At 41.5% G+C, this 60,948-nt stretch overlaps 2 protein-coding genes across 5 annotated transcripts; both read left to right on the plus strand.

Moving 5' to 3' along the window:
• The first annotated feature begins 14,218 nt into the window (after positions 1–14,218).
• ATP5MC3 (ATP synthase membrane subunit c locus 3) lies at positions 14,219–18,434 on the plus strand. Its single transcript, XM_033167724.1, has 4 exons — positions 14,219–14,338; positions 15,826–15,903; positions 16,926–17,122; positions 18,187–18,434. The coding sequence occupies exons 1-4, from the start codon at positions 14,297–14,299 to the stop codon at positions 18,299–18,301; spliced, it is 432 nt and encodes a 143-aa protein (XP_033023615.1). The 5' UTR covers positions 14,219–14,296; the 3' UTR covers positions 18,302–18,434.
• Positions 18,435–20,848: 2,414 nt separating this feature from the next.
• On the plus strand, positions 20,849–60,402 carry ATF2 (activating transcription factor 2). Of its 4 annotated transcripts, XM_033167736.1 has the most exons (13): positions 20,850–20,998; positions 28,316–28,390; positions 28,937–29,006; positions 32,791–32,887; positions 34,899–35,017; positions 35,868–35,996; positions 36,369–36,547; positions 37,337–37,451; positions 39,131–39,217; positions 49,056–49,205; positions 51,350–51,556; positions 53,992–54,097; positions 57,503–60,402. In XM_033167736.1, the coding sequence occupies exons 3-13, from the start codon at positions 28,959–28,961 to the stop codon at positions 57,727–57,729; spliced, it is 1,464 nt and encodes a 487-aa protein (XP_033023627.1). In that variant the 5' UTR covers positions 20,850–20,998; positions 28,316–28,390; positions 28,937–28,958; the 3' UTR covers positions 57,730–60,402. The 4 variants fall into 4 exon arrangements, with proteins under 4 accessions (XP_033023647.1, XP_033023627.1, XP_033023656.1 ...); XM_033167756.1 differs by lacking the exon at positions 32,791–32,887 and having other exon boundaries at positions 20,849–20,998; XM_033167746.1 differs by lacking the exon at positions 28,316–28,390 and having other exon boundaries at positions 20,857–20,998.
• The last annotated feature ends 546 nt before the right edge of the window (positions 60,403–60,948 follow it).

Below are 60,948 nucleotides of genomic sequence, written 5' to 3' on the forward strand. Positions count from 1 at the left end.
TGCAGCACCTTGATCTATGGGGAGGAAAGGTAGGATATAAACAGAAGGAAGGAAGGAAGGAAGGAAGGAAGGAAGGAAGGAAGGAAGGAAGGAAGGAAGGAAGGAAGGAAGGAACAACTGAAAATGTGGAACAAAGGGAGCTTGTTCCATGTGTCGATTCAAAATAGCCAGCTCAAGCTTTGACTTCAGTAGAGTGTAATATTCCATAAAAAGGTCCACACTCACATGAAAGTCACACCCTCCAACATTTCCCCAATGAAAATAGGGACATCCCATTCCATAATGATAATTTTACTATTTATACCCCACACATCTGACTGGGTTGCCCCAGCCACTATGGGCAGCTTCCAACATATAGTAGTACCTCAGTTTACAAAATTAATCCGTTCTGGAAGTCCGTTCTTAAACCGAAACCGTTCTTAAACCGAGGTGCGCTTTCCCTAATGAGGCCTCCCGCCGCTGGTGCCCTTCCACTGTTCGGCTTCCGTTCATAGACCAAGGTAAAGTTCTCAAACCAAGACACTATTTTCGATTTTGCGGAGTTTGTCAACCAAATCGATCTTAAACCAGATTGTTCTTAAACCGAGGTACCACTGTATATAAAAACATAATAAAGCATTAAACATTTTTTAAAATAAACTTCCCTATACAAGATTGCCTTCAGATAGCTTGTGGGTTGGATAACTCCATGCCCTCCAACATTTCTCCAGTGGAAATAGGGACATCCTAAGGAAAGGTGGGACATTCAGGGATCAAATCAGAAACTGGACAGGTTCTATAAATCAGGGATGTCCGTGGAAAATAGGGACACTTGGAGGGTCTAGAAAGTATGCCCACAGTTGTGTTCAGTGTACACAGGTGTGTACAGTGGTACCTCAGGTTAAGAACTTAATTCATTCTGGAGGTCCGTTCTTAACCTGAAACTGTTCTTAACCTGAGGTACCACTTTAGCAGCACCGCCGTAACACGATTTCTGTTCTCATCCTGAAGCAAACTTCTTAACCTGATGTACTATTTCTGGGTTAGCGGAATCTGTAACCTGAAGCATCTGTAACCTGAAGCGTCTGTAACCCGAGATACCACTGTATCAGGCACACACACAAACATATTGCTATCTCCAAAGCAAAAGAGAGAGGATGGCAAAGGAAGTATGCATGTGTAATCCACATACAGGGCCATCTTAAAGGGATCGACCGCCGTGGCGCAACGATCCCTTGGCGCCCCCGGCGTGCTGCCTCTCCGCCTGCCTCCCTCCCGCGCCCATCCCAGCACTCCAGCTGGGGCTCCGGAGGGCGGCCGGCTTGCAGCCCGCCCGCCGGCGCACGAGCGCCCACCCGTGGGGGTGGGGGCGGGTTGGGGAGGGGGCACCCGGTGTGCCGGGGGGCTCGCGGGGGCGCCCCTGGGGGGCCCGGCGCCCTGGCGCACCGCGCCACCCAGGCCCTATGACAAGACGGCCCTGTCCACATATTCCTTGCATTCATGCTGTCCATTTTGTCATACCGTTCAAATATAATTTGCTAAGTGGTCCTCTAGAGCCACTGTCCTTCAGTGTCCTACGTCAAGGGCTCAACCACATGGGGATGTGAAGAAGAAGAGGAGGAGGAGGAGGAGGAGGAGGAGGAGGAGGAGGAGGAGGAGGAGGAGGAGTTTGGATTTGATATCCTGCTTTATCACTACCCGAAGGAGTCTCAAAGCGGCTAACATTCTCCTTTCCCTTCCTCCCCCACAACAAACACTCTGTGAGGTGAGTGGGGCTGAGAGACTTCAAAGAAGTGTGACTAGCCCAAAGTCACCCAGCAGCTGCATGTGGAGGAGCGGAGACTACACCACACTTGCTCCCTTGGTTTATGAACTTAATCCATTCTGGAAGTCTGTTCTTAAACCGAAACCGTTCTTAAACCGAGGTGCGCTTTCCCTAATGAGGCCTTCCACCGCCGGTATCCTTCCACTGTTCAGATTCCGTTCTTAGACTGGGGTAAAGTTCGCAAACCAGGACACTACTTCCGGTTTTGTGGAGTTCGTAAACAGAATCGTTCATATACAGGGCTGTTCTTAAACCGAGGTGCCACTGTAAAGCCAAAGAAAGCCTCACAACAAATGTAAGGGTAAAATAAAAAGGTAGAGAACCAACAGCAAAGGAAGAAGATATCTGACTCATATCAGTGTGTTTGTCGTGAAAGCACTCTGGCTAAATTAATAGCTTCAATTCAGAACGAGCTTTCAGCACAGGATAATATGCAGATCTACAAGACTCAATTATTTTTTGCCTTGCAAGAGATATTAATGGGTATGATCTGTCAAGGTCATTGAGCAGAGTGGCATGACAGTTGTAGAAGTGATTGCCACATAAGTCATAAAAGAGGAGAACAAAGAAACCCTGAAAAGTGTTCGGGGCCTCTCCTAGCCTCAAGGGGAAAACAGAAAGCCTGTGGAATTTGAACTGATGAACTCGGCAGTGTTTTCCCCATCGATGCACCTGTATCAGGATGACACTCAAGGTGGCATGGCCCATGACACACTTCCTAGAATCATAGAATTGTAGAGTAGGAAGGGACACCAAGGGTCATCTAGTCCAACCCTCTGCAATGCAGGAATCCTGCCCACAGCCATCCCTGGGTGGGCTCGAACCATATTACAAACTTTATATGGAAATGTGGGGAACTGAATTTAGTGGGGAAATGAGAAATTGCAAGAAAGCGAAATAGTCAGATGCGCCCATCACTGGAAAAATAAAAATGCGGCTTCCCATAATTATTGATTTGAAAATGTGCACAAATTTGATGCACATGAACAAGTTGTGTACAAACGTAGACTTATCATGGACAGATTTAACGACATTTGGAATTCATTTTTATAGATACCGTACAGTGGTACCTCGGGTTAAGAACTTAATTCGTTCTGGAGGTCCATTCTTAACCTGAAACTGTTCTTAACCTGAAGCACCACTTTAGCTAATGGGACTTCCTACTGCCGCTGCGCCACCAGAGCACAATTTCTGTTCTTATCCTGAAGCGTTATTTCTGGGTTAGCGGAGTCTGTAACCTGAAGTGTCTGTAACCTGAAGCGTATGTAACCTGAGGTACCACTGTATTAGATTAAGGACTGATTAACTACCAAAACATTTTTTTCTACCTTTTTTGTAATGTACACAGTATCTTTTTTCTGTTTCGTTTCCTACAAGGGTACTTTTTCTTCTTTTTGTGTGCCTTAACTTACTCTGTGCACTTATAGTTTTGTACTTTTTGTTTTTCAGTAGAGAATGTAAAATAAAAGATTTTTCCATTGCTAGTTCCATGATGGAAGAGAGGAGGAGTATAAATATAAGACAGAACGCTACTGCTGGATCAAAATAGGAAAAAAAAAATCCTTCCAGTAGCACCTTAGAGACCAACTAAGTTTGTTATTGGTATGAGCTTTCGTGTGCATGCACACTTCTTCAAATACTGCTGGATGGTTCGAAATGTTTGTAAAGAGAGAGAGAGAGAGAGAGAGAGAGAGAGAGAGAGAGAGAGAGAGAGAGAGCTGTAAGTGGAGAAAGAAAAAAGTAACCCTGAAGACTTTTTTTTAAAAAAAAGTGGTGCTGGCAATTGCCTTCTGCCTATGCAAACGCCTCGGCCAAATATTATGATTCCTCCTGAAGTGCCAAAATTAACCTCAGCACATCTTAGACTGACAAGGGTTCTGTAAAGTGACAAGCCAGTTTAGAACATGCACTGACCTTCGTTCGTAACAGCTTGCATAAATACGTTTGGGGAAGAAACATTTGAAAACCAGATTGTTTTTGTTTTACATCCAAGGTGCAGAAGGTGAAATAGGTGGAGGGGGTGAAAGAGAGAGAAACATGTCATTAATATTCTTATTTGTTGTGTGCGCCTCTTTCAGCCAGACAAAGACCAAATCGTGTGGAATGCTGATATGTGCAACAGCAAGAAAATGGCATTGCTGAGAGGCATGAGACCTGATGAAACCACATACTGATACTACATTGGATCAGTGAGTTTTAAAAACACTGCAGATATTTTAAAATTAATATACCCCCCCCAACACACACACACGCATGCATGTCCAGGCTAAAAGTAAAATACATGATGCACTTAAAATAGATGTATAGAAGTGTTGCTTAGATAGGACAACTAGCCATTATTTGACTCTAACCACCTCAATAGGTTTACTTCTGAGTAAATCCTATTCTTTTCAAGATGCTGTTACTTCCCTAACCTGCCCTTTCTTTCCTAAAGGGAGCCCAGGATGGCTTAGAGTAATAAAAACAAAGTAACATTTCATCAAAAAAATGCTCATCTGGACTATGACAGCTTAATTTATATTTTTATAATGCGAATAGCTGGTGGTGTGTGTGTGTGTACGATAGATTTCTCCCAGAAAAATTTTGGTTTTCATTTGATGGCAGGCTAGCATGAATATTAGTTTTGCAACTGAAAACCAAAAGCTCTCAGGTCTGAATTCTCCCCTTTCCTCAAAATCTATTAAAATGCTCATGAGCGGCGCATGTAGCTTCAAAGGGATTTTTAATTTTTTAAAAGTTCTTCCGAGATTATCTCTTGGAATCTGGAAAGAATCATACTGATAGCACCTGAAGGATCAGTAGAGGATAGAATTTCAGGGATGGTCAAGAACCTCCAGGAAGCAGGATTTTCAGAGTGCTTAAGACTTGCTTTCTTAACAGTCGGCCCTCGCGTATGTTCACGTCATCAAATCTTGCCCTCTTTGAAAAAGGTTTGGGCACCCCTGGCATACAGTAAGACTAAAGGAACTATACCATTTTCATTTTTATCAAATAGAGAGATGTGCTTATTGTCTCATCAGTTACAATTTGACCTATATGCTCACACTAAATTAACTTTGGCTAGATCCAGACACATCAAAGAAGCAATTCAGCTAAACACATTGCAGACTTCATACAGGGAAATCCCGTTGGCGAAAAATGGGATTCCACAGCGCCATCTGCTGTCACAGTGTTATAATGTATATAAAGTGCTTTATCTTTACAAGTGTAGCTGAGTCCTCTATAGGATTTTAATAGAGAGAGGCAACCTTTTTGTGGAAGAAATTGTTTAAATGAGGTGTATGTGGGTGGGTGGGTGGATAGATAGATAGATAGACAGACAGACAGACAGACAGACAGACAGACAGACAGACAGACAGACAGATGATAGATAGATAGATAGATAGATAGATAGATAGATAGATTAAATCAGCTGATTGGCTAAGATAGAAGGAGAGCTTTTGGTCATTGTCTGTTTTACAGTTTAAATATCATCTACTGGCAAGTTTTGAATGGCAACATCTACACAACATTTTTGTTGTGAGTTCTGCTTTGAGTGCTTTGGCATCTCCTAAACTGAGGGAGGGAAATACTGGATACTTACAGAAAGTTAAACCTTTAACTGTTGTTTACAAATGCTTAATGGATTTTGGTATGGAAGAAGTTTGGGAACTTAGAAATGTGTGGAACAGGGAATTAGAATGTGTTATACAGGTTCAACAATGGGAAATTCCTTTAGAATCTATACAGAAAATTCCTTTAGAAACTGAGGTTGATGCAGGAAAAATAATAATATTCTGGATACACCGGACACCACAATGTTTTTCTAGGAAGGCACTGCCCATTACAGAAAATTTAGGGGGTGTAATGTTGAAAATGCCTCATGCGGTTATCTGGATATATATTCATTCTAGTCTTAAATGGCTGCATGCATCAATTTTGTACTGGCAAAATCCTTGATATCTGAAGGCACTCCTGTACTTTTAAATTATATCCTCATAGTATGAGGATTAATGGCAAGGCAACAAAAGAGTCATACAGGTGTGTGTTTTTAGTCCCTGCATGCACTTTCATTAGGGTCTAACTGACTCCAATGCCTTAAAAACCACACAGAGTAGCTGGGGCAACCCAGTCAGAGGGTCGGGGTACAAATAAAATCATCATCATGAAAAACTTTTGCATCTTAAATAAAATCAAACGCAGATCAACATACTAAAATTAATCAAAATATAGATAAAACCAAGTTCTTAAAACAAATATAAATAATAAAATACATGTCTGGGCAGACTTTTCTAAGCAAAGTAAGTTTTTAGCTGGCATTGAAAACAGTGCAAGATGGCCTTCCTACATCTGCAGTGAGTTTGCAGTAGCAAAATTTGAAAACGGAACAACATCCTGCCCAGTCTCTTTGCCCTGATGCTACACTAGCTCTAACAGCTATTGCTTACATCTGAGTATATGAGCAACATTTCAGGTTGTTGTTTTTTTATCATTAAAAAGCAGCCAGTTTCCCTGTCTCTAATTAAGACTCTGCCAATGAGCCAAAAAATAGGGAAATTGCCTTTGGAGGCCGAAAGGTGGAGAGGAGTCCAAATGAGCAGCAGGTGGTCAGAGGGACAGAAGACATCCAATTCATATTTCGCCAAACGTTTATCATTTCACCTACTGATTTAAAAGAACAATAAAAAGAGAGGAGGACAAGATGTTTATCTTCATGATGTTTCATTCTGGTAAATGTGATGTGAGCAGGTTACATGATAGAAACCATTACATCTCTCTTTGCCACATGCTGAATTCTGCATTTGTCCACATTCTCCACATGCCACTTTAACTGATTTACGGAGCAATCCTGTACTCATCTTCCTATGGCTGAGGATCCATAAGATATCGTGGAAGCACCACTTATACTGTCAGAATGCGAGATGTACCGATAACGACAGATACGATGGCGGAACACCTGCAGAACACTCCCACCAGAGCTGCAGCATCATGGACGAAGAAGTAAAACTTGCAAACTGGAATGGCGTTGGTTATTTTGCTGTTAACATTGTGTCACGAAAGCCTGAATGTGGACGTGGTAGGCAGGCTAGTAAATCTGCAGGCATATTTGTAATGCTGCGCACGTATGGTAGCAAACTTGCCTATCAGGAATGATGTTCTTCTGTATGGCAATGAAGTGCTTTGCTGAGCTGGGGATAAACACCTGAATTGTTCGTTATCTTCATGGCAACTGGTGTGTATTAGGAGGGCAATCATAGCACATCCATAAGGGCACATCCGGACAGAGACTACAGTCGTACCTTGGATCCCGAACACCTTGTTACTCGGATGTTTTGGCTCCCAAACGCCACAAACTCGGAAGTGAGTGTTCCAGTTTGCAAACGTTCTTTGGAACCCGAACGTCCGACAGGGCTACCACTGCTTCTGATTGGCTGCAGGAGCTTCCTGCAGCCAATCAGAAGCCGCGCTTTGGTTTCCGGATGTTTTGGAAGTCGAATGGACTTCCGGAACGGATTCCGTTCAACTTCCAAGGTACGACTGGGCTGTATTTGGTGAGTTGAGCTTGCAAGCTGCTCTTATCAAGTACAGACTGAAATCTAAGGTCGCAGAGCTCATGATAATATATCGCCTACTCACCTTCCACTGAAATCAAGATTTGGAAGTGAGCTCTCTGGAATAATTGTGTTGGTGGTCCTTTCATGTTTTGTGAACAGTTAACAGTTTACTAAGCAAACACACGTGATGGTTTAAAAGAAGAAAGGGGACTGCCTTTACAGGGGCCATTAAACTTTAAGTGCCATCTGGCAGGGAATGATTAGAGGAGATGAAAATTAAGGCAGTCAACACAAATACTTGGTGGGTACCTCAGGGAATTGAAGGGGATGGAAGAAGCTGGACTTGCAGTTCTGTTAAGGGACAGGCGTAGAAGGAAGTGGGGAAAGACATCCTTTATGGCTCCGGCCCTAATGGTCACATTCATGGCTGGAAGAGCAGGGGGAAAGGGAGGGAGAGGAGAAACACCTGGGAATAATCAGACATTTGCCACTGTCATTAAAATAATAAAGAGGGAGAGAATGAGGAATGTTGTGGCATTATACAAGAGCTACACTGTGCTTCTTGTCCAACAAGTCAGGAAGGTAAGGTTTATTGTGGAGGTGTGTTGAACTTGGCAGGTGGTTAATATTCAAATTAGCCTACAATCTTTAAAGGAATAGGTTTTAAATTGGGGAGGGGAGTCTGTCACACATCTTTAAGCAGAATGACCTCAGGGAATGCAGACCTACAATTAACTGAAGGGTCACACAACAGTAATTTTAAAACATGACAATAATAGGCCACAACTTGATTCTCATGGAAGCTGAACAAATGCTATTTTGGGGCCAAACTAGAGGTTTAGAGAATGTGTGATCATTGTCAAAAACAGCAGCCATCCTCCCCTCACCCCTTCTCTTTCATTAACCCTAATAACACTTGCAAACTTAGTTGGTCTCTAAGGTGCTACTGGAATTTGTTTGTTTGTTTGTTTGTTTCGATCATTTATAAAATAATGTTTGGCATTCACTGCCCTGTCCCAAACATATCATTGGCTGCAAACTTGGTGGGAGAAAAAAAGTTGTCACTTCTAGGGGGAGAGGAGAAATTTGATTCGGCTCACATTTAAAGGCAAACCTCCTTAATTTGCACTTTTTGAAACAATACGCAAATATTTGCACTTTTCTGAATTTTGCAAGGTAGGTTTTGAGCCTGCTTGGACTTGGGGACCAGGTGAGAAGGGGAGATCAGAGAGAAAAAACACCACAGTGCACCTATAGCAGCAAAAATGGACGCCTTTATCTGCCCCACCTGCAATAAAACATGTCTCTCCTGAATCAGTCTCTACAGCCACAGAAGGCACTGTAACTCCCCAACTCTTTGACTGAAAACACACTCCTGAAAACACACTCTTTTGTTGACAGATGCCAATCACAACAAAATGTATCTCAGAGTGACATTCAGATGTTACATTTTTCCTCTTTCATAATGTGTGGAGCTGTTGTTAGAATACTTTGATCCTCTTTATTCATTTTTATTATATAATTTTTATTTAGTTTTCATTTTTCTACATATCAAATTAAACATTTTACAAACTTTGAAATATCCAATGACTTCCCTTCTTCTCCTTCCATGTATGGTTCATATTACATATCATAGTTTCCTGCATATTTTGCTATAACCATTCGAATCAATTTTCCACTTTTACATCAATCAAATATTGTTTACTCTGTTGAATTTATTTTAATGTTGCCAGCATTTTCAGCTGTGTACAATTATTTCCCATATATTCAATAAATATTTTCCACTCTTCTTTAAATATGCGTTCTTCTTGCTCTCTTATTCTGTGGGCTAAAGTGGCAAGTTCTGAATATTCTAACATCTTAAGTGTCCAATCCTCTTTACAAGGGACCTCGCTCCGTTTTCATTTTGGGGCCAACGAAACACGGGCCGCTGTTTTTGCATACATAAATAAACCTTTCCAGCACCTAGGAATTTCTGTCTGGATTTTTCCCCAGCTCATTATAAACCATTTCCCAATATTCTTTCACATTTCTGCACATCCACCACATATGAAAAAGGTACCTCCCATTTCTTTACGTTTACAACACATATCTGATTCTGCTTTATACATCTATGAATCATTTTCAAATTGTTCTCTTTCAGAGAATAACACGTAGTAAATTTCAGATCACTTTTCCAAAGTTTCTCCCAGAGCTTTAGGTCTATATTGTGTCCTATATTGTGTGTCATTGATGGTTTAACCATCTCGTCTTTTGTTTCCCATTCTAATAAGAACTTATACACTTTAGACATATGTTTATCCTTATTTTGTAACAGTTCTTTGACTGATCCTCTTTAAACTGGGCTAAGTTTCCATGGTGAGGCAGCTGGGTCACATGCCAGCCACCAGAGGGAGAAGTAATCATTCATCACCAAGGCAAATGTTTCTCTTTTAGGAATACACAGCATGTCCATCTTATTTTTTGAAATCTGTTTTTAAAATGTGTATACTGCTTCATTGTCAAATCCTCTAAGCCAGGCATGGCCAAACTTGGCCCTCCAGATGTTTTGGGACTACAACTCCCATCATCCCTAGCTAACAGGACCAGTGGTCAGGGATGATGGGAATTGTAGTCCCAAAACATCTGGAGGGCCAAGTTGGCCATGCCTGCTCTAAGCAATTCGAATGGGAATAACGGTGACCTACCTCATGGGGTTGTAATGAGGGAAGGTACAGTGACGACTGGACAAGATTTGCAAGCCAAAAGTGCTAACATTCACTTGAACAACTAATGTAAAAGTCAGCAGATATAGACATATGCTTCATTTCTCCACCTTGAGTCATGAGGTTCTTAGCAATGCACTCTTGCTTTCACAAGCAATGCAAAGCTTTCACCCCCAGTTTTGGATGCAGAAAGTGCTATCGGGGATAAATAAAAAACCTGAAATAAACAAATGGCCCAAATCAAAGGACCTTTCCAAACTTCACATACCCTTTTGGCCATATCCAAGTCCCAAGAATTCATAGCCAAGTTTATATATTTAAGGCTATTATAGCTTCATCTCTTGCTATTTCAACCACATACACCTTCTAGTGGACTGCATTTGCTGATGAGCACAGGCTATGGAGTGAAAGAAATGCCGAAACTTGTACCTGCATTAATATTACTTAATGCACATGGCACCAGATTTGCTAGGAAATTATGTCCATTATACATCTTTGGCTACCCTAGACTACCTATTGTCCTTTCTCCTGAGAAGCCTATAAAGCTGCTGTACCAATTAAAACCCACCAAGCCATGCAAACCCCAAAATGTTAAATCAAAGTAGGGATCTGCCGAAAGTTTTGAGCGTATAAAACGTCTTGCACCCGAGCTCAGTGACACTTTCCCATGCAATATTCCAAACACTGAGCTTGACGGAAAGAGAACTCCAGTAGCAATTTGTTGCTTTTATGGCGCCCACAAGCACCTACAGATGTGATCTCATGTAATGAAGCATGTGGCCCTAAGCTGGAATTATTTGCAAACAGCGGGATCTCCTGGCAGTGGAAGTGGCGCTTGCTGTGTTATGAAGGGCCCCCCTCCCTTCCAAAACCATGCTTGGTTAACACCTATGCCCTGTTGAAGTTGGCACCGCACATTTTCAACGGGAACAATGCCAAGCAAACAGATGGAAATGAATCTAGCCATGCCAGAGAGCGAGTGTGTTCATCAAATCCGAACATTAGGGACAAGTTCCCTTCCAGGAACGCAAACGCGGCAGGCTGTGCGGAGGGCTTTGAAATAAATCTTGGGTTAAAAGAGCGTGTTATCCTTTTAAACCTAAGGAAACCCGTGCTGAATTATCAGTTTGTTGTGGTGTTTAAAAAAAATAGCTTAATTATGGGTCTTAAATATTTGGGATAGGGGACTTTGTGGAGACATGCTTCCTCGATATCAAAGGAGCAGTGATAGTCAGTTTTCTCGGTATCTCTGCCTGGGCCCAATTCTCAGAAAACGCTGTGCCAGGGGTCTGAATACTTCCTTGCTGAAGGGAGTGCTGGTTCAAGGCCAGTGTCTTCCATCTGTCAATCTATCCCGATGAACTGAAAGCCTCCAGTATATATACAAATGTGCATCTCTTAAACAATGAGTTCTGTTTGCAATAAATGACAGGCAGAGGCACATGAATTCCCCACCCCTCAAAATTGTTCACTTGTTACATTTTTATCCCACCCTTCCTTTTTATTCTTACAACAGTCCTGTGAGGTAGGTTTAGGCTGAGAGGTTAGGACTAATGATTTAAGGCCAAGTCTCCCTGTTTTAGTCAAGGATTCTACTCACTCTGCTATATTATGCTCCCCCCCCCCCACCTATCCTTTAGGGAGGCCATGCATTCAGAAACAAACAAAAATCCGCTTGTTGAATTTGGGTGATTTTTTACGGTTGTTAAGTTGTGCGATCTGAAGCTTGTGGGGGGCAACAAGAGATTCACCTGGTTTTACTGCTCACCCAGAGCCATAGTGGTGGGGTAGAGGTGAAATCTGTTCCTGGGATCAAATCAGAAACTGGAACGACTTCTGTAAATCTGGGACTGTCCCTGGTAAATAGGGACACTTGGAGGGTGTGACATTGAAACAGTGAAAGATTCGGGTTTGTTCCCAAACACAAGTTTGAATCAGTTACAGGTAGGTAGCCGTGTTGGTCTGCCATAGTCAAAACAAAATAAAAAAATTCCTTCCAGTAGCACCTTAAGAGACCAACTAAGTTTGTTCTTGGTATGAGCTTTCATGTGCATGTGTATCCACGGGGGCGGGGGGCGGTCCGCCCCATGTTCCAGGGGAGGGGGTGACACTTGGGCCAGCCCCCGCCCCGCTGGTGGACCCCGAGCTAGCCGCGGAGCGAAGCCGCTCCGCCCCGCTGCCCGTCCGGGGTGCACCCGCTGGGCGCCGCTATGGGGCTGCCCCGCACAATCGGCGGCTTGTGGGGCTGCCCCATCAGTGCTGCTTTAAAGTAGCAGGGACGGGGAAGCCCCAGGAGCCGGCGCTCACTCGGCGGGTCACCGCTGGAGCAGCAGCGCCGGCGGGATGGACAGTCTGTCCTGACGCATGCATCATGACGTCACGGCGCATGCGTCAGGACGCCCCGCCCCCAGGGGGTTGCCTCCGCACGGCAGCGCCTCCCTGGGCACCCAGGAAGCTCCCTACACCTCTTTGTGTATCTGAAGAAGTGTGCATGCACACAAAAGCTCATACCAAGAACAAACTTAGTTGGTCTCTAAGGTGCTACTGGAAGGAATTTTTTTAGTTTTTATTTTGTTTTGACAAGTTTGAATCATTACGAGTATGTTCCCTCTAGATCGACCCAAACATCTTGCTGGACAGTGCAACTGTTTGGGTGCAGTGAGGGGACACGCTAGTGAGCAAAAGCTGTATTTTAAAACCAACTCCAGGCCTTCACTGTTTTAATGTGGTTTTCAATGAACTTTATGTTCTCACTCTTTCAGTGTAATTTTAAGCTGAGATGCAAATAGTTTGGTTTTTCCCCTGTGTCCGCTAGGGGAATCTTTATGTTTGCTGGTATGTGATGTGGTTTTGTTCTGTTCTTATTGTGTTTTTAAAGTCCCACGATTGTTTTTGTTTTGTAAGCAGCCTCAATAATTTTACTGAGGGGAAGCCATATAAAGAAGAAAAAATTATCCAAAAGAGGGTTATGCTGTTCTGATCTATTTTCCATGCACAGGTGCCATTGCATTCAAGCCTACATTTCCTCATTTGAGCAATTTCTAGAGGGGAAGCTGTAATTACCCTCCTGCAGCAAAAGTGACTAAGGGTTTTGCATTGCATGAAAGATCAACAAATTTATTTATTATGGCAGAAGTGTTTGTGGACTGCAGACCACCTTATCAGATGCATTTGGAGAGAGGAGCGCATAATGCCTAATAACGAGGGGGTGAGATGAGCACCTGTGCACAACCATCATCGTATTATGCCACATGCAGCATGGAACTTAACCATTTCCCCCATCCTCCCAATAAGGCTTTTGCACTTTTAATAGCTGCAGGCAAAAGCTGGGTTAAGTCAGTACAGCATGAGACTCTAAAACTCAGGGTCGTGGGTTCGAGCCCCACGTTGGGCAAAAGATTCCTGCATTGCAGCGGGATGAATGAGATGTAACCCTTGTGGTTCCTTCCAACTGTACAATTCTATGCTTTCAGGAAGCATTCAACTGGTGGGACACTGGGATTTCTCCCACCCACTTTCCTGGCAAAAAGAAAATCGCTGGCATAAAGAAAATAGCAATCTGTGGCATTTTCTGCCTTTCTTGCACAGAAGCATCCCATCCTGCAGTTATGAAAAGTACACGACTTTCCAGAAGTCCTCTGCATCCTCTCCATTACTATTACTGTATTAATATTCTGTTGGGAGCCGCACAGAGTGGCTAGAAAAACCCAGCCAGATGGGCGGGGTATGTATGTATGTATGTATGTATGTATGTATAAATAAATATTATATTATAGCGCATTATTTTCCCCCTTGTCGATACGGCTAGCAGTCTTTCCTCCTTTTATTCCTACCACAATATTATGGATGAAAGTCGAGACGGAAGCGACCTTGGGAACGTCTCGCTCGCCTCCTTTTTAATTCCTATTAAACTTCCTCTCTCCCCGCCCCTCCTCATCCGGGCGCTCCGCCCCTCCAGCGCTGTCGCCGCGCCTGCGCGGAGAGCTCGCAGTCCCTTCGACCTCTACCGCTGCACCAGCTCAGCCGGAGGAGCCGCCGCCGCCGGGTTCGAGGTAGGCCCGCCCCCCCTTCTTTATATCCGTCTCCATCGGGGAGCTCAGCCCTCCTCCCGTTCCGAGAGCGCTGCCGGCCGGACTCCCTAAAACCCTCCTTTCTCCTCCCCTGCAGCGAGCCAGACGGCCCAGACCCGGGACCCCCCCCAGCCCGCGCAGCACCCCCCGTTGCTCCACCGGCCTGCCCGCCCGCCCGCAGCCATGTTCGCCTGTGTCAAGCTCGCCGCCGGGTCCCCCGCCTTGGTGAGTTGGCAGCGGGGCCTGCGCTGCCCCTGCGCATTGGTCAGGGTGGGTCGCTTCCCCCTTTTGCCCTTGACTTTTTTTTTTCCTTTGCAAAAGGTTGTGGTCGTTGATGATCGAGTGGGGTTGGGGATATGGACTCTGGGACAGACAGAGGCGATCCCCGTTGAGTCATTCATTTGGAGGGCATGTGCCTTAATGGTGCTTCTTGCAAGGAGACTTTCGTCTCATGCCTCTCTCCTCTGCCCTCGACGCTGCTGTCTGTGCTTGCACAGCGAAGCTGCCTTTCCACGTCTGTCATCATTTCATGCATAAGTTTAAGGACGATGCGGCCCTCCATGCAAAATGCCCCCCCCCCCGAGTTGGCCCACTGCTGCAGAAAGAGGGCGGGGGTGGGGGAACTGGGTGACCTTAAGCGAGTAGGTGATCCAAGGGCAAGAACAGGCCGCAGCAGCTTCTCAGCCATTCATTCATTAGGCCTTGCCTCTTAATCTGTGCTTGGAGGGCTAGGCCGCTAGGGTTAATTGACAGGTCGATCTGTCAATCGACAGGTCGACTTATGGCACGGAAGAGGGGTGTTGCTGGATTCGCTGGGAACTGGTTTCCTGGGCTGGGGGTGCTTACCTGAGGGCGCTGGGTGGTCTTAGGGTGTTAGATTGAAACCTGGATTGCTTGGTTGCCCCACAAAATGAGTTAGGCTGAATTTGCCAGGCCTGTCTTTTAATAGTTCTTAGGATTAAAATATTAGAATTGCTTTTGCAGACCTGTAGGGTCCTGAGCGACCTGAAGGTCATTGAGCACAGCAGAGTTGCAGCCCCTTAGGCAATGTGTGCCAACATATAAATGACAGTGTGCTGCAGGAGCTCTGAGCTTTCTTAGTGGTACCTGTAGAATGAAGGCAAACAGGAATTATGTGCCGTGGGCTTGAGATGTTGTAGACAAGGGCAGATAGGATTGTTAAAATAAAATATCACCTGGAAACACTTTCCCCACTCTTAACCTGCCTCTGAAATCCGTCCTAAAAGAAAGTTAGTTACCAAAGATGAGCTGTCTCTGAAATCTTGCTGCCGGTTATGGCGTTAATGCTTGATAACACGGGAAGGAGAGAAATGGAGGAGATCCTTCAAGGTTAATTTGCTTAGAGTCCCAACTAGATCCTTATCTCAACAGCAAAAACACTTTAATACCGTATGGGAATACTAGGTTTTCTGATGAGCTGTGTTGTCCAACCCACATGTGCCAAAAGTGAAGGTCAGACTTCAAGAGCAGTTTTTTTTCTCAGTGGCATTGACTTTAGCTGTAGTCAGTGTACTCAGCATGAATTTTCCTCAATGGATGGACTTACTGAACTGTGATTGTAAAGAGAACTAAATCCCAGGAATCCAAAAGCTGCTGGGATGTTGTGTAGTTATTGCTTTGAAGGCTATGGTTGCAAAGTTTTGTGAGTGTCCACTACTTTAACACACTTGTTCATCCTCCCCCTTTTTCAGATGCGCACTGGATCAAGAATTCTATACAGACCAATTTCTGCAACGGTGTTGTCTAGGCCAGAAGCCAGGACTGGAGAGGTACCTTAAACAATTCTGTAGCTTCCTAACCGATCTGGTGAGCCCATGTGCTGTTGCCTTGTAATAGTAAAACTTGCAACAAAGTGTCAGATTTTAGTTTTTGACAAACACATGCTGCCTTGTGTTTAGTGTCTTAACTTGGAACAACACAGACCTGCAGCTGAGTACGGGTAGTAAAGTGTTTGTTTGTATTCTGCTTCTGAAGGAGCGTCTCCACCCCCATCGTTCTGCCTGGACACTGAGGTCCAGCACCGAGGGCCTTCTGGCAGTTCCCTCACTGCAAGAAGCCAAGTTACAGGGAACCAGGCAGGGGGGCCTTCTCAGTAGTGGCACCCGCCCTGTGGAACACCCTCCCACCAGATGTCAGAGAGAAAAACAACTACCAGACTTCTAGGAGACATGTGAAGGCAGCCCTGTTTAGGGAAGCTTTTAATGTTTGACAGACTATTGTATTTTAATATTTTGTTGGAAGCCGCCCAGAGTGGCTGGGGAAACCCAGCCAGATGGGCAGGGTATAAACATTATTATTATTACTATAATTATTATTATTATACCAAGGATCTTGAAGCTGCTTATATTTTGCTTCGTTTCTAAGAGGTCTCCAATCTAGGTACTGCTCAGAGTCAGAGTAATTTAGGTTCTGCCCCACCTCCATATGCCTTCAAGCCATTTATTGCAAAATGCACAGTAGATGGCTTAAACTTGTGTTGCAGAATTTCAGTCCGGTAGGATTAATTCTTCCTGGATTGTGGGATTGTGTCATGCTGTCGATGGTTCCAGGTGGGCAGAAGTGGGACATCAGAATCATAATTGCTTTGGCCACTTTCCCCCATGATTCTTTTTTTAGGAAAAAAATCTAGGAAGAACCTAACACATTCTAAATCTTCTCACTCACCTGTCCAAAGAAATGTGTCTTAAAGCTCCCCTTTCCTTCCCTGCTGTAGAAGCGTGTGACTTTCATAGTACAAATCTATAGCAAATACTTGTGCCGAATGTAATCCAATCCTTATTGTTTCTTTCAGGGCAACACAACTTTCCTTACTGGTGCTCAGAACACTGGCAGTCAACTAGCACTAAGGGAGTTTCAAACTAGTGCTATCAGCAGGGACATTGACACGGCTGCCAAATTTATTGGCGCTGGTGCTGCCACAGTAGGAGTGGCTGGTTCAGGTGCTGGTATTGGAACAGTCTTCGGGAGTTTAATCATTGGCTATGCCAGGTAATGGTCCTTTATTTCTAACTTTCACAATTGAAACTATTCAACTGAAAGTGGGAGGTCTTTAAAACCTCTCTCTATAAAATGGATTATAGTTACTAGTGCTAATGGGGGATTGCATGCATTAGGGGTATTCTAATTTCCCAGTTCTAAACTTCTTAAATAGTCTTCTGGATTGTATAATTACAGCATACTATGTCAGTGGCTTTGGCCAAAATATCAGATTCAAGTTTAAGTAGAGACTGTGTTGGGAAACTGAGAAGGAACCACACAATGTCACTAAAAGGTTTGGTGGTTTACCTTTCCATGGGAAGAGGGAGCTGAAATTACTCTTGTGGTAAGTCTTGTGTAGCCACAACCACCCACTTTCTGAGTGGCTTTAGGGTGTTGTTTTTTATATATATATTTTAAAAGATACACAGCCTTTCATTTCAAATTATGAGACGGAATAGTAAAAAAAAAAATTAAAATTGCAGTACAAAATACAGTAAAACAGAGCCATAAAATCAATAAATACAAGCAACTGGTACTAATGATCAACAAAGTCCTGTGAAAATAAATTGAGTAAGCAGTGAAATTACATAATTGCTGGTGCTTGTCTTTGTTCAGAGCAGGTAGAGGGGACTTTGGCCCTCCATATGTTGCTGAACTACTGTTCCCATAGTCCCTGGCCACACTTGCTAGGGCTGATGGGAGTTGTAGGTAGAACGATCTAAAGGTTTCCCCACTTTTCCCGGAGGAAATGTTAAGATTATGCACTTCACATGTTTACACCTGCCAAATAGCATTGCTTTCAGCAACAGCTACATGGTTCTCAGCCTTTTCAGTCATTTGAGCTGCAGGCTGAGAAGTCATGCTGAAACTTGTGTAAATTATTGTTTAGTTGCCGTGTAATAAGCCTTGCACACAAACTTTTTATTATTATTATTAAACCCTTTGTGTAAACAATTTGCTCCATAAGCTGGTAACTTTTTTTCTTGGCATAGATTATAATATTGATGCATTTGTTAAAAAGACTTGCTTCGGAATACTGTAAATGCAAACATGACCTTTATCTTTTATTTCAGAAATCCTTCTCTGAAGCAGCAGCTATTCTCATATGCTATTCTGGGATTTGCCCTGTCTGAAGCCATGGGTCTCTTCTGTCTGATGGTTGCTTTTTTGATCTTGTTTGCCATGTGAAGAGATCTGTTTGTAACATTGGCATTAATGAACTACAATGTGATTCTGTGAACCTGGGTTCGAAAAATGTTTATCATGGAATGTATGCTACTTCCAAAGCAGCTTAATTAAAGATGGTAACAAGTTTAAACTCTGCTTGTGTCATGTTTGTGTTTTGACTTAGTCAAAAGTTTTCCCAAGCACTGCAAGGGAAATACCTTAGAAGGGGAAATCCAGATAAGGGAAATTGAGACAAACTCAGTGCAACAGTATTGTAAATCTTGACAGATCATATTATACACCTGACTTCAGCTTTTATCATGCAGCGAACCTGGCTTCCACAATTATAAATTATGGAACTCAATTTCTTTTCTTGGAATAGCTTGGCTTTTGTTGCTTTGCTGCTTTCTGGCCTAGAAATAACAAGGAAAAGCTGGAATTTATTCAGATAATCATTGAAAGGTACTGTCTTTCCTCAGTCAGTCACCATACTGTAGAGACCCTGCTGCAGAAGGCAAAGAAACAGTGCTGAAAACACTTAATGTTTTCCAGGTGTACAGGTATAAGGATGTACTTGCCAGCACCTTTTAATTATTCAGCTGCATTTAATTGGAAATTCATAATTAAAGATGCAAGCAGCAAACCAAATTATAGTATGCAGTAGTTAGGGTCGGGGGTTAGGCTAAATGTGAGCTGGTTCAAACACTGACCGTGTTATTTAGAAAGCCCAGCACTTTCACAGCCTTGTCCTACTTGAAATACAGGAATAATGCTGACCTACAGGCTTATAGTAAAAATAACCCAAACATCAGGGAATGGAAATAATAGCACTTAAATGCTTATAATGAAACCATTTTTTGAAAGCTGATTTCAGTCATTCTGGTGGTTTCTGTTGCTTTTACTGTTTTTGTTTTAAACTTCCACCTGCTACACAGTGCCTGCTGCCTCTTAAGTGTGTGTGTGAAAGCTAGAACACTCCCATTGCTAGCTAACAGCCCCAGGAGAGACTTGTGTATGCTTGTTTCCAGCAAAAGCCTCTCCCTATTTCATGAAAGACATTTTGGAACCATAGAATTGTAGAGCTCGAAGGGATCCCCCAAGTGTCATCTAGTCCAGCCCCCTGCAATCTTGCTGAAACCATGGGGAGCAGCTGCTTCTCAGGCAGAACTAGGCTAAGCTGCCTACTAGTTCCACTCACACCACGTAGCTCAGTGGGTTGAGCATGGGACTGTTAATCTCAGGGTGGTGGGTTTGAGCCCCACACTGATTCCTGCATTGTAGGGAATTGGAATACCACGGTTTCCCAAACCTGTGTCTCCAGTTGTTTTGGGACTACGACTCCCATCATCCCCATGCGCTGGTCCTGCTAGCTAGGGATGATGGGAGTTGTAGTCCAAAACTGCTGGAGACAAGTTTGGGAAACCCTGACTAGACAATCCTCTACAGTTCTATGATTCTAAGGCAGATTTATATGGTGGAGGGGGAGGACGTGTCCTTTCCCTCTTGCAAGTATCTACAGGCATCCCCAAACTCGGCCCTCCAGCTGTTTTTGGACTACAATTCCCATCATCCCTGACCACTGGTCCTGTTAGCTAGGGATGATGGGAGTTGTAGTCCCAAAACAGCTGGAGGGCCGAGTTTGGACTTTGGAGATGCCTAAGACCAAGAAACCTAGACAGCATCTTAAAAAGCAAAGACATCACCTTGCCGACAAAGGTCCATATAGTTAAAGCTATGGTTTTCCCAGTAGTAATGTACGGAAGTGAGAGCTGGACCATAAAGAAGGCTGATCGCCGTAGAATTGATGCTTTTGAATTATGGTGCTGGAGGAGACTCTTGAGAGTCCCATGGACTGCAAGAAGATCAAACCTATCCATTCTCAAAGAAATCAGCCCTGAGTGCTCACTAGAAGGACAGATCCTGAAGTTGAGGCTCCAGTACTTTGGCCACCTCATGAGAAGAGAAGACTCCCTAGAAAAGACCCTGATGTTGGGAAAAATGGAGGGCACAAGGAGAAGGGGACGACAGAGGATGAGATGGTTGGACAGTGTTCTTGAAGCTACTAACATGAGTTTGGCCAGACTGCGAGAGGCAGTGAAGGATAGGCATGCCTGGCGTGCTCTGGTCCATGGGGTCACGAAGAGTCGGACACGACTGAACGACTGAACAACAAGACCAAGAATCCCACTTCACGTGTACACATGTAGAAACCCCGCAATCATCCCAAAAGCCTCTTCATGCACATTCAATGGGCGAGTAACTTAACTCTCCCTGCCTGCTGCTCAGACTCAGAGCTTCCGGCGCACGGAGAAGGCGCGCGCAGCGAGGTGGGGGGGGGGTGGCGAGCGAGAGGCTGACGAACGCGCTCGGCTGTTTCCGGACGGAGGTTCAGTCAGCGGCCCCGCCCCCGCGGCGCCCACAACCACGTGTCAACCCGCTTCGGGCGCCAGTGCGCGTGTGTGTCTTCTCTGTCCCTTCCTTCCACAGAACCACCCTCCCCTCCCCGCCAAAGCGCCTTGTCACGTGACTGGCTGCATCTTTTCCTACGGGGTAAGGCGGCGGCGGCGGCGTGTTGGTGGTGGATGCGAGGGGAGGGGGTCCGGACGGAAAGAGAGCGAGAAAGAAAGAGATGTGTCAGTGAGTTCCCGCGAGATGTGACGGAAGCCTGTGGGGGACACGGGCGGCTTTAATGAGCGGCTTTCCCGGCGGTCTTGAGGGGTGAGTTTTGTGTGTGTGTGTGGCCTTTTTTATGGTGGTAAACAGAGGAGGTGGAGAAGCCGCTGCCTCTTTCTGTGTGTAATAGCTTGGGGTGTGGCCTTACCCGAGCCTGGGCTAGGGGTGGAAGTCGCCGGGCCCTGTTTTGAGGGGAGGTGGGGGGAGCCTGGCAGGCTGAAACATGGCGGCGCCGCTGCTCTGCATAGAGAGAACTGAGCGGGGTGGGTGGGATTTTTTTATTATTTTTTTGCGCCTGTTGACCGTAGAACGCCGCGAGCTTGGGAAGCCGTTACTCGCCGCCACTAACTGTCACAGAACGGCGGGGGTGGGGGGGAGTGGGCAGACCGAATTTGGCTCCTACCATTCGTTCTCTTCCCTCCCCCCCCCCCCCGCGTTTCCCCATTGCCCTTGGTGCCGACCACTCCATCACCTCCCTGGAAGGAACGTTATAAAAGAGCCTGACACACACGCAGCGCCCGGCGTGTTGCTGGAACAGTTCACAGTGGATGGGTTTTTTGTGGGGGGCAGGGAAACGCTTGCATTGCAGAGAGAAATGTACAGACACATACATATAGGATAGTTCTCGCTGATGGAGGGTGCCGTGAGGCCTGGTCTCTCTCTGCTCCTCCCCCCTCTCTGTTTTTCTCTTTTTTTCCTTCCCCCTGCCCCCCCTTCCTCCCAGTTGAGGAAGGGTGGATGCTGAGGACACCTGCGAAATTTTTCCTGAGGACCACGCTCCTGTAGAAAGTTAGGGACGTCCTAAGGAAGAGCTGGAAGTACCAGGATCATACCACAAGCCAGGACAGCTTTTGTAAATCCAGGACTGTCCCTGGAAAATAGGGACACTTGGGGGGTCTGAAGCATACACAACTGTCCCCATCCATTTGCTGCAGGTAAATGAGTGCAAACAGTTACACTTAGTTGGGGGGCTGTAAAAAAATACTCAGGCTTAGGCTTTGTGCTCTCCGCACCAAAGTGAAGGAGGGCAGAACTTCAGCAGCAACACATGGTGTGTTCAGGCCCAAATGCTGCTTTCCCTGAAGCTGCTGAAGTGTGTTGTGTTGAGAGAGATCACTCAGGGGCTGCTGGTAGGCTGCTACTAAGGCAACTGCTTGTTGTACCATAAATCTTAGTTATCAGACAGTGTTTCATTCCACATTTTACTTCCCTGATAGGTAGTGTTTGATAAAGTAGTAGTGGTAAGTTATGTTGTGGTTCTTCATAGTCTACTGATAAAAAGGAAATTGGAGAAGCCTCTTCTGTACTGTATTCATTTATTTAAGGATTTTTCATCCCATCCTTCAGCCAAAGAGCATTTGCTTCCCGTAGAGCAGTAAGAAAATGACAGGCCTTGCCTTCTGACTTAGCATATGCAAAGCACCTGGTTTTATTGTGTGAAGTTAGCATAATACAACATCTCAGTTGTTTAAAGTTTTACAACCTTGGTATCTCAAAACAAACTTTTTCTGTAAGTTACTTCATTACCACTATGATGCGTTTTAGGTCAGATGTATTTGTGTACATTCTTTTCCCCATTGCCCTTTATATAAAATAACTAATTCTGCATCTTCTGTTAAATCTCTGAGGAATTTTCTTGGGTATATGATTCTGGAGTATAGAAATATCTTTATTGAATTGTAGAATTCTGTCATCAGTTTTTCCATTAAGAGAACCCACCTCCTTGTTCCCATTGGCTTGTGGTAGATGATTATGGGATGGGAGTTTCTATAATTTCAAAGCTGCTTTTTTTAGTAGCAGCATAAACTAACTATAGAACGAACACACAGAACACATACACAATTATTTAGTGTTCTCTAAAGTGTAAGGTAATTGTTATGTTATAGAGCATGCTGATCATTCTGATTGGGTGGCCAAGATGCATTCTGTAGATAAAGATAATTCTGTAAATCAAGAGAATCAGTAGATTCTCAAACTGGGATTGTTGACACAGAAGAGTGCGGATGTGTTTATAGTTTCAGAGAGGCAGAGGATCCTGAGCCAGGCAGATTAATACATCCTAGCAGAATTCTGGCATTGCATTCACTGATGTCTCCAGAGAAGAGGCAAGACAGCCTTGCATGAGATGATTGGGCTGATGGGGACAACATGTTTCAGGAAGCAGGTACTTTTGCGCAGCAGCAGGTTTGCATGTCACATAATTAAAGGAAAATTTCTCCTTGTGTGTTTATATGGGAACAAATACTTGGTGCTGGGCATGTTCCTGGAAGTAGCAAGAGCAAGTTTAGAGGGATGTCTTGGCTTAAAAGGTTTTAGAAACCCTGCCAGAAACAAGCAGTTTATCATGGCAAGCAGGTTTGTAACTAATTGAATACTTTATCAAATGCATGTAGCACAATAACACCTGAAGTTGTTATAATGTGGTCATATAAGACACTAGAGGAACTTGCACACATTGTTGGTGCAGATGACATGGCAAACCTCAATTAATCAAAAGTAGAAGCAAAGGCTTCTGAAATCCTCCCAGTCATTTGGGAGGAGGATGGGGGAATGACTGTTGCTGAACAAAGTGACAATCTGCCACATTTTATCAGGAGGTTTAGTTCTATCACTTGTAGCATGAATTAGGATGGCAGGTTTTTATTACACCTATTGATTAACTTATCAATGCCACAACAGTGTTTGTGTTATCATCAACACTGCTTTGTGAATGGTCACTGTTAATAGCATAACTATTTCTGCCTTTGCTTTCCCATTTTCCTTACTGTTTACAATCCGGTCCCACCCTCAAATGTACATGTGGGTGTGCATAAAATAAATAATTAGGACAGTACTTCATGCATCAGAAGAAGTGGACTCTATCCCATTAAAGCATATACTGTACCATAATATTTGTTTAAGTCTTCTGGGTGACACAATACTCTTTGTTTTTGCTGCAGTAGACCAACATGGCTTCCTTGTGAAAACAATTAGTCTTAGCTAAGAGCTTCCCCAACCTGATGCCCTCTAGAAGTTGCTAGACTACAGTTTTATAATACTTGACTGTTGGTTATGGTGGTTGGGGGTGATAAGAGTTGTGTACTCCAAAATATCTAGCATACGAAGGTGGGGAAGCCGGCATTAACAAAAGTATTGATACTTGGAAAACTGTATTTTAAGATATAAAGCTAAGGTTTATAACATTTGCTGAGCCTTGAAAGAGTTTTGCTGGAAAATTATGTGATAATCCACTTCATTGATTTTCAAACTATGTTCTGGGAGAACCTGAGGCTTAAAAAGCTTATTAGCAGTTTGTGAATGTGAAGAATGCTAAAGGCAAAAAAGTTTTGCTGAAAGGTGGCTTGGCAGCCACTACTCATATATCTCTTGCAATTCCCAACCCCAAGAGAATGTTGTCTGTGTTTTAGGGTGTACGGTTCTTTCAGATGGGGTGACAGCAAGGCCCAAGAGCCCTAGGATTTTCAGAAATGTCCAGAGGTTCCCTAGTTAGACAAGTTGATATAGAAAAAGTCCCTGAAGGTAGAAAAACTGAAAACCACTGACCTACTGCAGTTTGCAATTCCCCAGTTATTGTCAATATTCTAGTGTATTGGTAGATGAAAATATTTCATATGCACTCCTGGTGTAGTAGGAAGAAACTGTTCAGAATGGCTTCTGAACAGTTCAGAATGGCTTCCCTTAATTATGATATTTATTTAGTAGTGTCTTTAGGAATGCACTTAAACTGAAAGCAAAATTTTATAACAGATGTATTTCTCAAAGTATCTTACCAGAAGTGGATATAAATATATAGTGTGTTTGTTGAAGAAGCAGTGATTTATAAATACAGAAATTTCCCTCCTTTCAGAGTATCTGAATAATTTCTACACTAGTGGCCAAAATTGTGGAAACCTTTTGGGAAAAGTGTATTTTCGAGGTTTAATGGCTCATAACACCACTTTTTTTTTTTAGTAATAGCATAAAATACCACCTGGACTTAAGGGGCCATTATTTGCCCTTCATGCAATGAAATACCTTTTTGTTACCCAAGAAAATCTTTAATAAAAACCATTAGAAAGAAGGAATTAAAAGAGCAGGCTATGCATGGATTCTGCTCTTGTTATCTTGTCCTTGGACACTAAAATATTGCCTACCTCTGCTTTGAAAAGGTTTCTTTTGCAATGCCTTTGTGTTTGCATTTATGGTGGTCGCTGTGCTATTGCTTGGCTCAGGGGCACTATCCAGTGATGTAAAATAATGAGTTGTTCACTTGTACTGGCTAGCTCAGGGGTCAGCAACCTTTTTCAGCCGTGAGACGGTCCACTGTCCCTCAGACCATGTGGTGGGCCGGACAATATTTTTTTTTGGGGGGTGAACAAATTCCTGTGCCCCACAAATAAACCCAAGATGCATTTTTAATAAAAAGACACATTGTACTCATGTAAAAACATGCTGATTCCTGGACCATCCGCGGGCCAGATTGAGAAGGCGATTGGGCCAGCTCTGGTCCACGGGCCTTAGGTTGCCTACCCCTGAGCTAGCTTATATTTTGCTGCTTGGCATTTCATTCTGAACCATCCTTGGGTTTGCTTCTCTCCTGGAGTAGGGGAGAAGTGAGGTGAGGACTTTTGAGCACTGTGCAGTAATATGTTGTTCATTAACATTAAATCATAATTAAAAATAAACCATGGTTAAATATAATGTGCAAACTGGATAGCTAGTCATTTTACGTGTGGAAGGGGCTGTACTTTTTGTTCTTGTTCCTTTATCTTCTTTAAGAACACTTGTCAGGGGGGAAATTTAAGAACTCCTGAATGAGTTGTAACATGAGAACAACAGTTACTAACCCACTCTCAAATTGCCATAATATCAGGATTTATAATATTATGTAGCAATTGACTTTCACCAGTGCTGGAATAGAACTTGCCATTTTGCTGGAGAGCCTCTAATTGTTCTTTGTTAGAAAGTAACTAACAGTTTCTTTATAGATCAATTTTTCTTCTTAAAATAGTTTTTTAAAATTGCTTTTACTGAGCTTATCCCTTTGGAGATTTCTTGGCACGTTTTAGACTTTGGACATTGGCTTTTTCAATAGCAGGTATGGATTACTAAGGCAGCTTGTTCTATCTTCAGGAGGATTTCTCTATCACACTATGTTGAACGTTCCATCAGCACAAGCTTTTCAGTTTGTAAGGCAGAATGATACCCCTACCCTCCCACTGCAAACTGTTACAGGAGGTCTCCTAATCTGCCCCAAGCCAATTTCAGGGAACACATGTTTGGGGAAGGCCTCATCCAGGGCTTCTCATGACAGGACTTTTTAGGTGAATTCTGCCCATTGAAAGCAATACAGTTGATGCTGCATTGGTTAACGGTTAACCAAAGTCACAGATAGTGATTTGTATCCTGAGTATGACTTCTGCAAATGGAAGAGCTATTAACAGCAGACTATAGATTCATTGAACGATCCTGTTGGTAGAAGAAAAATAGAATTTGGGAGAGTGTGTTGGACTGAAGTGGAAAGAAAGGAAGGTGGTTCCAATGCACAAGTGGAGGCAGCGGTGGAGAATATGCCTGCACTGCCCAGAGCGGGTGCGTTCCTGAGGGGGCGAGGCATGGAGGGTGCCCTCCCAGGCGTGGGATAGCCGCTCAGGTGCACGGAGTGGTGCGCGCGCCCTGCAGCCGGGGACGAAGCGAGCTGCCCACAGGAGCAGTGTGAGCTGCCCATGGCAGGCATGCGGTGCACTGCCCACCCACTACTTCCAAGTCTCCCCCAGCTGTCAAAACGGGGTAGGGGGAAATGCCGCCAGCAAAGCTTGGTAGCCTTGGGAGTCATGGGCGGGCAATGCGCCAAATGTCACCCCCCTCAGCGAAGACAGCTGGGGCAGTCTGCCCCTACCACACACCCCTCCCTCTGCCCCTGAGTGGAGGTCTGTTCTTGCAATGTTGGGGTCTGCCCTTTATTACTAATCTCATTAAAGTCTTGTGGTAGGTCAAATATTCATTGGAACCCAGAAAGCATTTGTCCATGTGACTAAGGCAATGACAAGTGAACGAGAAAAAAATTCATATTTAAAAAATATTACAGCATATAAAATACATGTTATAAATATGGTAAAGTTGTCTAAGGTAGTTTGGCTTTGATCCTGCTAACTTGTGCAGTGCAGTCCTGTGCATGTTTACTTGGAAGTAAATTCCACTGTATTCAGTTGCAGCCTAAATACTATTGGGAATTCAGGGGGTTCTTAGTAATAACTAATTTTATTGGATTCAAGCCCATAATTCGTTCGAATACTAGGCCTTTCCTTACACTGCTCAGTCCACCTCCCCAATGAAGGCTTAATACAGTCAAGGAAAAAGTGTGGCTGCTGTATTAAAAACTCAAGTTCGTTAGAGCTTAAATACTGATGAAAATTTTAATGCATTATATAACCAGGATAAAAATAGGTTTTTTTCTGGTTATAAAAAGGGGTTACTATAAAGCTTTTGTGGCTTGGCCTCCTTGTTGTCTTGGTCACCTTTATTAACTTCTTTTTATCATTATACCAAGGTTCAAATTGCACGTGACATTGGCAGATCTGAATGTTTAAGGCCATTTATCTCCCAACTATTTATCTCTCTTCTCTGTTTTGGTTCATCTGAAAAGAACAACTTTTCAGTGCTTCTACAAATATGGACAGAAAAGATTAATAATATTGCTTATTGTATCAAGAACTGTTGGCTTCATGAACATCATTGTATATGTCAAATCCAGATAAATACTGGCATTGTATAACTGATCTGCAAGGGATAGGATTGGATAACATCTTAATGTCTTATGAACAGAATGATACCCTGGATAGTGTTGGGATGGGATATGAGATGGGATAGTTCACATAGGAAGCTTGCTGAGACTTATCACTAACTCTAAGGATAAGTCCAGAGTATACATTTTATTCCCTGTGAGTAGATTTGACTTTCTCCAGGTTCATGTTTACATGGGCAAGCATAATGTGTAAACAAGGCTTTTATGGATATTGCCATCAAAGGTTCTGTGATTGCAAGCTGAAGGAAGTGCCATCATGATAGTAGAATTTACAGTTTTCCATATTCACATTCATCTAGTTCATCATGTTTGCCCATATCCATCATACCCCAGGAATTGTCAGGAGTATTTACTGGGGCAGAATTATTTCATGAACTCACCTCTAGTCTAATCTATGCCATAATGTTGTTGGGGAAATCGGTAAGGACAATCTTTTTCTTAGAGAATGTTTGATGCCAGAGTAAGCTACAGGCACTGAAGCAGAAAATACCATTCCCATGTAAATCGGGTTCATCGACTCCAACCCTTTAAGCTGTAGTAAAACAGCTAATAATTGACTTTCCCTTCTTGATTTGCAGAACCACTGTCATGAAAAGGAGGCTATAATAAATCGTTTACCTTATGAAATTTGGCTTACATGTGAAATCTGCCAGGTACATATATATGTGCATGTTTTAATACATTTATATTTTGTTTTACAACACAGCTTCTGTGAGCAAGTTCCAACATTGTGCCAGCAGACACAGTGGGAGTTCCCCTTCCTGTCCTCCTTCCCCCACCTTTTCCAGAGGTTTCCCAACCCTCCATAGCAGATTTGGAGGGATGTGGGGGCTGTAGAGAGCAGAAGAAGTCTCATCTGTGCAAGTGGGCCACCACAGTTGGATATCTTATATTTTGCAGAAACGTTTCCAGCTTGCCATGCAGAGTGCCATGCATGTGTCAGATTCAGTTTCACATCTGAGAGACATAAATACCATAAACTATTTGGTTTTCATGGTGTTCCTCACATGATTTTGGAAGCCTTCCTTCAAAACTGTTAGAGTGTTTGTTGAAATACTGCTGCTTTTGAGACATGGTGATATAAAATAAGGGGGAAATACCAATACACACAGACTTTCTTCTTGCATTTGTGGAGGATGTTAATTTGTTGAGTTAGAGCAATTGCCCTGACTCACTGGATGTTTGTTATTTCAATGTAGGTAATACAAGGACCTGTGGAATATGAGTGATGACAAACCCTTTTTATGTACTGCCCCTGGATGTGGACAGGTAATACATGTTAAAACTATCTGTGTTAGTCAACAGAGAAACATTTGTTATATCAGAGGAAGTAGTTTACATTTCAGTTTGAGTCCTAAGAACATTTTTACTCATTTCCTATAGATCTGTAACTGTCAAACTCTGCACATGCTCAACTACTGTATTGTTTAAATGGATGGCACTGTAAGCTCTGAAAGCCAACATTGCTTATTTGGGATGAGCAGCAGAGAACTCTGTTACCACAGCCTCCAAATGAGCATTGTGTGGTGGTGTTACTGACTATACTGAACACCACACATCGCCCAAATCCAGCAATGAAAGCTGCATAGCTTCAAACACCACACATTAATACCTGTTTTCATGAGAGCTCTTGATTCAAGGAAGGATCAGTGTGCAGAAGGTTGGATGAAGAGGGGATGACAACTTTTATATGATGTCAGCAACTTTTAGAATTGCTAAATGTTTTTTGTAGATGACAGAAAATAAAGCTTGGCTATTATTATTATGGTATTTCAAAGAGAAATATAATAATTAAAGAGTTACAAAGATCCTGAAGGTTACTGAGTGACATCTTGAGCGCTCTTTAATTTTTTAAAAAAAAAGGCTTGTTGGTATTTTATCATACTGGACTATTATCACCATTTCCACCTCCCCTTTATTCTTGTTCTGTATGGGCTCTTCTACACTGCCTTTGAAAACCCCATGTTTTCCAAATCCATTTTGTGCATTGTTTGTGCATCATAGCCTCTGTGGTTCTATACCATTGCTGTTTATCAACTGATTTCATATTTCCCTGTATGAGGACCATGCATTCTGCTCATTCGTTTCTCAGATCTAGTTTCATGTTGAAAACCCCATCCACAGAACCCTTGTCATTAACACATAAAGTTGAGGACACTCCTTTCTGTCACTGTTTGCAGCAGAAATTAGGGGGAACATGCACCCTACATTTTCTTTTTCACTATTTCCATAACATCGTTTGATTACTGCTGCACTCCTGACTAAACATCGTTGTTAGCAATGCGTTTCAGTGATGCACATCACTACCTCACCCTACTATCAGCACTTATACAGTCTTTCCCATCCCATGATGGATGTTTCATCTGCTTCTGAACTTTTCCTTTGTGAGGCTTTGATGGGGCATGACAAGGACAGAATTTTGAGTTTTTTACAGTGCAATCCCACGTGTCTATTCAGAAATAACAACCCATTGAATTCAATAGGACAGACTCCCAGATAAATACATCCTAAATTCTTGTGAAGAGGGTGTAAGGGAGGTGGAGAAAGATGTGTGGTTGTTTCAGCCCAAAGCTAGGAGTAGGGGAGAGAAAAAGAGAAAATAAGTACAATGCTCCAATCCAGCTTTCACTCTCTTGCAAAAGCTGAGATCTGAGCATGACTTACATGGAAGTAGGCCCCACTGAATTCAGTAGGTCTTAGTACTAAGTAGACATGTGTTTGCCCACAAATAGCTTTTGGGGGAGGGGTATTTGTGGGTGGCTGTGCTACTCTCCTGTAAGTTTGTTTGCCAAGAAGAGCCATAAGAAAGTTGAGAGAAGATGGTGGATTGTTGTTGCGGTCCAGTTTTTTTCTCCCCTTCTATGGCTGGAATCTCAGCCCTGTTTATTTGGAAGTAAGTTCCATTGGACACACTCTGAAGAAGTGAGTGAGCAGGAGAGCTCTTGCAAGTTGAAGGAGTAGGGAGTGAGGATAGGGCTTTGGGTTTGGTGTGCTAACAACGCAGTCAGGCACTCCTACTCATATTGAGTGCAAAGGAGCTCCCTCTCAGGTATATCCACCTGGAAAGGATAGAAAGTTGCACCTGGAAATGGGCAGAAGCAGAAGAAAAATGAGGCAGGGAGGGGCAAAGTCTATGTGACGTGGTTGTGGGCGCAGCAAGGAAATCCGAGACAAGGCAAGAAATGGTATATCCCTAATGTTCTTCATGGGCATATTGTATTGGCATGTGAGGAAAAACTGTTTGTGATACTCTCGGATTGGTGGTGAGGAGCAAGTTTTTGCTGCAGCACATCCAAAATGTGAACAGGAGAGGGGAAACATCATGTGGTTTGTGCCCCAAAAAGGCAGGAACAGGCAAGTTAAAACCAAGTTTTGAGGACATGCAGATGAGCCCAGTGCATAAAAACATTTTACTGCATCCTCCCTCTAGTGGAAGCTCATGTTGCATGGTCAGTGTTTCTTGTAATGGAATCGCTGTTGCAGTGGTAGAGTCTATTTTGCGTATAATCAGCTTCAACAGCAAATTAAATGTAGTTTCTTTGATTTTGAAAAAAGCAACTTCTTAACCTTTAGACTGATTCAACTACTTCTTTCTGCATTTGAAACTTCTCTCTCAGCCCTGAAGTCACTTTAGAACAACATCAGCATGGTTCTTAAGGCTGTTTGTAGTAGCATTTCTGCAATGTGTTTTCCACTGTGTTCTGTGTTTAAAACTGATTTAATTAAATATCAATGTTACACACAGAGAGAGAGCAAACTATCGTCGTGCTGCTCAACTGGCTACCACGAGCAGTAGCCATGGTTTGTTTCTGTTTATTTATTTGTTAAAATATTTATGTATCATAAAACTATATCACAGTGGTTTACCACTTGCAGTTTGTGTGAAGGAAACAAACCACAAGCTCAGATTGGGACAACATGGCTTGTTTCATCCACAGTGGCAACAGGAGCAGGAGAGTAGCACACATCAGTTTGTTTTTAAACTATGGTTTAATGTGACATGCAGAATAGACAATCACAGCCAATAGGGCTGTTGTACTTGTGGTCTGCATTAAGCTCTTTGACAGCAGAGAAAGCTTTCTGGCCATGCCAAGTCAAGTCCATTGCAAGAATAATACAGGTCAGTGCTAGATTTAAAACAGATTAGCCAGTTCGTGAAAAGGGTGTAGGGTGAAGTTCAGCAACACTCATGGCCAGCTATACTGAAGGAGCCTTAGCCAATACATTGTAATACAGTAGCTTAGGAGCAATTAATATTCAATATTTTAAAATTGGGTACACTGGTTTCACCTTTGTAAATCATTCTATATACTGGACTATTAACAAGTGTGAGAAAAGAGTAGGTATGTCAGGGGGGGGGAACATTCAGAAATGATCAGCAGTTTTTTTAGTGTTTTTTCTTTGTTTGAGTCTTGCAGGCTACTACCCCCCCCCCAGCATTTTATTTTTGGGAAACAGCAATTTTATATTCTGAAAAATACAATGGCAGCACTGCTGTATTATGTATAATCTCCAGCTTCCAGCGGGTGTGCACCTGCATTTACACTTGAATTTTTTTAAAGTTTGTTTCTCATAAGCTGCACTAAAGAAACCCCAAAGTGTCTGCTAAGCTTTGCCAAGTAGGCTTGGGAGATTGGCATAAGAGATTTTAAAGAAAAGGCATATTCCCCCCACTCTAGCATTCCCTTGAATAATGTTGTGAGTCTGCCTGAGCAGCTATAATCTTGATATTATTATTCAGCTGCTCATCAAAACAAGGTTATAGGTGGAGTGAAACCTTTGTCAAAAGTTGGTATTGACCTCTTAGTATTTATGCTGGTGCTATTTATATGTTGAAGATATCTTGCAGATTATTAATTTTTTAAAAAAACAAAAACCTTTTTGTCCAATGAAGCTTACTTTTATCATTTTCCTACTGTACCATCCATATTTCATAAAAAAAAATAGCTGTTAACATCTTGCTAATGGCCTGTTATGAAAATGATTTTCCATGTTGTTATCACCTTAGTCGAAATTAAAATTTATAACTATATTTTAAAACTTTTTGCCACAGCGTTTTACCAACGAGGATCATTTGGCTGTCCATAAACATAAACATGAGATGACACTGAAATTTGGTCCAGCTCGTAATGACAGTGTCATTGTAGCTGGTTAGTATATGTTTCTATTAATCCATATTTCTTTTGGAATGTGCACACTTTGTGTATTTTCTGTATATGACTCGAAATCTCTAGGCTCATCAGAAGCAACATCAAAAGATTCATTATGAAATGAATTTGTAAACTGTGTTGTCCTTTACTTTTATAAAATTAATCTTCTGTCTATATAGGCTTTGACTATTAAATAATGAGCAGTCCAATTAAACTGAAATTATATTTGTAAGGGTTGTCACAGCAAATCATACCTGGCAATTAGAGTAAGGCACTGATGATAGAAAACACTTACATGCACCATCCTAGTTAAATCAGTGTCATTTATTTGTAAATGGTTATTGGATAAATATTTATAGGTCATTTTGCTTCTTATAAATTTAGCTATAGCATAAAATATTTTTGGTCTCAAAAGCAGTTGGTCAAAGTATATACTCTCTGATCTTTTAATTTCTTTTGCAGTTCCTTCCTCTATGGTGATCTTTTCATCTCAACCCCCTCCTTAAAAAAATTCTGGCTGGATAGCAAATAAAGATAATGTTTTGTTAAACATAAAGAATGAAGAGAAGGGTCTGAAAGCAACCATTGTGTGACTCTAGGGAATTACATTTTAAGGATTAGCCTATCAAAAGTGCATGCTAATAACATTTACCCACTACTTTTTCCTGAAACGATGGTTTTTCACCAGAAGTAATTACCAGTTTAGTAATAGGTTGCATCAAAAAGTGCCTTGCATGAGCAGAAAGACACACGTACTCACACAAGGCTCTGTACAAGTTTTGCCAATTCTCCCTTGTTACTAGACACATAGAATTCTTCTTGCTCTTCTCTGGACCCAAGGCATTTTGATTTTTCATGAAAGCCAACACCTGATAGGCAGATAATGTGAATTGCAGTAAAGTACATTATACACTTTTCCACTGTATTGGATACAGTGGAATTGTGTGTAATATTGATCCTTTGCAGCCAATGTAAGTACTATATGAAAAGTATCAGGTCATTACTCTGAATAATATGTGTCTTGATTTCTGTACACATCTTTAATCTTTAGATGATGCATAAAGCACAAGCAAGAGAATGCCATGATTTCCTCAGTATTTTCCCCCTTTATCTTTAAATTTCAGCCATTATGTAGTGATCATTACTATTATTCCTTTGTTAATCCCACAATGCAAGTTTATTGTGTGTTGGGATAGTATTTTATTGTCTATTAGTTAAACAATTATGGTTGAAATTAAAGTTCATTCTCATTAGAATGTTTTGCTATGGTTGCAATCATCTTCTCGCTTGCTTTAGAATAAGCGCTGTTTGGATGAATGGAAATTATTCCTTGGCAAATGGGTGAAGAATTGCAGCCAAGGTGCAATACTGTTTTGTTTTGAAAGATAAAGTAATCCTTATGCTTAATTTTTTTTAGCTCCAGCTGTTTTATTCATAAACTAAAGATTAAGAGATAATTTTCAAACTTAAATGCTACCTATTTAAATTGTTCCCAGATTTCTTCTATATATTCAGGGTGGGAATCACATCCCTACAGCTGCATGCCATTTTAAAACACATTAATCTAGACTTTTCAATGCATTGGCATACTCTTTTTTTCCAGTTGTCCACAGGCAGGCTGATTAAGAACAGGAAAAACATACATTCAGCCACAGCAGCAACAAAAATTCTAGGAATACCGCTCTTAAAATCTGTGATTTCTTGTTGCCCAGTCTGTAAGGTGTCTTAAGACTTTTTCAAACCAAACACACATAGAATTTGCATTGTTTTTCCTTCTGATTATGTTGTGTGTATTGGCGATACAGTACAGGTTATAAAAGGTAGTGTTGTTTTTCATTAAAGGATAAATTAACAGTGAAACCTTTAATTATACTCCACTTCTGTTCAGGATCAGTTGCAAATTTTAGAGTGCTGGAAACATAAAAATTAAAATCAATTTGAAAATATGTATAAAAGCCAATATATAATTGGGAAAATCATATATATGTATATATTATTTTTTAAATTTTAGATCAGACTCCAACTCCAACTCGATTCCTGAAGAATTGTGAAGAAGTTGGTTTATTCAATGAGCTTGCAAGTCCTTTTGAAAATGAATTCAAAAAAGCTTCTGAAGATGATATTAAAAAAGTATGTTTATAAAGATGATCAAAGCTAAATCACTGTGTAGACTACCAATTGTTTGGGTTCCCTTCACCACTAGGACTCTTGCACCAGTAGAAAAAAATGTCATTCTTGTTAATCCTTATATTTTAGAAATATATAGAAACCACACTTGGAGGAAGTATTCTGTGAAGTAGCCTTTCTGTCAATTTATCCTGACAAGTCAATCACATAAAAAACAACTCTATAATGTGAACATGATGCATGCTTCTCAATTGTGCCAGCTTTGCTCTTTTCCTGTTTATGACTTTCCCAGGTGGGAGGCAACAAACCACAGTACTGGATTAGTATTGTGTGTGGACTAGCGCTCATGGTTTATTTCTACAAACACAAGCTCTAAACCAAGCACACACCTTTACACATAATGCTAAGCTAATGTTGTGGCTTGTTTCCTCGCAGCTGGTGGAAGACAGGAGGAGGAAAGCAGGCACTATGGTTAAACATGGTGTGCAAACTAGACTGTACTCTCATAGCTGCGGTGCTAGGAATAATTCCAAATGACACCAAAATACTTACTGTCATTTATTGCTACTTTGCTTGAAAAAGGAAATAAAAGTATAAAAAGTGTCCTAACTGGCATCTGCTTTGTGTTGTTTGCCAGGGATGAACTCCTCTTGCTTGTAACGTGAGTAATATTTTTTTAACGAGGGAAAGTGTGGCAGAATGTAATTTCCTTTCATTAGCTATTACTGCCAACACTGTCTAAAAAGAGATGACAATACTTCTGGCCAGGATATTAGCATCACTGTAAATTGCCTACTCTTTGAAGAGAGTCCTGCTCAGATTTTAAAATGCATCTACCTGATAATTCTTCTAGATGCCTCTAGATTTATCGCCTCTCGCAACACCAATTATACGAAATAAGATTGAAGAGCCTTCTGTTGTTGAGACAACTCACCAGGATAGTCCTTTACCTCATCCAGAGTCCACTACCAGTGACGAAAAGGTAGTAATTTCTCATGATTTAGAAGAGTGATCTGTACCAGTAAGTTCAAGAAACTTAAGAGCTTCAAACATTTTTGCTCATCCTCCTGCATCCTCCTCTCCACCTGTGTTATTAACTACAGCACTTCAATAGTCTGAACACAAAGGAGTCCCAACTCATGCAGTTTGCTAAAGTCTCTATGTCTGGTTATCTAAAGGGCAAAGTTTGTGGTTCTGAATTATTATTAAAGTACAATATTGTTGCAAACATTTCTAAAACATACACAACTTGCATATATAAAAACAACTTCAAATCCAATACAGATTCTATTATCCATAGAGGAAAAACTGAATGGTAAAACTAATGTTAATAAATGTTTCCTGTTTCCTGTAGGAAGTGTCACTGCAGCAGACTGCCCAGCCTACGTCCACAATTGTTCGTCCAGCTTCTCTACAGGTTCCTAATGTGTTGCTTGCAAGTTCTGACTCAAGTGTCATTATTCAGCAAGCCATACCTTCACCGACTTCTAGCACTGTCATAACCCAGGCTCCCTCCTCCAACAGGCCAATAGTGTAAGTTTTCTAAGGTATTCTAGTGAAATACCTTTGTAAGGTGTGTTTGTGGTTCTTAAATATTATCTCCTCCTTTATCCTAATCCTTTTTTAGATTGATCCCATTTAAGGATAAAATACCTCATAAGGTTTTAATGGCTAGAAGGACTGTCTTTAAAAAAACTAATTCCGTGTGTGTGTGTGTGTGTGTGTGTGTGTATATATATATCTCAATGAGAGAGAGGGAGAGAAACAATATTGGGGACCCAGCAACACTGTCATACCGGTAATCTCTCTGGCTTGGATCTTGAGTTCCTGTGAGTTGATCTCTACTCATGAAAGGTGGGGATGTGATATTACAATATCTCTTTCTCCCTCTGAAACAGTATGGGAGATGGTGCTTGGATTGCCAAGAGAAGGGTGACTTAATGAAAACCACCTGCCCCCTTCCTTCAGCAGAAGCTTCTGGTTCTTGGTCCAATGTAAGGCAAGTCTGGTTCCAAAATTTGGGCCAGATTCAACTAACCTGTTCCTCTAGCAGAAGCCAGTGCAAGGACTCCTGCTAGCGCAACAGGGATTCCCATGCGGCTCTTCCATATCCTCTCTCTGTAGTCAGGAGAGCCCCCAGAACATTGCTTTGGGGGTGGGGAGGCAGTGATGGTTCCGTCAGGCAAACAGAAATGCAGTCTTCTCCCTCTATCTATGGATCCTGTCTTTAAATAGGCGTATCAATAATATACATACTGCCAAAGATGAATGAAATATGCAATGTACTTTGTACCATAAGTGTTTTTCCATTTGTTTTCTTAGACCGGTGCCAGGTCCCTTCCCACTGCTGTTGCACCTTCCTAATGGACAAACCATGCCTGTCGCTATTCCTGCCACAATCACAAATTCTAACGTGCATGTCCCAACGGCAGTTCCAGTAAGTGTGTGTATATATGGCATACACGCGTTCTCCCAGACTTTTGAAAAGTCCCAGTCCTCAAATCCTAATTCTTGGAAACAGCTGTGACTCTAGTACCACTTGATCCAGAAGAGAACGAGTGGTAGAAGCCAGTCAGGAGGATAGCAAGTGGTCAGATGACCATTGGGAGGCTGAAGCCGATCCCAGGCTCGTTCCCAGGAGAAGAAACAGTTGAGAGCATAGGAAACTGAACTTCACTGTTCCTGGGACTGCATGTCAAAGTGGGTGTGGTTGAAGTATAAAAGTGGATGTGGTGAGAACTCTGGTTCCCATGGCTGCCTTCCAAAAATCTTTCCCCTCAGCTATTTTCAGTCGTTTTCAATAATTATGCATTATTAAATTTGGGGGGGGGGGGTAATATTGGGTGTCACAAAAACTGTCACTGCAGAAAAAAGAGAAATAGGGGCAACCAAAAAATGTGGTATTACAGTGGGGTACCCATGGGAGCATATAGTTTTAAAAAAACTTTAAAAACTAACGTGTGTGTGTGTGTTTAGCAGGGCCTTGGGTGGCCACAGCAGAGGACTTGCAACAACAGTCAACATTATTTTTATATAATTTTTTTTAAAATGATTTTTGATGGGGTCTTAAAAAGGTAAAGGGACCCCGACTGTTAGGTCCAGTCGCGAACGACTCTGGGGTTGCAGCGCTCATCTCGCTTTACTGGCTGAGGGAGCCAGCATACAGCTTCTAGGTCATGTGGCCAGCATGACTAAGCCACTTCTGGCGAACCAGAGCAATGCACGGAAACACCGTTTACCTTCCCGCCGGAGCGGTACCTATTTATCTACTTGCACTTTGACGTGCTTTCAAACTGCTTTTGAACTGCTAGGTGGGCAGGAGCAGGGACCGAGCAACGGGAACTCACCCCGTCGCTGGGATTCAAACCACCGACCTTCTGATCGGCAAGCCCTAGGCTCTGTGGTTTAGACCACAGATGGGGGCTTAGAAGGCTATAAAAATATTTTCAGGGTCAAGTATGGCCATGAGCTGTGGGTTAGCCACCCCTGCTTTAGGTGACTGACAGGGAAGAAAGACAGGGTGAAGCACTACACAGCAGCTATTAATAAACTCTTATCCCCACAACCCAGACTTGTGAGAAGAATGGGAAATTTTGTGCAGGGAATACATCCAACTGAACCCATCATGCTAGCCACTTTTAAATAGGCTCATTGGAATGGAGGTTCTGCTAGTAAAATTACACCAATGTCCAAATCTAAAGCCACAACAGCAAACAAACTATTAAAAAGGCAAAAATGCTGTAGCACAAAACAACCAAATAAAAAGTAGGCATAGTTAATGAAACAATAGTCAATAAAAATAGTAAAAAACAGTAGAACTATGAAACGGAGCTGAAATTCAACCATTAGGAACCTAGATGAATAAGAGTCTTCTTAATTTGGCACCTGGATGGTAGTAGTGTTGGCTCCTGACAAATATCCACAAGGTATCCACAGTTGGGCTACCACTGAGAAGACCCTCCTTGTGAACTACACACAATCTCAGACAATGGCCTCAAAAAGTTGGCACTGAAACAGCTCAATGAACAATCTTTTACTGGAAAGGACAGGCACCCTAGCTGTTATAAAGTAGAATGTGCTTTTAGTTGTGTATTAATTCTTGATTATATTGAACAGCTTGTTAGACCTGTCACCATGGTGCCTAGTATACCAGGAATTCCAGGACCTTCATCTCCTCAACCTGTGCAGTCAGAGGCAAAATTGGTAAGTTCTTCAATAAGATGAATTTAGGCATAATATAGAAAGTGAGCCAGAAAATCCAATAATACGTTTGGTTTTTATTTATTTTGTTTTATATACAACCTAATTTTGTTTTAAATACATATTGGTGAACTGTACTTTCAGTCCCAAAGAAATTAGCTATGTGACTTTATTTGTGTGATGTGCAGTACTATTGCATTTTGGAAAGCAGGACATTGAGAAAAGACTACTTAATAACAACCACAGCAAGAGTAAAGAATACCTAACACTTATACAGCATTTTGTAACTTTCAAAGTATTTATCATTTGTTAGCATGTAATGCCATCACAAATTCTACATTAGTGGAACTTTCTGTAGAGTGGGCCAATGTACGATTTATAGTTCCGCTCCGCATTAATGCACTGAATGCACCATACAAGTGACTGAAAATTCCCTTTCTTAGCTTAGATACTGTTCAGCGGTTTGAATTTCCACCCATTGTAGAGAATCAGTGAAAAGACCCCTATGGGCAGAAAACAATGGCTGAGTTCAGTCATCATACTAATGTTACTAAACAATGGCAAGACATTAATGGATCTTGCCTCCTCCTGAGTTCATACCTCCCTCCCCCAATCTTCCCACACAGTAGAAGGAGGTGCTTGGAAGCTTTCATGTTTTGCTTTTGCTTAACCAGGGCTTCTTACATTGTCCAGACTGATTTGAAACTAAACCTGGTACATGGTAACTTTCTGAAGTTATAGTCGCAGGACACAGCATGCTCAGTTAATCCAAACAAGAAATGAAAGCTCCCAAATGTCTCCACCCAGCTGTGTGCAAGGAGTAAGTGAGCCTGGAGCAGCTAGATTCACTCATGTCTTGTTGAACCAGGGATGGGCACCCTTTGACCCAATTTAGTGCAATTTTTGGCCTAATTTCATGGGGGGAGGAACGGATGGAATAATGGAAGAGTGGGGGAGAGACCATGCAAGCAATCAGCCCTGTGGCAAGAGCAATCCGGCTCTCCTCTGGGAGCCTGCTGAAAAGGGGCAGCAGAAAAAGAAAGAGAAAAGGATTGCCCACAATTGGCCCTGCCCACTGTCCACATATAGGCTCTAAGAAATGACCCTCAGTGGAATGTGGCTGTCAGGGAACTGCCACCTGGCCCGCTGAGGGGAACGGAGGGTCCTCGCTCTGCTGGTCAGGAGGGAAGCACGCCATTTCCGGTGCCCCATTTGCGCAGAGGGGTGAAACGCAAGGAGGGTAGGAGGAGATTTGGGGTGCCGAAGCTCTTATGCTGGGGAAGGAGCCGGAAGGGGCCACTCCCAGATTCTGCCAGCGACTGAGACAGACATGCTTTTAGTAGGCCTGCACTGTAAATAGTTTTGCACAATAAAACTGCAAAAGACTGGGCCCCTGCTCCGTTACTCGTGAAGCACCATCACGCGAACCTTACAGTGGCCTTTAATAGAAAAACAGTTTGCCCACTCCACACTAAACTATATTTTAGTGTGACACCCAAGTACAGCCATTGTTAGTGAATAGTAGAACGGATGGGAGAATTCTGAAGACATTCAAAGGTAATCGCAAATTTTTGGATTGCCTGGAAGTCTGCTACATTATGATCTCCCTACTCTGCTTATCAAGTGAAAAGGAACCCTGGGAAGTGGCAATTAAAATTACCTAATTTGTGGTATCAAACAGGGTGTTAAAAGATACCTCTGTAAATTATACAATTACAGAATCATATTTTTATTGCTTAAATCAATCATTGGGTTCCTTATGGTGCATACATTAGTGCTTCCAATGAATTCTTTATTTAATTGCCTTTGTTTAGCATCTATACTAATAGCAAATTCATTCTCTCAAGTGCCTATCCTTTTGTATCCAAAACAGCACCACCTACAAGCAAGAAGGGGGTATTGGCATGTACAGGGAAACCCTGAGGTTTTCAAAAGACCAAAAGATCTTTGGCAGGAGGCAAAATCTTAGAGAACCAAACAAAAACAAAACAAAAAACCAGGACTGAGTATGCTCAGTGGATGCAAAATGCTAACTGTTTGACTGGGAAGGAGGAGGGTGGCATTGAGATAGAAAATAAAAGACAGAAAGGAAAGAGAGAGTCTACTTGTTCCATTTATTGTAGAAATGCAGTAGCAGACAAATGCATGCAATAACAGACTACTAAATCTATCTGGTAGCTAGATAGAGGGTACAGTGGTGCCCCGCTAGACGAAAAACTCGCTAGACAAAGGCATTCGTCTAGCGGAAGGCTGCCCCGCAAGACAAAATTGTCTATGGGGCTGCCTCGCAAGACGATTTTTTTTTTCGTCTAGCGAAAACCGCGGTTTACATTGCCGCTTCGCTAGACGAAAAAACCGCTAGACGAAAAGATTCGCAGAACGAATTATTTTCGTCTAGCGGGGCACCACTGTACCTCATTTTAAATGGGTTAATTCCCAACATGAAGCATTTTAGGTGACTGGTGATGTCATGGTCATGTTGGGAAGGGAACTTGCATACTGTACGTGCTTTGCGTTCAACATTGCAGGGGTAACATGCACATGTTGTGGCCAGCTGGAACATAGGAAACTGCCTTATATTGAATCCATCTAGTTCACTGTTACCTTCACTGACCGGCAGTGACTCTCTAGGGTTTCAGATGGGGGACACTCCCAGTGCTACCTGGAGTTTCTGGGATTTAAACCTGGAACATTATGATTACACAGCGGATGCTCTACCACTGAGCTACGTTCATTCTGCAATGAAATTAGAATGAAACTGTATCACTGTAGGTGTTTAAGATGATCACTGCTGGTGTGTAGCAGATGAAATTCAGTGGTGACCTTTCACAAAGTCGAGGATACATAGTAATAAAGAATGTCATGGATTTTTTTGGAAATCTTCTCCGGCATGGGCTGCTAATTTTATACTGCATAGAAATGGAAAATTTTGATAAGTACAATGTTGCACCTGTGGGCATGGCAGGACTTCATTTCCTCCTTCCTGCAACCCTCAGATGGCCTCCAGAGCACATCTGGGTAACTGCAGGGGCTGTGGCAGGGAGGGAGGGAGGGAGGGAGGATGAGTAAATCGGTTTTGTGCTAGTGAAAATTGGTTGTGTAAGTGGGATGCTGCATCTGGCTATCATGCTTAGATTCTCACTGTTGCAGACCTAAAATGAAATAAGCTCTGCCCATGAATATGTACTCATTTATAGAAGTATTACATTATTGTTAAGCCGGTGTGTTATTGAAAGGATGATATATAAATACCATTTGTTAAGAAAAGATAAAATTGCAAGAGCAACTAAAGCATTATCAGGAAAATGTCTTTTATGAGAAGTAGCCAAGAAATTGCCAGAGTTTGTATGTAATAATGCACTGTTGTTTGGCTCAGGCTCACACACTCCCTCTCATCTTTGCCCTCCAGAGCAGCAGGTTGAAAGTGTTCACTTTCACTTTAGGTTAACCATCAATTCCTGTTACGTTCAGTCTTGGGAGGCCTTGCCTTATTTTAACTGTGACTCATTAAAAGAAACCAGGATATCAAACGCCGTTTGACCCTGATTTGTTAACAAGTCACTGTTAGAATAAGCTAGTTTCTTGAGTTCAGACAGAACAGGAAATTCATTTACTCAAAATATAAGTTTTCCAACTCTGCAAAGTATAACCTTTCAACTTCCACATGTGAAAAGGGAGAAGTGGAAGAAATCCTCTATATTGTAGCAAACTTTACTGGGCTCAATTCAGCTAACCGGGCTGCTAGCAGAAGCCTGTGCAATGACTTCCACTATTGCAGTGGGGCTGCTCCCCCCGCCGCCGCTGCCTCACGCCCCCCCCCCCCACAATTGGCTAAAGGGGTGATTGAGAGGACCCCCCCCCCCAAAACAGCACATTGTTCAATCAGGCAAGTAGAAATGTTTGCACCGTCAGAGTGGTCTCCTTAAGGTTACGTTCCTCCCATTATGTCTGAACCAAGATTTTAACTCTTAAAAGATGTGTGAGAGGAATAGCAGTCATATTAGAGCTTTGTTAACTCAGGGCTGGTGTTGGTAGTTCAGCATTATCTGACATGGAATTGCTCAGAATACTTTTGTAGAATTTATGTGTCAAAAAAGAAAAACAATGCAGCAGCATGTTGTGAACCTTTATATGTGCAATATGGCAAAAGTTTTTTTGTTATAGAAATATAAAAGAAGCACATCTTGAGGAAGCACAGGAGAAATAGCTGTGTTTAAATTTTAGCAGTCTCCTTAGTTGATAAAATTTGGTGAATATTTGCATTTCAACTGTTTCTTTCAGTGAGGTGATGGATATTTTTAAAAAAGTAGCCATCAAAACCTTGTTTCTTGGATGCAGAGAGAGCTGCAGGGCCTGGACACAATCTGAGGAACTGTATCTGACTGGATTTATCCTGGAGAAGAAGACAAAGGAGCAGCATGAGTACTGTTCTGATTTTTGTATAGGTTCAGTAAAAATGTAGGACTATCACCCTTTGAGTTTCAAATGCAGGTATATTAATCATTCCTTATATATATTTTAGAGCTATGAACCTAGGATTGCCATACATCTGGGTTTTCCTAGACCCGTCCAGGAATTGGACTCAGAAAATGGCGTTTGAGTGGATTTTTGCTGAATCAGCAAAATGTCAGTGAAAACCCGGATTTATGGCAAGCAGAACAATTTAAAAAAAAAGCTTTAAAAAGCCTTTAAAGAACCTAAGAAATTAATGGGGAGTGGGGGGAGATGTTCCCAAAAATGTCCGGATTTTCACTTTAGGGAATATGGCAAACCTTTATGAACCAGTTAGAATTTATTACCGCTTCAGTTCAGATGACACAATTAGAAAATGTTTCTGTTCATTAATGCATGGTTTGGGAATGTCTCAAAGGTTTAGAGGATCACTTGGGGGTATCTCAAGTTTTAAAACCCACTCACATTTTAAAATCTCCCATTTTTTTCCACTAGTACTAATTTACTGATTATTGGATCCTTTCACTTGTAACATTGCATATGACAGTACAAATATTTTTATTGCTTATCTCAGCATATTTTATATTTTAAATCCTAGTCAATGTCTGCATACATCATGACTGAAAATTCCTTTTTCTTTTCATCCTCAGAAATGAGCAATTTAGAAATGAGAGCAGTAATTAGTTTGTCTGATATGCCAATCCTGCATTCATCTAAAGAACACCCTTCTGCCCATTATATACCTTATAATTACATGCCCCGCCTGGAGTGTTTGTCTTGCATTTAAATCTGCTTTGTGCTCTCTAGTGACATTTTATAGTGTTGCCAGCTTAGAATTACACAAGTTACATGGCAGATCAAGCTGAAAAGTAGGTTCCTCTATATTCCTAAATTGCGAATGCACACGCGCACACACAGTGCTACTTCTGTGTTTTCCTTTCCATACTTGTGTGTGTGTGTGTGTGTGTGTGTGTGTATATATATATATATGGAATGTGTGACAGTGCTGCCAGTTGTAAATAGGAAAGGCTCTGGATGCTGAAGTAGGTGAATCCGGGGGGGGGGGGAATCTGATTCCATTTACGGTAGTTTGGCTTTGGTTGACCAACTTTCAACAAAGGTTGAAATTGCAAATTATGTTTGTATAACATAGGTTTTACCCCATTTTTCAATTTAAAAATGCTCAGGGTGTTATACAGTATAGCACAGTGTTTCTCAAACTTGGGTCTCCAGCTGTTTTTTGGACTACCAACTCCCATCATCCCTGACCACTAGTCTTGCTGGCTAGGGATGATGGGAGTTGTAGTCCAACAGCAGCTGGAGATCCAAGTTTGAGAAACACTGGTATAAAATAACAAGAAAATACAGAAAAATAATTTTTAAAACAGTTCCTACTGAAACATGTCAGGGAGATTGACAAATGACTGCAAACACACATGCGCTGGCAAACAAGTTCAGTTGGAAGCTGTAGGGGATTGAATTGCAATTTTAGTCAATATGTACTAAGCACTTATGGGAAAATAATAGGATTTCAGTACCTACATACAACATATCAATGTTTAGAGCTCTGGTGATGCTTGACTTATATTTGAGGGTAGGGTGCCCTTAACCAGCATATATAGTCTTTGAACATAATATTATTAGAATTATAAAACTTGAAGCACAAATTCATTAGATGATGATACAGAGCTTCATTATTACCTCTAAAATGTCTGTGTTATGCTCCTTCCTATGCATATCTTGAGAGACCGGGGGGGGGGGGGGAGATTGTCAAAAATCATCCATGAGCTGAGCTGCTGCTCACAGAAGATGCCTTGCCTCATTTTGAGTGATCAGTCCCTGTTAAGCCCCGCACTCAAGCCCACCCCATTTAGCAGGTTCCCTTAACCCTAAGGAGAGATGTTTCAGACAGCTTGTGGAGCTGTAGGTGGGAGAAGGGGGCAAGAAAGTCACATTCCACCAACTCCCTTCAGTCACAGTTACTCTGGATCCAGCTTCTTTGTTGCTCCTTTGTTGAATTTTCTATTGCAGCCTCCCCGGGACAAGTACCTGTTCCTTTGTACTCTGTAGATTGGAATGCATGCTAATGGCAGTACATAAATAATAGATACAAGTGTCTTCAAATGAGAGATTGGGGGTGAATTCATTTAATGGTCATCTTTAATTTTGTTTCAGAAAGCATCTGAGATGTTATATTTGTAGCAAGTGCAGAGTTAACAAATCATTTCTATATAAAAACAAATAAGACCCTCTGAATTAGGATTGCCTTGCCTCTTTAAAAAAAAATATTGTAAGTGATGCTCTCTGGAGTTTTCCACATACATTTTTTTTTAAAACAAACTGAGAAATACCTGAAGCATAGTGGGTAGCCAGTAGGTTTTCTGCAGGGGTTACAACTGAGAGTTGACAGAGGGCAGCCTGGCAAATGTTCAGAAACTCGCATTAACTTTGTTGAGCTCGGCATGGGACCTTGTGTTCGGCAGAATTCTCCTGACCTGCCTCTCTGCATGCCGAGCTAATCAGCAAACACCTAATGAGCCTGCTCTAAAGAAACAGACCCTCTCCCAACCTCCTTCATTTTCATAGATTCTCTGGGGGGAGGGGAGAGACAAGACTTCATAAGGACTGATGATGCTGCAAAGACCACAATAATGATAATTAACTTGCTGAATTTAGAAGATTATGCTGTTAATTAGTTGCAAAATAAAGATAAGTAATAGAGCAGCAGATGGTAAGATAACACCCAGGAGAAGGAGGGTTATTACTCTGATGAGGCTTTGTGGCAGATATGAAATATGGATCTGACTTTTTCATAAATTGTTTCTACAATATATCCTCTTGTTTCTGTGAACTCGTGATGGAGTGATCTATTCCTACCAATTCTGACAGATGTGATAGGGATTTATTTTGAAGGGTATACATATTTTTTATACTAAAAAGATGCCTTTGCTGTTCAGGATTAGAATGTAGTCAGTGTTTCAGCAATATTGCAAATACAAATTGAATGACTATCAATGTACTTCATCATTTCTAATTATACTTTAAATATGTATTTTATTATATCACTAGAGAGAACATTAACAATCACTATGAACAGTATGGTGCAGTGAATAAAGAGCTCAATTCTACAGCTTGGTGGGTAGCCTTGAGCAAATTCTCTCTCAACCTTACCTACTTCGTGGGGTTGTTGGGGGGGGGGGGTACGTGTAAATTGCCCCAAGCTTCTTGAAGGAAGAGCAGACTTCCAAATGGTGGTAACGAATCTACTTAATAGGTTGAAATTATTGGATTATTGGAACATTTTGGTAAACTATGAAGGCTTTAAAATATTTGAGACTATTTAGGAACAACTATTCAAACTTGTTACACAGGGCTGTCCCAGAAAGCATGGCATCATTTTGCACTCTTCCTGTTGTGATTTCCCTTGCCCTGTGACTCAGCTCTCCAACTTCATCACTCCTTTCTTCAGTGACTTGGTCCATTTTTTGTCCATTAATGCTATGGTGGAGGAAGGGGGTAGGTGGCCTAAATTGTTCAATTCCTTGGGGACTAGAGGCATCCCTTCTCAGAAGTGGTTGTTGCCCTGCCTCAGCAATTTGACTGGGGAGAATATAGTCCTGAAGGCTGAGGACCTGGTACTGGCTGAGCCCAAATACTTCTGTGGCTTGTGAATGCTTCTGTGAATATATAGTGATATATTTCCCTGTTGGGGGGGGGCAGGGAGTTTGCTGACTGAATGAAGCAGCAAGTTCTGAGCCAGTTTAGCTTTGCTCCTTATGCAAAATAGCATGGGGAGGGGGACAGCTGTGGCCAAGCCATAAGCAAGTATGAGAATTGACGGGAAATGGACCTAAAGGCCATCAGCTGCATATTCCTTCTATAACCATATATACTATGTAGTTAAAAACACAACATAAATTTTTTAGGGTTTTTTTAAATAGTTTTTTTGCATTTATTAATTTATATTTTATTGTTTAAAAAATGAAATATAAAGCAGTGAAGTGATGCACAAGAAAAGGAAAAAGAACAAAACACAGAACTGTGTAAAGGTGGAAATATTATATGAATATATACAAAAAAATACCCTAACCAATACATTCTTTTATAAATTTGATATTATTATCCTAATACGAATAGAAATATTAACAGTCTACTACATTTTGTATATATTCGTTCCAAATATTGTCATGTTTATCCAAGCAGAGTTTACGTCTGTAAGCAGTCCATTTGTAGGTTGCAATTGTTACCATATTATCAATCCACTGATTAAAGAACGTAATATTTTTAGTGATCATTTTTAGCTATTGAACTATGGAACAGATACCTATTGTTATCCTCTGGTCCCTTTCGTGTTTTTGGTACTTGTATTTGGCCAAAAGCACTGGATCACTTTGGGTGGGGGGGGGTGTACAACTTGCATCACAATCTGAAGTACCCCTTCTTACTAGCTCAGAAATATACTGATACCTTAAGCATATAATAGTATTTTTGCTAAACATTTTAACTCTGTGTTTCATACCCATCATCTTGTTAACATTGTGGATCTGTAACTTTCTGGAACTAGAACAAGTGGTATTAGTCAGTTCTTTTTAAAAGGAAAAAGACATGGGAGCCAAAATGAAATACAGGCAACTCTTGTTTTAGGCGCGACTGATGTGTGTGCAGTTGCGCACATGTGCACAGCATTGAACCTAGAAGCGACCCGGAAATGTGATAAAAGACATCACCGAAAGGGTGGGGCGGAGGCAGAACAGGTGCAGAATGGGGTGTTTCAGTTGAACACAATTTTCACACAGGCGTGCAGTGACATTGAATGCAAATCCTGCGCAAATTGGGGGTTGCCTGTACAGTGGTACCTCGGTTTAATAACAGCCCTGTTTACGAACTATTCGGTATACGAACTCCGCAAAACTGGAAGTAGTGTTCCTATTAGCGAACTTTGCCTCGGTCTACAAACGGAAGCCGAATGGTGGAAGGACACCGGTGGTGGGAGGCCTCATTAGGGAAAGCGCGCCTCGGTTTAAGAACGGTTTCTGTTTAGGAACGGACTTCCAGAACAGATTAAGTTCGCAAACCGAGGTACCACTTTATATGCTTAGAATGAAAGGAGTTGGTTGTTTCCAGTGCTGTGCAAGTAGATATGCACTCACATAAGGGAACTTTCCTCCCTTCTCATGGCAGCACTCTGTACCCTCCAAAAAGCCTCTCCTGGGATTTTGGGGATCTTCATGAAAGGTGTGGAATTGAGCTGCAGCGGAAGGAGGAGAATCTCCGAAAATTGGGCATGAGCAGCTTTCACAGGCAACTCTTAAGCTAGTGAACAGCTGAGTAAGTTGACTATTGCGGCCTGCAATCATTCATCGTGGAAAAATTCATTTTTGTCTTTCAGAGATTAAAAGCTGCCTTAACCCAGCAGCACTCTCAAGTCACAAATGGAGATACTGCAAAGGGACAAACAAGTGGATTGGTTAGAACTCAGTCAGAGGAAGCACGGCCACAGTCGCTGCAGCAGCCTGCTACATCTACTACTGAAACACCGGTAAGAAACCTTGTTTTTGATGCTGTTTGCTACCATATAAACATCCTATGTTACTTCCTGACAGACTCTTAGCTTAGTGTTATGTGCAAACCAGTAATCTTGGCTTACAACAATAGGATAGAATAAATCTTTATTGTCATTGTCCCCTTGCGGGAACAACGAAATTCCTTGGTTGCTATATCAACTCAAATAAGGCACTCCACATAATTTAAAAATACTAATAAACACAGGACAATACAGGACAATATAACAAATAAAAGATGACTTCAGAGTCCAGAGTTTCCATTTAAGGCTAAAATTGTTCTAGGAAAGAAACTGTTCTTGAGACGGCTCGTTCTCGCCTTCATTGTTCTGTATCTCCGTCCCGATGGCAGAAGCTCAAAGAAACAGTGACCAGGGTGCGATGGGTCTCTTGATATATTTAGTGCCTTTCTGTGTCACCTGATGGTATAGATACGTTCTAAGGTAGAGAGTGAACAGCCATTAATATTCTCTGCTGTTTTGATAATTCTTCGCAACACAATCCTATCCCGAGAAATGCAGCTTCCATACCACACACATAAACCATAAGTGAGCACGCTCAATGGCACAGTGATAGAAGGCAAGCAGCAGCTTTTGCGGAAGATGATTTTTCTTTAGAATTCTAAAAAATACAGTCTGTGCTGCACCTTCTTCACAATCCCCCCTATGTTGACACTCCAGGACAGATCCTCCTGTAACTCAATGGCCAGAAATCTGCACGTTGTCACCCTCTCCAAACAGGTTCCATCAATCAAAAGCGGCTGGACATCACTTTTCTGCTTCCTAAATTCCACCACAAGCTCCTTTGTTTCCTTTGTATTTATAAGCAAATTATTGGTTCTACACCACTTCCATTCAACCTCATCTCTGTAATCCATCTCACCCTCTTTATCAGAGATGAGCTCAATCACAGTCATATCATCTGCAAATTTAACAATCCTATTACTAGGGTAGGCAGAGACATAATCAAACGTGTATAGAGTGTAAAGAAGTGGCTTAAGCACGCATCCCTGTGGTGCTCCTGTATTAGTACTGATCATGTTGGAGGTATAGGGGGCCAACCGGACCCTCTGGGGGTGATCTGACAGAAAGTCCAATATCTACCTGCAGAGTGATGGTGGGAGCACCAAACCTCCCAATTTAGACCCCAGACGTCGTGGTAAGATGGTGTTAAATGCCGAGCTAAAATCTACGAAAAGCAATCTGGCATAGCCTCCCCGCTGCTCCAAATGTGCAAGAACATCATGGAGGGCAATCGCCACGGCATCCTCTGTTGATCTTTTCATTTTATAGGCAAATTGGAATGTGTCCAGTCCCTCTGGTAGGCAGGCAACAACATAATTCCGTACTAGCTTTTCAAAGCAAGGTTGCTAAACAAGGTAGCTTCATAACCCATGGTTTGTAGTTGACTTGTTTAGCGACTATTCTTTGTTCAGGCTCACTGAGGCTCATTCACTAAACCATGGCTTAGCATTGCATATGAACCAGCCCTGTGTTGCAAGTGCTTGAACTCTTACACCAAAGATTTTTTAATCCTAGAATTTCCTCTTTTTCAATACAAAAAAAAGAGAGAATACCAAAAGAGAGAGAAACCCCACCTTAAAGTGAGGGTGGAGAAGTCATTTAATTCAGATCCAATCTGCCTCTATAATAGTATATTCTGTGTTGTATTCAGTGGTTGTGCAAGTATAAGGTAGTTCACACAACCAATCTATCATTTCTCTTCCCCTCTGCATCCCTGAAAAGCTTCTCCAAAGGGGGAGCCTAGTGAATATGGTGGATTTTTTTTTTACAGGGTTGCAGCGGATTTGGGAGAATGGCCCAAATTTGGGTAGGGTAATCTTTCATGAGTTGGAACTTTAGTACTGTGGCATCACATTGCCAACCTGTGTTTGGTTATGTCTGCTATACCCAACATGTCAACAGTGCATTTTGTTTTTACTTTGAAACTCTTTAAAATGAAAGCTCAAGATTGTCTGTGTTTAATTTATATTCTGCTCTAAATGAAACCGTTGTAGCCAATGCTGTGTGGTATATTAGAGGAATGTGAATTTCTGTCCAAAGTTTAAGCTTGAACTAAAAGTTTTGTGGCAATGAACTCTGGCATTCCTTGCTTCTTGCAGGCCTCTCCAGCACAGCTTGCACCGCAAACGCCAAATACAGGGGGTCGACGACGAAGGGCAGCAAATGAAGATCCTGATGAGAAAAGGCGGAAATTCCTAGAGCGGAATAGGGCGGCAGCATCAAGGTGTAGACAAAAAAGAAAAGTTTGGGTGCAGTCTTTGGAGAAGAAAGCTGAAGACTTGAGCTCATTAAATGGTCAATTACAGGTACTTCCTTCTGCTTGTTTGCAATTTTAAAACAATAATCTGATAATAATGTAATATAATAATTAAAGGCAATAGGTGGAATTCAATGCTATGCCAGTATGATTGTTCTACTTGCCAGAAAGCATGATCTCCTTTTGACTTTTGATTTGGGGGGGGGGGGAGGAATCCTTGTGTTGGCTTCCGCTATGAAAGTTGGTTAGTTGAATCCATTTAACAAGTCCGGAGCAAACACTGTAATTTTAGGCTCGTCCAAATGACGTGTGATTGCCGGCACACGGCAGGGTAGGGCAGGACATCATAGGGTGGAGTGATGGGAACTGAACCCCATCGCCCCATAATATTTCACCTTTTCCTCCCCATAAGTGTCTAAGGAGTGCCATTTCTTTTACCTTCTCCCCAAAAAGAGATGGGTAAAGGGTGCAATCTCTGAATATCTGGAACTTTTCCCATAGGGTGAGGTGAGGTTACAAGTGGCCATCGGGCATTGCATATAATGCAAGCCTCCTTTAAGAGGCGTGGTGGGCATGAGCTGCTTGTACCCATTTCACAGTATAGATGTGCTCCAGCAAAGTTTCCAGAGCCAGTCAGGTGTATCTGCCCATGCATTATTTAAAAAAACCCGAAGACAACTGTAAGATTGAAGGTCAAAGATTTTTGCCTTCTTGGCTAATCCTTCACTTTACATAGTTTAAAATGTTTCTGTTTGTGACAGGAGAGGTATAATGGAATATGAAGTAGAAACAAATGAGAGAACAGTGTAATGTAAGTGCAGGAGGCCTGTGTGTATGATTTGCAAGGCTGGCGGTAGCTAATAAGAATATACACAAAAACATCTGGAGGGCACCAGGTTGGGGGAGGCGGGCCTAGAATAAATGTTACCTCTTCTATGTTTCATTTGCATTAGAAGACAATGGACATTTCTGTATGGATTTTTCCTACTTAAACATTTTTATAAGCATAGAATGGAACACACACACATGGCAGAGTCTCAAGGGTTAATCTCTTTCATATAAAGCAGAGATGTTTTTTATAGTCTGCCAGCAACAAAACTGGCAAAGGTGAAGAACAGAATGAAAATTGAATGGCAAATAAATTATTTAAACTATTCATTATCTGAAAATATTAATCCTGTATTCCAAAATGATTCATCATTTGATAAAGCTGGCACAGCTGAGTAGTAATAACCCATGATGACTTGAAGTTGAATATGTGCTTTGATAGGTTTGGCCTTCCACAGAATGTTAGCCATGAAATAGTGCTGGTTCTCATTCTAGTTTTGTCATTTTTACAAAATAAACAAGCTGGGGAATACTGTTTGAATCATATGAATATGAAATATAAAAATATTGCTGTCAGGGAACTGCCATCGGGCAGTGGGAGGGGGGCTGGGGCTCTGTCAGAATACAGAGAGCCCCGACGCCACCTGGACAGCAGTACCTCTTCCAGCGCGGGAAGCAGCAGTTCCTCTAGTGGAGAGGGAAATGGGCAGCCTGGTGGGGAAAGGGCTTGGAGATGCTGCGGACAGCCCCAGCACCTCACCTCGTCTAGCTGACCAGGAGGGAGGTATGACATTTCCGGCGCCCCAATTGTGCAGAGTGGTGAAACGCAAGGATGATAGGAGGAGGAGACTCGGGGTCCCGACATTCTTATGTTGGGGACGTAGCTGGAAGGGGCCACTCCCGGATTCTGCGAGTGACTGAGATGGTCATGAACTTGTTTGCTCTGCACTGTAAATAGTTTGCACAATAAATCTGATAAAAAACATGCCGGAGTTTCTGCCTCGTTACTCGTGAGTAACCACCATAAGGACCTGACAATTACTGTATGGTGAGGCTCTCTTTCAGAGTTTAGATATAGTGGGCTCAACCTTTGGCTCTTCTTGCTGGACTTGTTGTTTTAGCTACAGCAGAAGAATCCCCAGCTTCTGCCTCTGCAGAATGAGGTCAGACAAATATTGATACTTGCATCTTTTTGTATAGCGACATTTAAAAACATTGGGAGATCAATGGAACTATGTCCAGTATATGTTAAATTCCCCACTTCCTTAATGTATTCATCTTAAATATGTCACATTAGAATTCTCCATTCAATTATCTGTAATGGCAAAAAAATTAGTAAGTGCCACAAACTTCCCTTCAAATGTGATGCAAAACGTTTCAACATCTATATCTGACTACATATAGAAGCAAAAGATCACAAGGAGTTGAATGTAATAGACCAAATGTAAAGCAACTCCCAATATTTTCTTTGAATGTACAAAACAAACAAGCTGCTTAGCCAAAACTGCTGCAGTTCACAGATAAACCGTTCTGTTAATGTGCCTAGAAAGTGTGTGCTGTGTCTTGCATTTGTCTTTACGAAAGCTTGTAAATCTCAGTTTGAAATGTATGTAACTTGATCCTGGTAAAGTATATAACTTTTTTCTTCTTCTTTAGAGTGAAGTCACCCTGCTGAGAAATGAAGTGGCGCAGCTGAAACAGCTTCTTCTAGCTCATAAAGATTGCCCTGTAACAGCCATGCAGAAGAAGTCTGGCTATCATAGTGAGTAATGTTCCATTACCTATATAGCCTTAGGCTGTACCAGTGAAATACTGCCAAAGCAAACAGAGATAACATTACAACTGAGAAGTGATGTTCAAATACTTCACTTTAAATATAACAATTCCTACAAGGCTGTTGCAAGATAAATGCAATGATATATTGAATCTCCTTCTGGATTCTTACTTTTTTTTAAAAAAAAAAAAAGTATTCAGGTACGGCATGGTATGTATTAATATTTAGTGATTGTATGCAGTTTAATAGTATCCAATTACTTTTTTTTAATAAAATAAAATAAAATTAGTTATTTCACAGGTCATAGCTGTGAGATAGAATCTCTTTATGTTGTTTACCAGTCTTTCCACCAGAAATAAAATGAAATAAATGTTTACCATAATTTTATTCGGGGAAGGAAGAATGAGCTTTAATGCTTATGGTAAAAGTAAAATTGGTAAAACGTTGGGGAAATGTTCTTAATGCTTTTACTTTTTCAGCATTTCAAAGGTTAATTGTGTGTTTCTTTCTTTCCTTTTTGGATATAATACCCAGCGCTAGAACCAGCTGCTGCTGTAGAATAAATGGCCAATTTTGTCCATTGTACACAAATTTGTAACAAATAACTGAGCTGGGAATGCATTAGGCAACATTCATAATATATAACCCACAGCTTTCATTTTTATGATTTAGTGATATTTCAGTATATTTGTAAATGTGAAGATTGTTTCTGCCATATGTAGCCACTTCATTTTAATTTGCCAGTGTCAGTAATTTAGGAGAATAAAAGAACATTTTGTATTGCATGCAAACAGTTCCTCAGGTGCTTGCGATAAAACTTAATGGCCACCATCTTTACTTGTAGTCATTGTAAGCAGTTTCATCAGAATGGGCAATATTTTTTAATTTAAGAGATTCCGGAGATTTAGCAACACTCTGTGGCTGTATATATTTAGAACTCTGATTTTGTCAGTTTTGAGCTTATAAATCTTGGTCCTTTTGATCTCCAGTCATTTTGACAGGATGGAAAGTGGCATCTTGGAGCAAATTGAAACCGTGCAGAAATATGTTTTGAATTTATATTAACAATGATTGTTGCAGGGATGAGGCCATTATGGTTCCCATCTGACAAAACAACATTATTCCATATAGAAGCAGCTATAGGATTACATTATGCATGCATAATTTGCTGAATGTGCTTAGGTGTCTTGAATGCTGATATTATGAAAGAGAACTATCTGGTTGTACATTTAGCTTTCAAGTTTAAAGTACTAACACAGAGAGAGAGAAAGTGCATACTCCAAAATGTGCACTATTGTTGCAAACTCATTTGCAGTGTGTGTTGTCACTGTTGGTGGATATTGGATTATGGTCTGCAGGAATAACTATACATAATTGCTTGTTGTAAATATGCAATAAGATGGATTGGACGGAATCAGATTTATACGGCAGGGTTCACCTAAAGAGCCCTGTCGCTGGAAGAAGCCCTGTGTAAGGGCTTCCACTAGCTCAGTGGGCCTTTCCCTCAAAATTGACTGGGGGGCGGTGTCAGAAGAAAACCCATGTTGGGCGGGGAGGCAGGATTGTTCCATCTGGCAAGCTGATATGGTTGCACAGATAGAACATTTGCTTGACCTTGAATTCCACTCTGTAGTCTGTATAGCCTAGTATATTCTTAATAAACAAAAGCTTCTTCCTTATGTTGTGTTAGGCAGTGTTCGCATCTTCCTCAGGCTCCATCTTAGATGTTTAGAATAAACTAAGCATAAAGTAAAGGTAAAGGGACCCCTGACAATTAGGTCCAGTCGCGGAAGACTCGGGTTGCGGCCCTCATCTCGCTTTATTGGCCGAGGGAGCCGGCGTACAGCTTCCAGGTCCTGTGGCCAGCATGACTAAGCCGCTGCTGGTGAACCAGAGCAGCGCACAGAAACACTGTTTACCTTCCCACTGGAGTGGTACCTATTTATCTACTTGCACTTTGACATGCTTTCGAACTGCTAGGTGGACAGGAGCTGGGACCGAGCAACGGGAGCTCACCCCGTCGCGGGGATTCGAACCACCGACCTTCTGATCGGCAAGCCCTAGACTCTGTGGTTTAACCCACAGCGCCACCTGCGTCCCATAAACTAAGCATAAACTCTGTAATAATTGCTACAGCATTTCTGACCCTGTGCAGGTCCTTAACTGGCAAGTTTGTGCACATTAAAGGTGAAAGTGCAATACCAAATAGCTTCACTTGAAAAAGGCTACATCCATAACTGACACATTGTAATCCTTAACTGTGGTGACATTTCAGGAGATTCCCTCGGAGAAGATCGTGGTGTACTGGAAGCATTTGTTAGACAAGTCTGAATTAGCAATTCTTGAGTTCAAAAGCCAGCTAATTTGGGAAAGGACTTACAGTAATTAATTGCTGTGGATTTCAAGTCCCTGTGAGCAGAACTCTGCTTGCAAGACGCTCCCCTTAGGGGAAGTGGGATGCAGAATTGAGAATTCCCCCTGCAATTCTTGGTGTGTGTGTCCCCCCCCCCCCCACAAAAAGGGAGTAGTTTTAGAGAGTTGGGGGAGGTAGTGCTTGGGGCTGCAAATTGCCTCTTCACCCACCCACTGTCTTGTCAGTGTCATCCTTCAGTGGAAGCAAATCAGGATCCAATGCTATGTTTGAGGTAATGTACTCAGAAACCCTTTGTCTGTCGAGTCTTCATTTGCTTTTGTTCAATGGTCTTGATAACATAGGGGCCTGCAGATACAAAAAAACAGCTGTGTCAGAATGTAGAATTTACCTATACCATAAAATTATGTACAACATTATTTTCTCCCTCATGCCCACTTTATAGGGTTGATGAAAATTAAAATCCTCTTAAGTTGATTGATGTGTCCATCTGTGATGTGGAAAAGTTTCCACTTTTATTTTTTACAAAAATGCTCCACTTTGTTTCATAAAATTAATAATATAATGAATGATTACAATACATGTTACATTGGTAAGCTAGAATGGTTGCAGTGCTGGTTCAATCAAAAGTCAGAGTTATATTTAACTTTTTTCAGTTGTTTTCCAGGAAACACACATTTATGCACACAGCTCTTCCAAGTATGCTAAAATTCTTGTGTTAAGTTGTCAGTGTCTTCCTTTCCCCCCTTAAAATCTAAATAACAGAACGGAACTGCATGCTATTGAGCTGTCACATCTTAAAATATTTAGGTATTCCAGTAAAAATCCCCAAAGTTTTTGAATTTGTTAGAACATTACTTTATAATAAGTGTTCTTTTTCCTAATCAAATATTTCAGTCCCACTGCTTTGGCTATCATCAAAATCCTTCAGGTATTTGCACAGCATATGGAACTAGCATCTCATTTTCTAATTGCACATTTCATTGACGAAGACATGGAAATGTTTTTGTTTTCTTTTTCAGCTACGGATAAAGATGATAGTTCTGAAGACATTTCCGTGCCAAGTAGTCCTCACACAGAAGCTATTCAGCATAGTTCGGTCAGCACTTCCAATGGTGTAAGCTCAACCTCCAAGGCAGAAGCAGTGGCTTCATCGGTTCTCACCCAGATGGCAGACCAGAGTACAGAGCCAGTGCTTTCGCAGATTGTAATGGCTCCTCCATCTCAGTCGCAGCCTTCAGGAAGTTGATTAAAAACTTGCGTTGTTTTTAGATACTCCTTAGCAACTTCAAAGGGAAACCAAGGAAAGCAGCCTTCATTTAGGAGAAATCTGTAGCTTAAAAATGATTCATCTGTAAAATTCAAACTTGAATTTGGCTTTGAAAGTTGGCGAACAGGAATGGCACAGCGGGTTGTAGTCTCTTAATAGACACCACGTTCATTTTCCTTTCCTAATTAGGATTGCTAGTTATTTTCAGTGCTCGTCATGTAAAGTGTCGGTACAGTTTAAATGTACTTACTACTTTAATTTGGTGGTATTCCAAGCAGTCACGTAAAATGCTCACCCCAAAAACTGTGATAGTAATCTTGTAATATTTTATACCAAAGTTCTGCATAGAATCCTATTGACTTCGAAAACTCTACATCATTAAAGCACTAGGCAAGAGAAAAAGACAGGAACAGGAAATTTGCTTTTAGTCTTTTTTGCCTTTATATTGTTTTGCACATTATGAGAGGGGGGAAACTTTGGGAGAATATGTTTGATTATATTGTGTAGCATTTTCTTTGGCTTTTTAACTGTTTGGGTATTTTTAAAGAATTTTGTTTAACAGGGCCAGTACAGTATATGGAATACAGTACTTTTTATGCACATATGTAATCTTGATCAGGGTCATTACTAGCTAGATTTTGTTTTTAAAAATAGATGTCAGCTTAGCTAGCACTTCCATTTTATAAAATCAGGAGCTTTGCTTCTGCTGCAAAAACAAAAACTTGCAGCTATACCCTCTTACTAAACAACTAAGAACAACAGAAAGATTCTGAACAGGGTTCTGAAAGATGGAATACTTTTTCAAAGCTCACTTGATATTTTGTGGTTTCTTGAGTCTTAAAGAGGAGCTTATTCATACTGCAAGATAGTATGGGTGCCAGGAAAGCTTGAAATTCCCTCATCAAACTACTCAAGACTTTTTTTCTTTTTCTTTTTTTTGTTATTGTATTTGCAAGATAACTTGTACTTTATTCTTGTGTAAGCACTGTCATCTTTTAGTAGCAAAATTTTGATACTTTTCTTGTGGGGAGAAAAAAAATCAATATTTACCGTACCGTGGAAACAATGTAATTATAGTGTGACGTGTGTATGTATGTGTGTGTGTATGAATGAGAGACAGAGAGAATGGTTCAGTAGTTATGCCGGCAATCTGTGCTTGAATGTTTAAAGATGCCTTCAGTGTGATGCTGGCTTGGTAGGTGATTGCAGTTTTTGAAATGTTATTTACCGTGTGAATTTGGATAACTAACATTCCATGATGTAGTTTGTTTCTGATAAGATGATTGTAGGTACACTTTTTCTCATTATCCAATCATCTGCAGGATATTGAGTTTTTTAATGTGCCATTATCTATTTTAATTCTGTACTCATGTTAAAAAATATATAATATTTTACGATTAAGTTGTAAAAGTGCAAAAAGAAAAAAAAATAGGTATGTGCTTTCATACCAGAAAAACTTTGCATAACAGCAGAGGAAAAACTACACAGTAGCAGCATCTGGCAGTAAAAAAAGAATTCCATTATGTATATAATGAACATTTAATGCATTTATTGTGGGTTTGTGTAACTCATATGTTCTATGCTCTGTTTTAACCTAGGGTGCCATCAAACTATGAAACATTCAGTTTTAAATCATTGGATTTTAATTGGTGGTAATGGCAGAGAGCAACTCTTAATTTGTATGATTTACAACCAAACTAGAATGGAAGCTGAACGAGGTCCTAAAATTATATATATATCATTTCAGTGCTTTAAGTCTGAAAATAAGAATTTAAATATTTTGTGTATTAAAAATGTAAGGAAACAAGTTTGTTTGTTTTTTGCAAAAAGTGCTCCAGACACCTTCATTTTATCAGTTTTTAAAGAGTTAATTTCAGAAACAAGCTTTAATTTTATTTTATTTTTAACCCACAAGTATAGTGACGAAGTCTCCAGCACAAACTGTGAATTCTATTAAAAAGATCCTCTCTGGAGTATTTACCGGTAACTCTAGTCACACTGGGATGGAGATGTGAAAACAGTTGAAAGCAATGCAGTGCTGGTATATGACGTCTACATTTGTTTGTGTGCCTGATGCATACTCATGGTTTGCAATTCTACACATTCATATACACGTAGACGCCTGCTTCCACACATACTCCTCCTCCTATGGATCGGGGTGGAGAGTGTGTGGATTGGATGAGCAAAGTGGTTATGTTTCCTCCACTAAATCTAGGCATAATCTGTCAGGCACTGCTCTGCTACCCACCTTCATTTCTGCTCCTAAGCAGCTCACTGAAATGAATGGTGTTCATGCATTAGCAGTGCTTGACTTTGTATAATACAGTCCTATTTTTTAAACCTTATTTAATATAAAAAATTTTGTTGTTGTTTTTTAGTAATAAAGCTGTTGCTGTTGTAAAGTAAATCTAAATATGTGCAAGGAGAGATGTAAATGATTTTAATGAAGGGATTAGTTAAAATCCTATGTTCAGCAAACAAGAGAACAGTTGTATAACCATAGATTCCGTTTTAAAATGTATGTCACACTACTTCTGTACTTCGCATTCGAGATCCTTGCATTTGACATGTTTCACAAACTGTACTGTTTTTCTTCAATGTGCAGTTTGCATGAGTAAGTCATCAGAGAATAAAATCTATCTTTAAATTGTATCTACTGCATTGCAATTCTAACTTCTGAAAGGCCGAGATGGCATCAGATTTCTTTTCTGCTGCAATGGTTCCTGCCATTTCTCTGGAACTGAAGTGCTTGCCCTGGTGGCCTTAGCATAACATATATAACATGTTCCCTCAAAAAAAAAATTATGTTTAAGCTGTTTTGAGCAACTTATTAGTGGGAAAAGTTGGGGCTGAAAAGAGCCTGGACAGCCTTGGCATCTTTCTATTTACAGTTTTCCTTTCTCTGGCAATGGGAAAATAGTTTTGTCATTTTAGCTCCTTGTGGAATGCTTGTTCTTAAATGGGATGCAATAGCAAAGAGCAACAGCGTAGTGTGTGTCTTATAGACCCAGAGCCATTGCATGGCTGACAAGGGGGTCTACTTGTGAGAAACTAGTCAATCTGTGAAAGCAGCTGGGGTTGGGGTACACTCTCGGAGGCCAGAGTTTATACAGTTGTCTTTTTTAACCTTCTAGTTGCTGGAAACAACACAGGTCTCTCGTTCCTTGAACTTTAGATCCTCGTTCCTGATTCTAGATC

This window comes from Lacerta agilis, chromosome 1 (assembly GCF_009819535.1).
Source record: "Lacerta agilis isolate rLacAgi1 chromosome 1, rLacAgi1.pri, whole genome shotgun sequence".
In the NCBI taxonomy this organism is placed as follows: domain Eukaryota; kingdom Metazoa; phylum Chordata; class Lepidosauria; order Squamata; family Lacertidae; genus Lacerta; species Lacerta agilis.

Coding starts and splice junctions, on each gene's coding strand:
- ATF2 (XM_033167736.1), top strand. CDS start 28,959: ATGAGTGATGACAAACCCTTTTTATGTACTGCCCCTGGATGTGGACAG. Junction 37,452..39,130: donor ATGTCCCAACGGCAGTTCCA/GTAAGTGTGTGT, acceptor TATATTGAACAG/CTTGTTAGACCTGTCACCAT. Junction 49,206..51,349: donor CATCTACTACTGAAACACCG/GTAAGAAACCTT, acceptor TGCTTCTTGCAG/GCCTCTCCAGCACAGCTTGC.
- ATP5MC3 (XM_033167724.1), top strand. CDS start 14,297: ATGTTCGCCTGTGTCAAGCTCGCCGCCGGGTCCCCCGCCTTG. Junction 15,904..16,925: donor CAGAAGCCAGGACTGGAGAG/GTACCTTAAACA, acceptor TGTTTCTTTCAG/GGCAACACAACTTTCCTTAC. Junction 17,123..18,186: donor TTAATCATTGGCTATGCCAG/GTAATGGTCCTT, acceptor CTTTTATTTCAG/AAATCCTTCTCTGAAGCAGC.